This window comes from Rhincodon typus, chromosome 2, assembly GCF_021869965.1.
Source record: "Rhincodon typus isolate 14 chromosome 2, sRhiTyp1.1, whole genome shotgun sequence".
Taxonomy (NCBI): Eukaryota; Metazoa; Chordata; class Chondrichthyes; order Orectolobiformes; family Rhincodontidae; genus Rhincodon; species Rhincodon typus.
Window position 1 is genome coordinate 106,946,411 of NC_063333.1, and position 72,089 is coordinate 107,018,499.

Genomic DNA, 72,089 nt, shown 5'->3' on the forward strand with positions numbered 1-72,089 from the left:
CCTCAAAGAATAAATTTGTAAATAAATTTGTCAGGCCTGATTTTCTCTTCATGAAATCATGTTGACTCTGCTTAATTATGTTATGCATTTCTACATGGAAGATGGTAGGTACCTGGAATGTGCTGTCATGAGAGGTGGTAGAAGCAGATATAACAGCAACATTTGACAGGCTTTCAGACAGACACTTGAACAGACAGAGACTACAGGGGTATGGACCATGTGCATGCAGATGTGATTAGTTCGGAATGGCTTCATGGTCGGAGCAGAAATAGTAAGGTGAAAGGCCTTTTCCTGTGCTGTACTGTTCTAGGTTTTATATTAAATGCTCTGCTATTATAACCTTTATAATGGACTCTAACATTTTCCCAATAACAGATGTTAAGCTAACTAGACTGTAATTGCTTGTTTTTTGTCTCCCTTGCATTTTTCAATCCTCTGGGACATTTCCTGGTCTAAGGATTCTTAGAAGATTGCTAGCTTTTAAAATCAGATCCAGGGAACTTATTGGTCCCACGGTGCTCCATTAGTTTCTCTAGTACTTTTGTTCTGGTGTTAATTATTGTGTTTATTTCCTCTATTTCCCCCATTCTGTTTTTAGACCCCCTTGATAATTTAAAATTTTTGGAATGGTATTAGTGTGCTGCAAGGTGAAGACCAATGCAAATTATTTATTCAACTATTCAACCATTTTCTGACTTTGCATCATTATTTGCCCATATTCGTACTCTAAGGGTTATATGTTCATTGTTGCCTCTCTCTTTTTGTATATTTAAAGAAACTCTCACTGTATATTGTTAATTTACTTGTCCATTTGCCCTTGCAATTTATTTGCTTCCTCATCATCTTTTTGGTCATATTTCGTCAGCTTTTTTCCCCACTCCTTTGATTTGTGACACATTTTATGTTTTTATTGAACTTGATACTGTTCTTAACTTCCCTGGTTAACCATAGTCAGTTTATCCCCTTTCTAGAATCCTTATTCCTACTGGGATAAATCTTTGCTGTTAAGGCACTAACTGTTGAAATGGCTGCCATTGTTCATCAACTGTCTTTTCTACTAAATCCCCTTCCCAGTCCACTCCAGCTAGCTCTGCCCTCATTCCCATGCTTAATTTTAGCAGTTATTTTTGACCCAAGTTTTTCATGCTCAGACTGAATGCTGAATTCTATCATGTTATGGTCATTGTTCCCTAGAGGTTGTTTTATTCTAAGATAATTTGTTAAACTTGCCTCATTACCCGAACCAAAACGGGTTGGATCCCTGGTTGGATCCACAACATATTGTTCCAGGAAACTGTCCCAAATTTACCCTATGATTTCTTCCACATGGCTATCTCCGCCAATCTGATTTTCTCAATCTACATGAAGACTAAAATCACGCATGATTAATGCATTGCTTTTTTACCTGCCATCCTTATCTTTTGAATTATTCTCCATCCTACAGAACAGCTAATGTTAGGGACCCAGTAGATTATACCCACAAGCATTTTCTTCCCCTGTTATTTCTACATCAACCAATCCAAATTCATTTCATGCTAACATACTAAGTCCATATCGTACTGTCATAGTTACCTGTTCCAGTCCAGTAGAGTTATCATTGATGCCATCAGGCAGTAAGATAATCAAACTTAGCTCATTTTGGACATAAGGGAGTTCCAGAACTTTGGTTTGGAGTTCCTCAATATAACCAAAGTAAAATTCTCCTTCCTGGGACATCATGGTTATTGGCTTAGTTTCTCTCTGAGAAGAAAGTTATGAATAATTAACATCCATATAAATTTGACAGAGTAAAAAGATATAAAATTCAATTTACAATAATTTTATCACCAGAACAACTTACTTTGTTTAGCCAGAATGATTTTATATATGTGTCATTTTTAGAGAATTTTCTGTTCCACTTCCCTTTAAAGTAGATGGCATTTACAAGAACAAGCTTTGTTAACGGAGTAATAATTCCCTCTGGCAGAATGTTCTGGATTTTACCTAAATCAAAGCACACAAATGAACAGCTGCAAGTTTAGCAAGGTGAAGTATGATATTTAAAACAACAATATACTTGTAGCTGACAATTCGGATACTGGCATGCTATGAAACACATCAGTGCTCCATTTGGAAGCAGCAACTTCCAGGGTTTAATGTTTTGTTCAGGTTGATCAGGTAAGCTTGGAATTTCTTAGAACTGCATTTTGCCCCAGACTCATTCTGTTGGCTCCCCATTTGCCTGGAGGTGGATTTAGTTAAATAGGTTGCAGCAGTGAGGTCATTAGGTTTAATATCTTCAAATTTTAAAAATTGGCCTTACTGGAGTTAATTCATATAATATATTTATGTAGATCACAGGGCTGATTAGCATAAATTGAATATTGATTTCACCAATTTAACAAAAACAGAAATTGCTGGAAATCTCAGCAGGTTTGCAGCATCAGTGGAGAGAAATCAGAGTTAACGTTTCAGGTCCAGTAATCCTCCCCAGAACTGATCATAGCTAGGAAAAATTGTTTTCTATACAGAAGATAGGATGGGGGAGTGGTTAAGGAGTAAACAATAACTGACGATAGAGCCCAAAGAAAGAGAAGAACAGTTGGACACACAGAAGAGTGGATAACGATCAGTCTAAGAGAATGAATAGTTACTAATGGGAACTATTAGTGGCTAACAATGGGTTGTGTGAAAACGGACCATGTGGTAACAAGGCCTGCTGTATGGGGTTTGGGTTAAGGACATGGGAGAAGGTCCCTTAAGCCCTAAAATTGTTCAAATTGGTTTTGAGTCCAGAAGGCTGTAGAGGTCCCAAATGGAAAATGAGGTGCTGTTTTTCCAGCTTGCACTGAGTTTGTTGGAGCACTGAAACAGAGATTTTGGCTGGGGAACAAGGAGATGTGTTGAAGTGGCAAGCAACTTGAAGCTCAGTGTCTTTTTTGCGGACAGAACGTCGGTAGTCTGCAAAGTGATCACCCAGTGTTTTTGAATGCAGAATACAGGGTTAATGGCAGGATTCTTGGCAGCGTGGAGGAACAGGGAGATCTTGGGGTCCACGTCCCTAGATCCCCAAAGTTGCTACCCAAGTTGATAGGGTTGTTAAGAAGGTGTATGGTGTGTTGGCTTTCATTGGCAGAGGAATTCAGTTTCAGAGCTGTGAGGTTATGCTGCAGCTCTATAAAACCCTGGTTAGACTACACTTGGAATATTGTGTTCAGTTCTGGTCACCTCATTATAGGAAAGATGTGGAAGCTTCAGAGAAGGTGCAGAGGAGATTTACCAGGATGCTGCCTGGACTGGAGGGCAGTTCTTATGAGGAAAGGGTGAGGGAGCTATGGTTTTTCTCATTGGAGCATAAAAGGATGAGAGGTGACTTGATAGAGGCGTACAAGATGATGAGAGGCATAGATAGCCAGAGACCTTTTCCCCAGAGCAGAAATGACTATTACGAGGGGCATAATTTTAAGGTGATTGGCGGAAGGTATAGGGGAGATGTCAGAGGTAGGTTCTTTACCCAGAGAGTGGTGGGTGCGTGGAATGCACTGCAGCGGTGGTAGTGGAGTTACGGACATTTAAGCAACTCTTGGTTAGAAACATGGATGATAGTAAAATGTAGAGTATGCAGGGTAGTTTGATCTGAGAATAGGATAATAGGTCAGCACAACATCGTGGGCCGAAGGGCCTGTATTGTGCTGTACTGTTCTATGTTCACCCAATGTAGAGGAGACCACATTGTGAGCAGCAAATACAGTAGACTAGATTGAGTGAAATGCAGGTAAAGTTAGGTGGAAGGAAACCAGGAAGAGCTAGCTAATTGGATTCAAAATTGGCTCAATGATAGGAAGCAGAGAGTGATGGTTGAAGATTGTTTCTTGGACTAGAGGCCTATGACTAGTGATGTGCTACAGGGATCAGCACTGGGACCTTTGTAATTTGTTATTTACATAAATGATCTGGATGCGAATGTACAAGGCATGATTTGTAAGTTTGCGGATGATACAAAATTAGGAGGTATCATTGATAGTGAAGAAGGTTATTAAAAATTACAGAGGAATCCAGATCAAATGGGGAAGTGGGCTGAGGATAGGCAAATGCAATTCAATACAGATAAGTGTGAGGTGTTGCATTTTGGAAAGTCAAACCAAGGTAAGACTTATACAGTAAATGGTAAGGTCCTGAGGAGAGTTTTGGAAAAGAGAGACCTTGGAGTACAAGTACATAGTTCATTGAAAGCAGCGTCACAGGTGGACACGGTGGTGAAGAAGGTATTTAGCATGCTGGGCTTCATTGGGCAAGGCATTGAGGAAAAGAGTTGGAACGTTATATTACAGTTGTATAAATCATTGGTGAGGCCGCACTTGGAGTATTGTGTATAGTTTTAGTCACCCTTTTATAGGAAAGACATAGTTAAACTGGAAAATGTGCAAAGAAGATTTACAAGGATGTTGCCAAGACTAGTAGGCCTGAGTTATAGGGAGAAGTTGGCCAGGATAGGACATTATTCCTTAGAACGCAGGAGAATGAGGGGTGACCTTATTGAGGTGTATAAAATCCTGAGGGGCATGGATAGGATGAATGCATACAGTCTTTTTCCCCGACGGATGGGGAAATTGAAAACTAGAGGGCATAAGTTTAAGGTGAGAGAAGATAGATTTAAGAAGGACCTGAGGAGCAACTTCTTCACACAGAGAGTGGTGCGGGAAAGGAATGGGCTGCCAGAGAAAGTGGTTGAGGCAAGTGCAATAGCAACATTTAAAAGACATTTGGATAGGTACATGGATGAGAAGGGTTTAGAGGGATATGGACCAAACGCAGGCAATTGGAATTAGCTGAGTGGGCACCATGGTCAGCCTAGTGCTGTTTGGGCTAAAGAGCCTGTTTCCATGCTGTATCACGTTACGACTCTATGACTCTAAAGCAGTGCTTCACCAGAAAGGTTCATTTGGGCCCTTGGATACGGAGGATGGAGGAAGTAAATGGGCAGGTGTTACAAATTCTGCGGTTGTAGGACGGGAGGTGCCGTGGAGCTGTTGGGGTATGTTGGGAATGAAGGAAGGTGTCTCAGAGGAAATGGTCCTTGCAGAAGGCTGATAAAGGGAGGGGAGGCGAATATATCACTGGTGGTGGCATCCCACTAGAGGTGAGGGAAATAGCAGCTAACGATACTCTGGGTGTGGGTGCTGGTGGGATGGTAGGAGAGAAAGGAGGACCCCATCACTATTGCGGCAGGGAAGAGAGAGGGTGAGGGCAGAAGTGCATGAGATGGGTCAGACCTGGCTGAGGGCCCTGTCAACTATGGTGCTAGGGAATCCGCAATTGAGGAAGAAGGTGGACATTTTGGAGGCCCTCTTGTTGAAGTTAGCGTCATCAGAACAGGAACAGAGGAACTGGGAAAATGGAATAGAGTCTTTACAGAAAACAGGGTGTGAGGGTATGTCGTCAGGGTAACTGCTGGAGCCGGTTGGTTTGTAGTGGATATTGGTGGCCAGCCTATCCCCAGAAATGGAAACAGTGATGTCGAGGAAGGAAAGCAAGAAGTCAGAGATGGACCATGTGAGAGTGGGGTGGAAACTGGAAGCAAATTTGATAAATGTTTCCAATTCCAGATGAGAGAGGGAAGCAAAATCATTAATAAACCAGAGAAAGAGTTGTGTGAGAGGGCCAGAATAGGACTGGAACAAGGAATGTTCCACATTTCCCACAAAGAGTCAGACATTACTGGGACCCATGCGGATACCCATAGCCATACCTCTGATCTGAAGAAAGTGAGAGGAGTTAAGAGAGAAGTTGTTCAGAGTGAGGACAAGCTCAGCCAGGCAGAGGAGGTTGGCGGTGGATGAGGACTTTCAGGCCTTTTTTCCAGGAAGTAGCAAAGTGCCCTGAGACCATCCTGATGTGGGATGCGCGTGTAAATGGATTGCATGTCCATGGTAAACAGGAGGTGGCTGGAGCCCGCAAACTGGAAATTCTGAAACTGACGTAAAGCATCAGAGGAATCACAGATGTAATTAGAAAGGGACTGGACAAGGGATAAAAAAAATTGAGTCAAAGTAGGAAGAGATGAATTGTGTGTCAGGCAGGAGCAGACAGAAACAATGGGTCTGCCTGGGCAATCCTGTTTGTGGATTTTGGGAAAGAGGTAGAAGCGAGCTATGCAGGTTTGGGAGACTATGATCTTGAGGACAGTAGCGGGGGAGGTCACCAGATGAAGTGAAGTTAGTGACCATAGTGGACACAATGGCCTGATGTACCATAGTGAGGTCATGGTCCAGGAGGAGATAGGAGGAGATTCGTAGAGCTGGCGCTCAGCCTCTGCAATGTAGAGGCTAGTCCGGCAGACAACAACAGCACCGTCCTTATCAGCAGGTTTAATTCCAAAGTCAAGGTTGGATCTGAGAGCTTCAAGTACCATGAGTTCGTGGGGAGATAGGTTGGCATTAGTGAGTGTGGGCAGAAAAATTAGGACGACCAAAGTCATGTCGACAGTTCTCAATTTATAATCTGTCTAAACTCCTCGTAATATTATACACCTTAATTCGGTTACCCTTCAGCCTCCTCAGTTCCAAAGAAAATACCCCAGCTTATCCAAGCTTTTGTCATGATGTTTTCTAACCTTGGCAACATCCTTATAAATCATTTGTGCACTGTTTCAGTACAATCACATCTTTCCAGTTTCTTGCTTGCAGCTGAACCAGGGCAGCACGGTGGCTCAGTGATTAGCACCACTACCTCACAGCGCCAGGTTCCTGGGTTCAACACCACCCTTGGGTGACTGTCTATGTGGAGTTTGCACATTCTTCCTGTGTCTACGTAGATTTCCTCCGAGTGCTCTGGTTTCCTCCCACAGTCCAAAAATGTGCAGGGTAGGTGGATTAGCCATGCTAAATTACCCGTAGTGTCCAGGGATGTTTAGGTTAGGTGGGTTGGACATGGGGAAATGCAGGGGTAAGGGAAAGAGTCGGAGTGAGATGCTCTTTGGAGGGGCGGTGTGGACTTGTTGGGCCAAATGGCCTGTTTCCACACTGTGATTCTATGATGGACCCAAGCTGTGATCTGATTTGGTTTGCATACAATTCTAGCATAACTTCCTTGCCCTTGTAATATAAGCCTCAGCTATTAAAGAAAAGCATGCTATATGCCTTCTTAAATCAGTTTATTGAACTGTCCTGCTGTCTTACAGAGAACATATTCTTCTTCTTCATAGGTACCTTTGTTTCTCCACAATGCTCAATATCCTTCCGTTTAGTGCAGATTTTCCTGTCTTCTTGCACTTCCCATTGTGAACTACTTCACACCTCTCTGCATTGAATTCTATTTTCCATCTCTCTACCTAACTGACCATATCTATCTTAGTACAATTTAAAACATTCCTCATTATATTAACCATATCATGTTCACATCATGTGCAAAATTCTTTTATCATGCTCTCTACATTTGAATCCAAATTATCAACATTAATGCCAGGAAAGTTCCAAGATATGCAAAACTCCATTAGATTCAGCCTTCAATAGTCACACAAAAATAAAACAAAGAACTATGGGTGCTGGAAATTTGAAACCAAAAAAGAAATTGCTGTAAAACTCAACCTCTCATGTTCCCCATTATCACCTTTCAAGCTTTTCTTCGTCCCTGGCTTAATGTCAACAATCTCTTTGCCTAACTTCTCCCCTCTCTGTCTCTATCTCCACCAACCCACTCAATACTTTACCACCACCCCTTGTCATCAAATACCACATTTTCTTAGATGTTCTGAAGGATCAGTGGACTTGAAATGTTAATTGTTTCTCTCTACACAGATGCTGCCAGACCTCCTGAGTTTCTGCAGTGATTTCTGTTTCTGCTTCAATAGTTACAGTCTGAAAGCCTGCCTTTTGAGTTCAGATTCAAAGAGGCCTGCCTCCAAAACTTAATTATTTAATGATCTTCATTTAAGATTTATTTAAAACATAGAAACACACAAAAAGGAGTCAGTCATTCAGTCCTTAGAACCTATTCTGTTATCCAATTAGATCAAAACTGATCTTTAGCATCATCTTCTCTTCAAAGTAGTAAAAATGTTTCCCTGATGGATTCCTTCAAGGTCAAAACATCATTAAACTTTGTTTGTTATTACCATGTATGTGTGGGGAATAAGTTTATTTCTAAATACCATCCTTCGACAGCACATCAGTTAGATATTTTCTAATGAACCTATTCAGAGATGTTATGATATACCCCTGGAGCAAGTGGGACTTGAAGCCCAGGTCTCCCAATCCAGGGGTAAGTAACACGACCACTGTTCCACAAGGGGGCCCTTTCAGGACATCAGTTAGGATTTAATCATAAAGTTAATACAGCTGATTCATTTTACTTTCGATTTTAATCGTTGTGTAACTACTTCTCCTCTAGTCTAATTCAAATAAGTAGTACAAATATCAAATACAACTTACCTTCAGTCTTGTCGCCTACCCAAGAATTGATCACTTTTCTGGCAGCTTCTGGCTGACTTTGAAAACTAACAGTAGCCAATTGTGAACCATAGAACTCTGATGCAGAGTTTTGGAATTTCTGAAAAACAATGAACATCAATGATAATCTTCTTTAAGTGCAAATGGGAGAAAGTTTACTTCTTGACAAGAGAGCCATTAGAACATAGGTAAATTTAAAAGGAATTTAATAAAGGTTTGCTGATAGGCTGAAATTAACAGTGAAGGCAATGGACTAGTTTATATGCTGTGTGTTCTACATAATTCAATGCTTTCCACAGACAACTGAGTGAATTCTGGTCAACATTTAAGTGAAGAAACTAAGTATTCAGAAACATTTGTCTTGAGTTTTGCCTATAAAAACTATTAAAAGGGTGGATTCAAGTCTTACCTGTCTCAAAGAAACATCAAAACATGTCTGAACAGGTTGATTAAAAATATCTATAAAAACAATGCTGTATATATTGACTTCATGAAATATTACAGTTAAGATAATGATTTGGATTCCTTAATATAACAGATACCATTACTGACAACCAGATTTTTGAAACAAACTGTGTTGCCCTTGTGTACCACAACAGTGCAATGTCCATACAAATATACATACAAACTAAGAGGAGTAGTCCTTAAGTTCTGATTAAAAATAGTAGCCCCAACATTCTGATGATATTTTCTGCCACTGGAATTGTGGCTGGGTAATATTTTTGTTCAGCAACAAAAGTTTTTAAAAAGTTGAAAATTCCCTCTTCTTGTGCTGCTCCCTATAAGGATATTGTGAGAGCTGAGCATTTTGTTATACATGGTGAAGTGTAGACGGAGCCAGTTCGACAGTAGGGTATCAAGATGGTGTGTTTTTCCTCAGTGCAGAACACAGCAGTTGCTCATTCTGTTGATTTGACTTAGTGAGAAAGCTATTCAAATTCTCCACTCGGGTTAAAATAATAATCAGGCCTTGATGACATCTGCATAATTAAATAAGGCTGATTTCCAGCGGGTGTGCTAGCTGTTTATTCAATCAGAAGTGACATGACACCAGGTTATAGTCCAATAAGTTTATTTGACATCACAAGTTTCCAAAGCACTGCTCCTTCGTCAGGTGAAGTCACCTGATGAGGGAGAAGTGCTCCAAAAGCTTGTGATTTCAAATATACCTGTTGGACTATAACCTGTTGTTGTATCACTTCTGACTTTGTCCAAACCAGTCCAACACTGGCACCTCCATATCTTATTTACTCAGGATTGTGGATTTCAGCATCAAGCCCCCTAAGAAAGCTCAGGGATCCACATTCAACCAGTAGCTCTGCAATCTGAATCAATTGTATATCTTTTCATCCTATTAAAACATTGATATCATTATGAAATATTTTTCACTTATTTTGTTCAGCCAGTAGCATGAATGGAATGGAAATCATGGAAAGAAAGTCATAGTAGAAATTTTAATATGTATCATTGTAAAGGCTTTGTAGTGAGTATATTTCAGGACCAATTTAAAATATGAGAATTAAAGTTGCATGATGATGTGCAGCATCTATGAAGATCTCCAGGTCCCCAAATTTAGGCTCGCAAAATTGCACACAGTGTTGATAGGACTTGCCACCGCCAAAATGGCTGCAAACAAGACATGACAAAGGAAACACTTAGCACTCACACACACTCACGAAAATTATGATTGAAATAAATTTGGCGTGCAGAGTGATCCTTGAGGACTTCTACCGCAAAATGTGCCAGCCACCTCAAGACCTACAGTGTACTCCCTGCTGTTCTAATGATTGAATGTTCCCTGTTGTATTACTGCTCAGTTGGAATCTTGGAACTCCACATAGGTATGGGGATCTTTCCACGGAATTGGTTTTAATGGCAGATATGACAAAAGTATGAAAGTTTAAAGAAGATTACATTCTAGTGTTTATTTTTGCTGATTAAAATATTACAAGAAATTTGGGCTAATGCCACACATGATTTTAGAATCATAGAATCCTTACAGTGTGGAAGCAGGCCATTAGGCCCAACAAAGTCCACACCAACCCTCTAGCTAGCCTGCACATCCCTGGACACTATGGGCAATTTAGCACAGCCAATCCACCTAACCTACACATCTTTGGACTGTGGGAGGAAACCAAAGCACCCAGAGGAAACCCATGCACACACAGGGAGAATGTGCAAACTCCACACAGATAGTTGCCTGAGGCTGGAATCAAATGCAGGTTCCTGATGCTGTGAGGCAGCAGTGCTAATTACTAAGGCACCATGCCACCCCTGTTATCTGTTCATTTACTTAGTCAGAAAAATGATGCACATAATGTGCCAAAACTGACGTGCTCTCCAGTGCACTGACCTGATGTGTCACAGGTACAGAGTTAGAAAATGCATGGCTTCAGAAGAACAGAATGAGAATATGATACAATTCAATGTATGAAGGCTCAAGCTTTCTTATCCCTAAAGCATTTATTATCTTGGAAGTAGTATTTGCAACAAATTTAGGTGCAAGAATGAATTGAACTGGTTCCTCTCATTTTGTGATTTGTTATTTTACCTACTACAAAACTATAGATTCCATGTCATTGCCTTTAAGGTTACGTTGCCATAATGTTACACAATTGTTGAAAATGGTGAATCATGTCTAGTAAGTGTGACCAATTTTCATCAATCTGATCTTACTTCGAGAAATGTGTATGTTTCCTCTCCAAATAGACAATTAGCCAGTTTCAGCAGATAAGGTTTGTCACGGTCATTGATAGCAGCCGTTAATTCCTTGAATCTTGGATGGACATCTCCTTGTGAAATGCAGAACCTGTTATGAAAATAAAAATAAAGTTGTGAGTTTAAGTGGGCTTCAGCCAATTGATCAAAAATTAGACATCTGACCAAATATATAGATAACCAACTAGCTTTTTCATCTTGCACTCATCAGGTTTGGGATACAAGAAGCCTAATTTACAAAGAGAACACTATCTCACACAGCATGAGAAGATGGTGCTGATTGGTTGGGCCATAGTTGGCAGGGCAATACAGCAGGAATTGTTAACTGTCATTCTTAGCTACTTAATCACAGATCCAACTGACAATGTTGATTTGATTTCCAGTATAGTTCTGAAACCAGTCATGATAAATTTTTAAATCTTATCCAACAGCAGAATGGCATCTAACACTCAATTCAACGTTCTGAGGTTTGTAATATGTTAAGCACAGTCATCTCACTGCCCCCGGATGATCAAAGGGATGTATCATTTGATTTGGTCAACCTTTCTTTGGGACATACAATCTATATACCTGGCATTACACCAGCACTGAAACTGTACCAGATCACTCATTTGTATGATAGGCTAAATGTCTTTTGGCTTAACAGCAGCATCCTGTTCAGTGGAGACTTTCATTCGAGTATTTACTGCAAAGTAGCAACATGAGATGACTTGCTTCAGTTCTGCTGAGGGCAAAATTGCCAACCACATTACCAGATACAGTATATACTTAAACAGTCATTAAATCTGCCAGGTTAAGTTGTGCAAATATTTATATTAAAATGGACTTTTATAACCATCACCATTTTCTAGTTAACGAGTCCCCTAACATATTCAATGTCGAAATCTCCCTTTACACATCTATAAATCAACATTTTAAATCTCAAAATCAAACTGTTCATAATCGCAATGTTAGATTCTGTAGCACATTTGAAGAGTGTTTTCTATAATCAATTATTATTATATCAGTAATTATTATAGAAAATTATTATTATTGCTGATGTCAATTAATGAATTAACAGCACCAGTAGAGACAAATGGGTATGATTTGATCGTGATTAATGAGACATGGTTGCAGGGAGACCTGGTTTGGGAATTGAATATGCAAGGATACTCAGCATTTCCAAAGCATAGATTTGGGAAAAGAAGGTAGAGTAGCTTTATTAGTGAAGGAAGGGATAAGTGCTGTAGTGAGAAATTACATCAGCACGGGAGATCAAGGCACCAAAGTCAGTCTGGGTAGAAATAAGAAATGGCAAGGTAAATAAGTCCTTGGTAGCAATAATCTATAAGTCATCAAATAATAGCCCTGCAGTATAAACTAGGAAATACTGAAGGCTTGTAAGGGAAGCACAGCAATAATCATGGGTGATTTTAATATGTGTAATAGACTGGATTAATCAAATTAGCAAGGGTAGCTTCGAGGGAGATTTCATTGAATGTATTAGAGATTGTTTCGTGGAGGAAATCAACAAGGGAGTAAGCTATTTTGGAAATTGTAATGTACAATGGAGTGGGAATAATTAATGATCTTGTAGTAAAGAATACTCTCATGAAGAGCAATCATAAATTGCCAGAATTTCAAATTCATTTGGAAGAACACAAGTGTTCTGCAGTTTAACATAGGCATGAGGACAGATCTAGTCCTATGGGTGGGCAGACTGAAAGGACAATTGATGAGCACTGTAAGATGTCTAAAAAAAATTCAATTGCTCCCAGCTAAAATATATTCCAAAAAGAAAGAAAGATTGTAAGGGGGGCAAAGCATCAACGACTAAGCAAGAAAGTTTAAAGATATATAAAGGCAAAAACCAAGGTGTACCATGTTCCAAAGGTGAGTTGTAGGCTGGAACATTAGGAAACATATGTCTATAAAAGGGAAAAGAGAAGTTGAAGTGAATGTTGCTCCCTTGGAGGACGAGATTCGGGAGTTATTAGCAGGGAATGTGGAAATGCCAGAGTGACTAAATCAATATTTTTATACAATTTTCATGGTGGAAGACACAAGTACCATCCCAATAGTAATAATTAGTGTAGATGTTATAGAAAGGGAGGAATTTAGAACAATCATCATCGCTAGGGAAACAGTACTAAGCAAACTGTTGGCATTGAAAGCAGACAAATCCCCATGGCCTGACAGCCAACATCCTAGGAACATAAAGGAAGGGTGGTAGCAGAGATAGTAGGTCCATTGGTTGTACTTTTCCAGAAGCCTCTGGATATAGAAAAGGTTCTGGTGAATTGGGAAAATTCTAATATAACACCCTTATTCAAAAAAGTAGTAAATGGGAAGTTACAGATCACTTAGTTTAACATCTGTTGTTGGGAAATTGTTGGAATCCATGGTTAAGGAAGTAATGACAAGACATTTGGTCAAGACACAAGCCAAAGTACAATCCATCAGAAGGCAGTATGGTTTAATGAAGGATAAACTATGTTTGACAAATCTGCTAGAGTTCTTTGAAGATTTAATATGCAAAATAAGATAATGGGGATCCTATAGATATGGTATATCTGGACTTCCATAAGGCATTTGATAAAGTCCCACACAAAAGGTTAATATATAAGGTAAAATCACATGGGATTGGGGTAATTCATTAGATTGGATAGGGGATTGGCTAACCAACAGAAAGCAGGCAGTCAGGAATAAATGTGCCTATTTCTGGTTGGTTCAAAATGTAACTAGTAGAGATGCACAGGGTTTGGTCTTCAGGGGCCCCAACTATTTACAGTCTTTGTTACTGACTTTGACGCAAGGATAGAAAGTACTATAGCCAAATTTGAAGATGACACTAAAATGATGTAAAAGTAAGTTACAGTGAATAGATAAGAAATTTAGAAATAGATTGGGTCAAATTCATGGACTCCCTCCTGAATAGCATAGTGGGTTCACCTAGAGTACATGGATGGCAGTGGTTCGAGGAAACAGTTCACCGTCACTTTCTCGAGGGCAAGTGGGAAATAAATGGCTGGTCCAGCCAGCAATGCCTGTATCCTATGATTGATAATATCACCTCTTATTTTACAGCCTGTGTAAACTTCTCTCATAAAAAATGATTTCTTATCTCCTGTCCACCTGCTGTACCAAAGTCTCTGGAATTTCTTCAGAGACTCTTGGAGCACATTTTCTGAAGGCAGTGCCTCTTCCACAAATTCCACAAACATCTGTTGCAGCCATATTCCCTTTAAGAGCAGAATCAACAACTTTGGGGGGTAATAATACGGAATACTTCACTATGGGGCACTGTCATTCTGGGGGCTGGAGTTATGCTGAGGGACCAAGGATGCAAAAGGACAGTTCACAGACACAAATGATCCAGGGATGAGTGAAATCTAGAACAAACAATGCTTGTAGAATGCTCAGACCTGGGACAAAAGCCAGATTCTGGGATAGACCCGGAAAATCCAGGACAATTGGTCCACCTATTTAAGAAATGGGGGCAGAGTCTTATGGGGGGCTGAACGACTTGGGCTATGGTGGAATTTGTGGCAATAATCACATGAGAGGTCAGACAAGATCGATCTCAATAATGGAAGCAACTTAGATCTTTTAGGAACTGTTGGATTTCAAGGCGATCTCCTTACCTGCAACAGAGAATTGCATATTAAGGACGATTATTGCTTGTTAGTGACTTTGTTAAACTGTGCATTTCACCCCAGTGACATCCAGCTTCTTATCATACCAAACTCACCAAGCAAAATAGAATTGACATGGAAATCAGTGAAGGCATCTTGTAACTTCAGCTCGCAACTAGATGCGAAGAGCTTCCATGTTGCTCACCAAGCAATAGCATTTTAGGGCACAACCCATAGGCAGCAGCTGCATGCAGTCTTCAGCCACTAAAATTGGCATCAAACATTTGTCAACACCTCAAGATTCTCATGGCACCTCTCCAATCCAAGGCATAACAGGATGCTTAAGATGTAAAGACCAACGTTGCAGGGTGCACACGTAACTAGTATTGGTAAGCTTTAGCAAGGACACTTTTTGCACTGTGACACACACCCAGCTCACAGACTGGACCAGGCTGCTCTCCTGGGCTGCTCACTTGCTCTCTTAGCATTTCCTCACTTTACACCTGTTCTTGTCTTGCCTGTTAATGCATTGACTTTTCAACCACCCATAAGCAGTCAGGGGAATTATGTATTATCAATCAAGAACTGTGAAGATGGCAGTCAGAGAACTGATCAGTCATGTCCAGGACTGCCTGAAGTCGGTCAGTGGTCGGGGTCAAATATGTACGTTGATGGTTCAGGAGGGTGCAAAGAGTGCAGCCGGGGGAAGTCAGGTGGTGAGGCTAAATCACTGCCAAAATGAGGTGGGCCAGTTAAAGCTGTGGGGTGGAGCAGAAAGCAAAGTCATGTATTGAGGTGGGGACAAGGGCAGCGACAGGGGGAATCTTAATATATAATGGTGTGCAGGTAGAACAGCATTAAAGGCATGGTAGACTATAAGTGAGAAAGGTAGGTTATTGACAGTAACTACAGCTGTGGACTCCACTGGGGGAGAGTAGAGGAGGATGGGCAGCATTATTGTGTAATGTCAGGTTTCGGGTACAACGAAGACAACTGGAGACAAACTTCAATGTGGTGAATCTCCACGTGTGGTGGTATGGGTGGAACTGCGCTGTCAAGGTAGTGCAATGTAAAAGGGGAAATGGAAGCTCTGGGAGGTACCTGGTGTCCAGAAAGAGCCCAGTGTTTTTGCTTACAAACATGAACTGGATTTCCTGCCATCATCTGCCATTCTCTAAATGCTAACTGCAACTGGAGAATGGCTTGGACAATGTGTAAAATGAGGGAATCAGCATCAGTTCGATGAAAACCCAGGTCTGCTCGTCACTAGCAGATTGAAAGGGAACACCAATAAAAATGAGCATCAGACAAGTCAAATTATGAGCTTTTATTGACCCCATCAAAATGGAACAGATTGGAAATGAATAGAGGCTGCAGTTCACACCTGCCAAATGCTGGCATCATGACTCTGACAGTCCATGATGGTCTTCTGGACCCAGCTCACCTTACTGGAACCAAGTGTCAATCAGCCCTTGTAGAGCCCAATGTAGCTGAGCTCAATCATCCACAAAGCAAGCTTCACCCAGCTCAATGTCCTCATCTATCTACTTGGACAACTACTCCCATTCCCAGCTCCTCACGATGTATCACATTGCCACATTGCCTGCAGTAGTTGTGCAGAATACAACCTGCCAGGATGGTGCAGCATACTCTGTCTGGATTGTGAAGCTTTTGCTAGCAACAAGAAGGTGAATAGTCTATGGGTTGGTGACCAGTTATTAATGACAGACATCTTTTGCCTGATAACAACTATGTGATTGGTTCACAAATAACTGAATACTTGGAACTGGGAACAAGTTACTGAAAGACAGAGAAATGTTCAGTTCTTTCCCAGCTCAGACATGGTCTCTCTATTATCTGCCATCAAAATTCACTGTAAACCTGAAGAAAACTAGTTTATCTTTCCTGTAAAAGTTGTTAGTAACTGTGACTTTTAACAGATAGGCCAGATTTTTAATAAGAGAACGAACCAACTTGTGTGTCTTACCAACCACTGGAAGCATCTGGAGAAAGATGGCTGCAAAATACACATTTGCCAGCAGAAAATCATAAAGATCATCTCAACAATGGTACTTGGGAACAAAGACTACTGCACTGCCTTTCTGATTATTTTACTCCCAGCCAAATCTTATTTTACCCTTTTTGCTTGACTTTGAAAAGGGAGAGCTTATAAAGGGATTAGTTTTAATCAGTAGTGTTTTATGGCAATAGTTTAGAACTGTTTACCTAAAGCTGGAGTATAATCATTTGTAAAAATTAGTTTTATGATTTCTATCAAATGGCATCTGAAAGTCAGGGAAATTGGGGAATGTTGCAGACTTTTAAAACCTGTGGTTTTTGTGATGATTCCAGGAATAGCAGGGCTTGATTCCCAAACCGCTACCCCAGTGAGTTGTGACACATGCTTAATGTATTTTCCCCTTCAATGTCCTAATGTCCAGCAAACATGGATTTCAGGGTATCACGTAGCAAAGTGACTCTGACTCTGCGCAGCCTGTGTTCTCTGTGCCATCTCTCCATTGCATTTTGTATCTAGAGAACACCAAATGATTGAAGGAAATGCAGCTTTGGCTACACAGACAATGTTGATGACTTGATTCTCTGAGTGGTCATTCAGAATGGACCGTTGCTCACACCCTGAACTGCAGTCAGACAGGTCCCCTAACAATGAGCATCCTAAGCAGATCAATGATTGTAGCCAAGTCACTGGACCAAGTGTGGTCTGTGCCTGTGACTGATGGTACTAGAGTGCCCTGGCTGACAGTGGCCTCCCCCCCTTGACTGGGTTGAAAACTAGCCCCCACCTAATTTCAAATTTGGTCTTTTGGTTGAATACATTTGAAGTGTGCTTGCTGCAGAGGCAGCTGGGACATGCTGCTTGTGTTAAATTGACATTAAAATATCCCCATCCATACCCAGACAGATTCCTGCTGACAAAGAGGCTGTCTATTTCTGCACAATAAACCATATCAATACAGCAGTACTGACAGCCTTTAGGGTCTGTCTGAAGCACCAATGTGCCAACCGGCAACGCAAGGTATGGATACTATGAGAATGTAGAAGGTGCTAAGTAAGCATATGCTAAGAGAGTAAGCGAGCAACCCTAAAATATAGCCTGGTCCAATCCGTGAGCTGGGTGCCTGTCTCTGCTGCAATCTTTCAATCCAGTTTCCAGTGCACCCTGCAATGGGAGGCTGTGGGTTCTAAGCAGCATGCAAGGGAATCAGAGAGGTGCCTTGACGGTCATGAGGGATTAGCAAATACCGATGTCATTGTCAGTGGACAAGGGATGCATTCAGCTAGAGCCTATGGATGAAACCCTGAGATGCACTTTGGCACTGAACAACATAGAGGTTCTTCGCAGCGAGTGCTAAGCAGAAGTCAGACATAGCTCTGATTTCCAAGTCGAGATTTCTCAATGTTTAGTTTGTTTGATAAGATAGGATACTACATATTAAAAGAGATGAGTGAGGCCATTAATAAAGTGTTCAAAAGCCATAAACCCCCTTAATTGATAACTCACCACTGCCTGGCAAGAAACTCACTTCGCTGCTCAGCAAAGGCACAAAAAATGGAGTGAACTGCTCCTAATGTTGAGACAGATCTCACCAGAATTCTGCCACAAATCTTGCCACAGGCCACATTGTTCAGACCCCTATTAGATTCCATTTGTTGGCTCTGTTTATCTTTCTCCACATATGCCCCCAGAACTGCTAAGTGACTATTTCTAGCATTTTGTTTTAATTTTTTATTTGCACTACCCACACTTTTTTGTAATCATTCTACACACACTGCTCAAATTTTGCAAGCACTGCGCTGACATCATCAATGTTCCTATACCTTTCAGTAACTCACCTTCAGCAACTGATCACTGAGGGTGTTTCACACAATATAAAAGTTGATGCAGTATTCAACTAGCAGCCACAATTAAATACAGTTGAATTGAAACTCTGTATTTAAGTGTCCTGAAGTAAAAACTTGTCACATACTCACTTTAAAGTAGGTTTAGAGAAGTTGAACACAAACACTATAAAAAAAAACTGTTGAATATAGAAATGTCTCAGGATATAAACAGTAAACAATCATAATTAATGTGTTCTCCAACTTGTTGTGAGCAGTCTCTCGGAAGATGTGCTGGTATTTTCAATCTCAAAGTTTCCAAATTAAAAGTAATAACTATCACAAATATTTCCAACTTTTCTTCCAGGAGGCCTTTTGAATTCAGATTACATTTAAAGTCTGAGACACTTTCAAATATCTTACATCCACACCCAAATATTTTTGCACTGCAGGATAAAATGTCATGAAAAAAACCTGTCCTACAACAATTCTTCCCCTATTCTACAAGTAATAACAAGAAAATAAATCAGAACACTGCAAGTAAAATTTCATATTGAGTATATAATGGTTTGGGAATCCAAAGTGCCAGTATTTTAATACTTGAACATCTTGAATAATACAAATGTTGATTGGTAGACAAAAAGGGGACATGAGATAGCTTTGGCAAATAGGGTTAAGGAGAATCCAAAGAGATTCTACGAATACATTAAGGGCAAAAGAGTAACTTGTAGAATAGGGGAAGAATTGTTGTAAGACAGGTTTTTTTCACGACATTTTATCCTGCAGTGCAAAAATATTTGGGTGGGGATGTAAGATATTTGAAAGTGTCTCAGACTTTAAAGGTAATCTGAGTTAAAAAGGCCTCATGGAAGAAAAGTTGGAAATACTTCTTTATTCAACAGGGTCTTGAGCCTGGGTTTGGGAGAAAGATTCATGAATTGGACACCCCGAATCAAGCAAGGGAGAAATGCCCCAAATCCCCATCCTGTGTGGAATAATGAAGGGGGCAACTGAAACAAGGGAAATATAATCACAGCCATCCACCTTCATATGCCTATCCCATCAGGGAGAGATGGTGATCAGCAGCAAGGAAGTCCAAGGCAACAGCTGCCACAAGGGAAATGCTACAATTGTGGGCACACAGGCCACTTCACAAGGGGCTGCAGGGTACCCAGGCCGTTAGCGCTGCCACAGGAGCCAGGCTCAAGACCCTGGACCATGCTTCTGGAAGGACCACAAAGACAAGCAACAGTTAATTTGCTGCCAGAGACCATGCAGCCAAACTTAGTGGAGGAAATCCCATCCTTTACCTCTTTATACATCCAGTTGGATCCACATCCCAAAGCATGAAGGAGCTGCACTTCACCTCAGCAGAGGGAGAGGCGACAGTGAGGACCAGGGGGCTGCCGGGAAGGTAAGTTTTCCCTCTTAAAGGGCTTACCTCGAGCGTCAGCAGCCTTCATTTATCAGCATGAGAGGGAGAGGCGACAGCGAGGACCAGGGGGCTGCCAGGAAGATAAGTTTTCCCTGTTAAAGGGCTTACCTCGAGCGTCAGCGGCCTTCATTCTTCAGCAGCAGAGGGAGAGGCAACAGCGAGGACCAGGGGGCTGCCGGGAATATATTTGGGCCATTGTTTAAAAAGGGAAGTAGACAAAAGATGGGGAATTATAGACCAGTTAGCTTAGCCTCTGAGGTGGGGAAGATGCTTGAGTCTATTATCAAGGAAGAAATAGCAAGGCATCTTGATAGAAATTGTCCCGTTGGGCAGACGCAGCATGGGTTCATGAAGGGCAGGTCATGCTTAACAAATCTTTTGGAATTCTATGAAGACATTACGAGCAAGGTGGACAATGGGGACCCAGTAGATGTGGTGTACCTAGATTTCCAAAAGGCCTTCGACAAGGTGCTGCACAAGAGGCTACTGCATAAGGATGCATGGCGTTAAGGGTAAAGTATTAGCATGGATAGAGGATTGATTGACTAACAGGAAGCAAAGAATGGGGATAAATGAGTGCTATTCTAGCTGGCAGTCAGTGATTAGTGGTGTGCCTCAGGGATCGGTGTTGGGACCGCAATTATTTACAATTTATATAGATGATTTGGAGTTGGGTACCATGTGCAGGGTGTCAAAGTTTGCAGATGACACTAAGATGAGTGGCAGAGCAAAGTGTGCAGAGAATTGTGAAACTTTACAGAGGAACATAGATACATTGAGTGAGTGGGCAAAGGTCTGGCAGATGGAATACAATGTAAATAAATGTGAAGTCATACATTTTGGTAGGAGTAATAGTAAAAAGGATTATTACTTGAATGGTAAAAATTTGCAGCATGCTGCTATGCAGAGGGACCTGGGTGTCCTTATGCATGAATCACAGAAGGTAAGTCTGCAGGTACAACAAGTAATTAGGAAGGCAAATGGAATTTTGTCCTTCATTGCTAAAGGAATTGAGATTAAAAGCAGAGAGGTTATGTTGCAGCTGTACAAGGTGGTGATGAGGCCACACCTGGAGTACTGTGTGCAGTTTTGGTCTCCTTACTTGAGAAAGGATGTACTGGCACTGGAGGGGGTGCAAAGGAGGTTCACTAGGTTGATTCCGGAGTTGAGGGGGTTGGCTTATGAGGAGAGACTGAGTAGATTGGGATTATATTTATTGGAATTCAGAAGATTGAGGGGGGATCTTACAGAAACATATAAAATTATGAAGGGAAAAGATAAGATAGAAGTAGAGAGGATGTTTCCACTGGCAGGTGAAGCTAGGACAAGAGGGCATTAGGACTGAATTGAGAAGGAACTTCTTCACCCAGAGGGTTGTTAATCTATGGAATTCCTTGCCCAGTGAAGTAGTTGACGCTACTTCAGTAAACGTTTTTAAAGATAAGGTAGATTTTTTTGAACAATAAAGGAATTAAGGGATACGGTGAGAACGCAGGTAAGTGGATCTGAGTCCACGAAAAGATCAGCCATGATCTTATTGAATGGCAGAGCAGGCTCGAAGGGCCGGATGGCCTATTCCTGCTCCTAGTTCTTATGTTCTCATGGGTTTGCAGCACTGGATGGGATAGTGTGTGACAGCCCCGGCAGACAGCGAGGTGGAAGACTGCCCCATTAAGTTTCAATGGGTCATAGAAGGTTCCAGAACAAGACTCAACACATGCTGAGATTTTGGTAACATATAGCACACCTGTAAGAAAACTCGAGTGGATTCACTGGACACCTACAGGAGTGGGTGCAAATACAGAATCTATAGAATTTCAACTGGGAGACATAGCCTGACAGTTAATCTTAATTTTAGGCTTGGACCTTATGCGGAAGCGTAATTTATCTTTTGACCCAGCCAATTATAGAGCCGTAGAGTCACAGAGTTGTAAAGCACAGAAACAGACACATGCCGAACAAATGTCCTTTATCTCGTCCCTTTTGCCGGCATTTGGCCCATATCCCTATAAACCCTTCCGAATCATGTACCAATCCAAATGCCTTTTAAATATTGTAATTGTAACAACATCCACCACTTCCTCTGGTACAGCATTCTATACACGCATCACTCTCTGCATGAAAAGGTCACCCCTGAGGGCCCTTTTAAATAGAACATAGAACAGTACAGAACAGTATAGGCCCTTCGGCCCATGATGTTGTGCCGACCTATTATCCTACTCTAAGATCAAACTACCCTGCATACCTTACATTTTACTGTCGTCCATGTGCCTATCCAAGAGTCACTTAAATGTCCTAATTGTATCTGACTCCGCTACCACTGCCGATAGCGCATTCCACGCACCCACCACTCTCTGTATAAAGAACCTACCTCTGACATCTCCCCATACCTTCCTCCAATCACCTTAAAATTATGCCTCCTCGTGATAGTCATTTCTGCCCTGGGAAAAAGTCTCTGGCTATCCACTCTATCTATGCCTCTCATCATCTTGTACACCTCTATCAAGTCCCCTCTCATCCTTCTTTGCTCCAGTGAGAAAAGCCCGAGCTCCCTCAACCTTTCCTCATAAGACCTGCCCTCCAGTCCAGGTAGCATCCTGATACATCTCCTCTGCATCCTCTCTAAAGCTTCCACATCCTTCTGATAATGAGGCAACAAGAACTGAACATAATATTCCAAGTGTGGTCCATATAGGGCTTTATAGAGCTGCAGCTTAACCTTGCAGCTCTTAAACCCAATTCCCCTGCCAATGAAAGCCAACACACCATACGCCTCTTAATAACCCTATCAACTTGGGTAGCAACTTTGAGGGATCTATGGACATGGACCCCAAGATCCCTCTGTTTCTCCACACTCCCAAGAATCCTGCCATTAATCCTGTATTCTGCATTCAAATTCGATCTTCCAAAATGAATCACTTCACACTTTTCCGTATTGAATTCCATCTGCCACTTCTTCACCCAGCTCTGCATCCTATCAATGTTCTGTTGCAACCTACAACAGGCCTCCACACTATCCATAACTCCACCAACCTTCGTGTCATTGGCAAACTTACTAACCCACCCTTCCATTCCTCATCCAAATCATTTATAAAGATCACAAAGAGCAGAGGTCCCAGAACAGATCCCTGCAGAGCACCACTGGTCACCGAGCACCAGGCTGAATACTTGCCATCTACGACCACCCTATGTCTTCTATTGGACAGCCAATTCTGCATCCAGACAGCCAAATTTCCCTGAATCCGATACCTCCTTACTTTCTGAATGAGCCTACCATGTCGAACCTTATCAAATGCCTTGTTAAAATACACCACATCTATTGCTTTACCTTCATCAATGTGTTTTGTCACATCCTCAAAGAATTCAATAAGGCTTATGAGGCACGACCTGCCCCTCACAAAGCCATGCTGACTATTTCTAATCAAACTGTGCTTTTCCAAATAATCATAAATACTATCTCTCAGAATCCTCTCCAATAATTTGCCCATCACTGAAGTAAGACTGGCCAGTCTGTAATTCCTAAGATTATCCCTACTCCCTTTCTTGAACAAAGGAATAACGTTTGCCACCTTCCAATCATCTGGTACTACTCCAATGGACAATGAGGACGCAACGATCATCACCAAAGGCGCAGCAATCTCTTCCCTCGCTTCCCATAGTAACTTTGGGTATATCCCATCTGGCCCAGGGAACTTATCTATCCTCATGTTGTTCAAAATTTCAAGCACATCATCCTTCCTAACATCAACCTGTTCAAGCATATCAGCCTGTTTTGCGCTGTCCTCACAAATGTCAAGGTCTCTCTCACTGATGAATACTGAAGCAAAGTATTCATGAAGGACCTCCCCTACCTCCTCTGACTCCAGGCACAAGTTCCCTCCACCATCCCTGATCGACCATCACTCTGGCCATCCTCTGGTTCCTCACATAAGTATAGAATGCCTTGGGGTTTTCCTTAATCCTACCCAAGGCTTTTTCATACCCATTTCTAGCTCTCCTAAGTCCATTCTTCAGTTCCTTCCTGGCTACTTCCTCAACCTTAAGTAAGCTTCCTTCTTCCTCTTGACTAGATGTTCCACATGTCTCATCATCCAAGGTTTCTTCACCTGACCATCCCTTCCTTGCCTCAGTGGGACAAACCTATCCAGCACTCGTCGCAAGTGCTCCCTAAACAAAGTCCACATTTCTGTTGTGCATTTCCCTGAGAACGTCTGACCCCAATTTATGGTCCACAGTTCTTGCCTAATAGCATTGTAACTCCCCCTCCCCCAATTAAATACTTTCCCATACCATCTGCTCCTATCCCTCTCCATGGCTATAGTAAATGTCAGGGAGCTGTGATCACTACCACCGAAATACTCTCCCACTGAGAGATCCGACACCTGGCCTGGTTCATTGCCAAGCATCAAATCCAATAAAGCCTCCCCTCTAGTTGGCCTAGCTACATACTGAGCCAGAAATCCTTCCTGGACATACCAGACAAAATCTGCTCCATCCAAACTATTTAAACTAAGAAGGTTCCAGTCAATATTATGGAAGTTGAAGTGACCCATGACAACAACCCTATTACTTCTGCGCCTTTCCAAAATCTGCCTCCCAATCTGTTCCTCAGTGTCTCTGTTGCTACTGGGGAGTCTATAGAAAACTCCCAATAACGTGAGTGTTCCTTTCCTGTTTCTGACTTCCACTCATACTGACTCAGTAAATAAACACTCCTTGATGACCTCCCTTTCTGCAGCTGTGATACCATCCCTGATTAGCAAAGCCACTCCCCACCTCTTTTACCTCCCTCCCTATTTCTTTTGAGGCATCTAATCCCCGGAACATCCAACAACCATTCTTGCCCCTGTGTTATCCAAGTCTCCGTGATGGCCACAACATCATAACTCCAAGTACTGATCCATGTTCTAAGTTTGTCACTCTTATTCCTGACACTTCTTTCATTAAAATAGACACACTTCAACCCGTCGCACTGACTGCAACTTTGCCCTATCAACTGTCTACCCTTCCTCACAGACACTCTGCATGCTGTATCTGCCTGTACACCAGCTACCACATCCTCTGATCCATAGCTCTGGCTCCCTTCCCCCTGCCAAACTCGTTTAAACCCTCCCAAAGAGTCTAGCAAACCTCCCACCCAGGATATTGGAACCCTTCCAGTTCAGGTGTAACCTGTCGCTCTTGTACAGGTCCCGCCTTCACCAGAAGGTATCCGAATAATCCACATATCTGAAGCCCTCCCTCCTACACCTTCCCTGTAGCCACATGTTCAGCTGCACTCGCTCTCTTCTCCTAGCCTCACTAGCCCGTGGCATCGGTATTCTGAGATTACTACTCTGCTCGTCCTGCCTTTTAGCTTCCAACCTAACTCTCTATATTCATTTGTCGGGTCCTCATCTCTTTTCCTAGTTTTGTCATTGGTACTGATGTGTACCATGACTTCCGGCTGCTCACCCTCCCCCTTAAGAATCCTGTAGACTCAATCCGAGACATCCCTGACCCTGGCGCCCGGGAAGCAATGTACCATCTGGGAGTCTCATTCAGGATCACAGAATCTCCTGTCTGTTCCCCTAACTATTGAATCTCCTATCACTATCACTCTTCTATTCTTCCCCATTCCTTTCTGAGCCATAGAGCCAGGCTCAGTGCCTGAGATCTAGCTGCTGTGGCTTTCCCTGGTAAGTCGTCCCCCCAACAGTATCCAAAGCAGTATACTTATTATTGAGGGGAACGGCCACAGGGGATCCCTGCACTATCTGCCCATTCCCTTTTCCTCTCCTTATGGTAACCCAGCTACCTTTATCCTGTAACTTGGGTGTGACAACCTCCCAATAACTCCTACCTATCATCCCCTCAGCCTCCTGAATGATCCAGAATTCATCCAGCTCCAGTTCCCTAACGCGGTCTGTGAGGAGCTGGAGGTGGGTGCACTTCTCACAGGTGAAGTCAGAAGGGACACAAGTAGTGACCCTTACCTCCCACAACCTACAAGAGGAGCATGCAACTGCCCTAGCTTCCATTCCCACTATTCTAGATTGCCAAAAGAGATAAAGAAAAAGGGAAAAAAAAAGCTTACCTTACTGACCCTCCACACAGAGTCTCTTTTTTCAGTTAGAGGAGGAGGAAGGGTGGGAGACACTACATGTGTAGTGTTTTGGGATTAGTCACTGCCCGAATATGTTAGTTCACTTACCCAGCAGTCAGCCTTCACTTCGCCTATTCACGAGGCAAGTTTTTTTAATAAAGGAAACCTTACCTTCCTGGCTGGCCCCTGACTCGTGCTCTTAGCACTCCTGCTGCTGAATTTTAATCTTTCCCCTCTCACCTTAAACCTATGTCCTCTAGCTTTGGACTCCCCTACCCTGGGTAAAAGATTTTGGTTATTCACTCTATCCATGCTCCTCATGATTTTATATACCTGTATAAGGTGACGCCTCAGCCTCCGAAACGCCAGGAAAAATAGCCCCAGCCTATTCAGCCTCTCCCTATAGCTCAAACTCTCCAACCCTGACAACATCCTTATAAATCTTTTCTGCATATTTTCAAGTCTAACAACATCTTTCCTATGTTAGGGAGATCAGAATTGAATGCAGTATTCCAAAAGTGACCGAACCAATGTCCTGTACATTTACAACATGACATCCCAACTCCTATTCTCAATGTACTGACCAATAAAGGCAAATGTACTAAACACCTTCACTTGCCAGTCTACCTGTGACTCCACTTTCAAGGAACTATGAACCTGCACCCAAGGTCTCGTTGTTCGGCAACACACGCCAGGACCCTACCATTAACAGTATAAGTTCTGCCCTGATTTGCCATACTAAAATGCAATGCCTCACTATTATCTAAATTAAACTCCATCTTCATAGCTCATCAGCCCATCTGATCAAGATCCCATTGTACTCTTCACTTCCACTACACCACCAATTTTGATGTCATCTGCAAACTTACTCTTGTTGTATTTGGCAAATGCCTAGGTCGGTGAGTCCCCAGTGGAGACTGCAACAGGCGTATGCACATACAATTTGTACCATGGGGGTGTCGTGGATTAGACCCACCAAAATGCCTGAGGGGGCAGCAGAATGGTCAATTCTCAAGGATCTATCATTTTCATTCAACATAGCCATATACACTAAGCAGGTAAAACCTTGTCATTCCTCCTCTTCACCACAGAAGTCTGCCAAACAATTCTTAAGGGACCACTGATGCCAGCTTTCATTGTTAATTCCCCATTCGCTTGGATTTGGGATAGGATTAAGGAAACAGCAGCCGTACCCCACCAAGAGGTCCAGGCCTATTATATTCAAGCAATTTATATACCACATACCACGAGTATGTAAATAAAGCTAGCAACATAAAGCTGTAATAGAACCTGTACAATGAAAATCTTACAGATAAAACCAAACAAGGCAGGTTTGAGGAAATATTTCAGGGATTGTTGATAGTGCACAAATGTTACAGGAACACATCAATATAAATTTTTCCATTAAGTTCTGATTAAGTGACCTTACCCACGAGGACTTTGTGAAGCTCCTCATTCAGCAGAGAACATTGATCAGTGAGTCCCACACCAGCAATCACTCTACACTAATTACAGATTCCGCCTTTCTACCCATGAAAAGAGCACACCAAGAATGAAGGCATGCAAAAATGACCCCATGATGTCCCCATTCATGATTTGATAATGTATTCAACCTTCCCTTACCTCAGCCATCTCAGTAGCAGTGTTGCCTTTAGCACCAAGATACACCATGGCTAGAGCAGTTGAGATACTTAATGGAGACAAAAAAATGTTCTCATTTTCCTTTAGCTTCTTAAACAGAGCAACAGCAAATTTGGTATTTGCGACAGAGAATCCATTTTGAAAATCTAAGGAAAAACAAAACATATTTGAAAGTTAAGGGTGTACAATCCATGGCATTACAGATTTAATTCCACATTCCCCTGAAACGGAGTTCCTGATCTCACTCATTCATTTGTGAAGAATTAATGCAAATTTCAGGCATTTTCCCCTAATTTGAGAGAAGGAAAATCTAAAAAGAAACTGCCCATGCTGCTATCACACACCTCCCACTGACTGTTTCAAAATGATAGTCCATCTATTCTTTCAGTCAAGTGTTCTGTGACACAGAAAGACCCAGAGACAAAAATTGTGAATAAAACAAAGATAATATGAAACAAAATACTGTTGATGTTGGAAATCTGAAATAAAAACTGAAAATGTTGGAAATACTCAGCTGAACAAGTATCATCCATGAAGAAATAGAGTGATACGTCAAACATATAGTTGGATTTTAAGGTGCACCATAAGGAATGACAGCTGAGACTACAAGTAGTTCCCAAAGCTGAGTGAGCAGCATGGACTGATGGATAAGTTTGGAGTGTGATGTAGCGGTGAGTGGGAAACATCAGGAATCAGTGGGAGGTGAGTAGCAGGGCAGGTTTAAAAGGCCAGGGTTAATGGAACAGGGATGACCTGGGAATGGGATATGGGAACTTCGGATAAACCAAAGGATCCCAAAGGTAGTCCGATCCCTTGTTCAACACCACCCCGGCTAAAACTGCTGGATGCCCTGCATGAACCTCCTTCAATATGGATAAAATACCAGTGGGTCAGATGAGCCATAAAAAATAAAACAGGCATTAAAGTGTTACACCATATGATGCCTCCCAACTCCCCATTAAACAGCAGATAGGTCAGGGCACATGGTTATGTGACAGAAGTATCTCTGAATGGATTGTATGTGCTGGAACAACTGTCACCCCAACCCACTAACACCATTTCAAAGGCATCAGCGGAGTCCATTAAATGTAACAAAACATCTCTGAGGAAAGGTCACTGATCTGAAACTGTTTCTGCTTACACTCATGCTGCATGTCTTGTTGAATATTTATAGCATTTTCTGCTTTTATTTTAGGAATGTCGCTTTAGGAGCAATAAACTATTTGGCACAAGATTCTCTCTTCACTTCCTGAATCTTGATGTGAAATCATTCTGAATTCTTTTATCCTCTCCCAGGGTTAAACAAAATACAGTTTCAGCACACCATCCTGTATTACCAGGCCAGGAGCACAAAACGACTGTCAATCCGGTGATTCTAGCTTTACATTAACTATCTCATTGAAATAGTCCAAAAGAATGTATGGTCTCTCACGGTATAAAATTATCGGAGATTGATGCTCAGGCATCTTAAGAATAACAGCAAGATTAATTTGCATTATGCCTCATCTGGTTGAACGCTCATACAGAAATTATAATTATTTCAACTTAACACTGAACAAACTTTTTTTCCATTCAAGAAGCAGTTTACTGAATTACGGATGTGTTATCTAACAATTGATTCAAACTATTTAAAATTAAAATTGATTTAAAAATTTGTAGAAAATCATAAATACAAAGAAGCAGATCTTATACTGCTCCCAGAATAGTTGTACTTAATACTGTTTTGTCAAGATTAGCAGAAGCCTTGCTTTGGTGACATCTTTTGAGTATCTTGAAACAGCCAGTATCCTCAAGGATCACAACTTAACACAGAGGCACCATTTACGCCATAAAAGGAAGCCATTTAGCCCATCTGTACCACACCACCGCCCTACAGCGAAACCCAGTTCATCCTACATCCCTGCTCAGACCCAGAATCTCAGAGAGGAAAGTATTTAATAAAAGGAGCTTTAAAACCTTTCCATTGTAACAGTAAATTGGATTGTCTTGCTTGTGTATTGAACTAAGCAGTTAAACATCTGAGTTAAATACTTCAATATTCAAGACATCATCATTAATATCACAGTCTTTCCCTGCATTAATTCTTGCATTTACCTCAATAACAATATGTGAGAAGTTATTTTAAAAAAGCATTGTTAGTGCACCTTTTGGTTGTCCTCTTTCTTATTGTAAATGATTAATTATGCTCATTTATCACAATACTAAATCTTTGATACCCAACAATAATGCTTTCAAATTACAGTTAAAAAAGTTTTAATAATTTACCTGTATTCATGCTGCAAGAATTAAAACTGCAGAAACTTGTGTCACTGCTTCTATTCTCTGAAAGTGTTACAGTGCCTTGTTAAATACTGTTAATCTCAGGGTGTGTCTCATCACCAATGAGTTACTGGGAAGAGTTTGCTAGTTGAAACCTGATATTCACCTTAGAGATAGTAGGAACTGCAGTTGCTGGAGAATCCGAGACAACAAGGTGCAGGGCTGGATGAACACAGCAGGCCAAGCAGCATCATAGGAGCAGAAAGGCTGACGTTTCGGGCCTAGACCCTTCATCAGAAAAGGGGGAGGGGAAGGGGGTTCCGAAATAAATAGGGAGAGAGTGGGAGGCGGATAGAAGAGGGATAGAGGAGAGGATAGGTGGAGAGGAAACAAACAGGTCGAAGAGGCGGGGATGGGGCCAGGAAAGGTGAGTGTAGGTAGGGAGTTAGGAAGGGGATAGGTCAGTCCAGGGAGGACGGACAGGTCAAGGGGGCGGGATGAGGTTGGTCGGTAGGAGATGGAGGTGCGGCTTGGGGTGGGAGGAGGGGATAGGTGGGAGGAAGAACAGGTTAGGGAGGCAGGGACGAGTTGGACTGGTTTTGGGATGCGGTGGGGGGAGGGGAGATTTTGAAACTTGTGAAATCCACATTGATACCATTGGGCTGCAGGGTTCCCAAGCGGAATATGAGTTGCTGTTCCTGCAACCTTCGGGTGGCATCGTTGTGGCACTGCAGGAGGCCCAGGATGGACATGTCGTCTGAGGAATGGGAGGGGGAGTTGAAATGGTTCGCGACTGGGAGGTGCAGTTGTTTGTTGCGAACCGAGCGTAGGTGTTCTGCAAAGCGGTCCCCGAGTCTCCGCTTGGTTTCCCCGATGTAGAGGAAGCCACACCGCGTACAGCGGATGCAGTATACCACATTGGCAGATGTGCAGGTGAACATCTGCTTGATGTGGAAAGTCTTCTTGGGGCCTGGGATGGGGGTGAGGGAGGAGGTATGGGGGCAGGTGTAGCACTTCCTGCTATTGCAGGGAAAAGTGCCGGGTGTGGTGGAGCTGGAGGGGAGCGTGGAGCGGACGAGGGAGTCACGGAGAGAGTTGTCCCTCCGGAAAGCAGATAAAGGTGGGGAGGGAAAGATGTCTTTGGTGGTGGGGTCGGATTGAACAATTCATTGATGCTCACACCTCCAACAGGTTCTAGACTGGTCCCAAGCTCTGCCCCTCCAATGTCACCTGACCAGCTCTCTTAAAGGGGTACCACCACTAGCTACACACAACACATACATCTGCAGAATCTGAGTGCCTCATGATTTAGAGTCAAAGACTTTGAAGTCAAAAAAGTGAGAAAAAGGTTGGGTTTGTTTTGTTTAAAACCATGTTTTTCCTTGAATGCTGGTGAACTGATATCATGCCAGTTGTGTCTTTGGATAGCCAAAGCCCATGATGAGATTAGAGTTGATCTTCAAGTATAAGGAGTCAGTTCAAAAAAGGTTCTTGTAATGAACTTTCTCTTCATGGAAGAGCAGGGAGGTGCCTTTGTAATTTCTGCACTTGGATTTGTCTTTTTTTTTTTTTTTTTAAAAAAAAGGATTGCCACCATTTAGAAATCTGAGATTATCCTGGACCTCTTCCTCATTCCAGATTGGTAGGGTGAGGGAAAGGAGCTGTAAATGTTGGTTCCTCTTCTCCATGCTAAAGGTTTCAGGGTATTCCATCACTAAAATAAGAGACAACAAGGTGCAGGGCTGGATGAACACAGCAGGCCAAGCAGCATCATAGGAGCAGAGAGGCTGACATTTCGGGCCTAGACCCTTCATCAGAAAAGGGGGAGGGGAAGGGGGTTCTGAAATAAATAGGGAGAGAGTGGGAGGCGGATAGAAGAGGGATAGAGGAGAGGATAGGTGGAGGGGAAACAAACAGGTCGAAGAGGCGGGGATGGAGCCAGGAAAGGTGAGTGTAGGTAGGGAGTTAGGAAGGGGATAGGTCAGTCCAGGGAGGACGGACAGGTCAAGGGGGCGGGATGAGGTTAGTCAGTAGGAGATGGAGGTGCGGCTTGAGGTGGGAGGAGGGGATAGGTGGGAGGAAGAACAGGTTAGGGAGGCGGGGACGAGCTGGACTGGTTTTGGGATGCGGTGGGGGAGGGGAGATTTTGAAACTTGTGAAATCCACATTGATACTATTGGGCTGCAGGGTTCCCAAGCGGAATATGAGTTGCTGTTCCTGCAACCTTCGGGTGGCATCGTTGTGGCACTGCAGGAGGCCCAGGATGGACATGTCGTCTGAGGAATGGGAGGGGGAGTTGAAATGGTTCGCGACGGGGAGGTGCAGTTGGTTGTTGCGAACCGAGCGTAGGTGTTCTGCAAAGCAGGCTCAAAATCTGGCACTTGATCAATCAGCTTAGAACCTGGAACAGTACAGCAGAGTACAGGCCCTTCAGCCCAATGTTGTGCTGACATTATCCTACTAAGACCAAACTACCCTACATTTTACTATCACCCATGTGCACAAAGTCGCTTAAATGTCCCTAATGTATCTGACTCCATTACCACCACATTCCATAGACCCACCACTGTGTAAAGAACCTACCTCTGACATCTCCCCTATACCTTCCTCCAATCACCTTAAAATTATGCCCCCTTGTAATGGTCATTTCTGCCCTGGGAAAACATCTGATTACCCATTATCTATGCCTCTGATCTTGTACACTTATCAAGTCACCTCTCATCCTTCTTCAGTTCAATGAAAAGAGCCCTAGCTCTGTCAACATTTCCTCCTAAGACTTGCCCTCCAGTCCAGGCAGCATCCTGGTAAATCTCGTCTGCACTCTCTCTAAAGCTTCCACATCTTTCCTATAATGAGGTGACCAGAACTGAACACAATATTCCAAGTGTAGTTTAACCAGGGTTTTATAGAGCTGCAGCAGCCAGCACACCATATGCCTTCTTTACAACCTTACCAGCTTGGGTAGCAACTTTGAGGGGTCTATGGATATGGAACCCAAGATCCTGCTGTTCCCCCCACACTGCCAAGAATCCTGCCATTAACCCTGTATTCTGCATTCAAATGTGACCTTCCATAATGAATCACTTCACACTTCAGTTGAATTGCATTTGCCAGTTTGCCCAGCTCTGCATCCTGTCAATGTCCCATTTCAACCTAAAACAGCCCTCCACACTGTCCACAACTCCACCAACCTTCGTGTCATCAGCAAACTTCATGACCCACCCTTCCACTTCCTCATCCACGTCATTTATAAAGATCACAAACAGCACAGGTCTCCGAACAGATCCCTACAAAACACCACTGGTCACTGAGCTCCAGGCTGAATACTTTCCATCTACTACCACCCTGTCTTCTATTGGACAGCCAGTTTTGTAGCCAGACAGCCAAATTTCCCTGGAACCCATGCCTCCTTACTTTCTGCATGAGCCTACCATGTGAAACCTTATCAAAGGCCTTGCTAAAATCCACATACACCACATCCACTGCTCGGCCTTAAAATGTATTTTGTCACATCCTCAAAAGAAATCAAAAAGGCTTGCAAGGTATGACCTGCCGCTCTCAAAGCCAGGCTAACTACTTTCTAATCAAACTGGGCTTTGCTTTTCCAAATAAAAAAAAACTCTCAATCCTTTCCAGTAATTTGCCCACCACAGACGAAAGGAAGACTGACTGGTCTGTCATTCCCAGGATTATCCCCATTCCCTTTCTTGAACATGGGAATGACACTTGCCACCCTCCAGTCATCTGGTACTACTCCAGTGGACAGTGAGGACACAAGAGATCATCGCCAGAGGCGCAGCAATCTTTTCCCTCGCTTCCCTGCACTGTTTGGCCATTCTCATTCCCTCTCCTGACAGTCACCTGGCTACCTTTCTGGGGTGTGACAACCATCCTGCAACTCCTGTCTATCACTCCCTCAGCCTCCCAAATGATCCAGCGTTCATCCAGCTCCAGTTCCACCTCCATTTCCTTAAATGGAATAGTTCGCTTACCCAGCAGTCCTTGTCCACATTTGCTCCTGCTCAGCCTTCGCTCCACCTGTTCGAGGCAAGTTGTTTTTTTTTTTTTTTAAAAATATATATGGGAACCTTGCCTTCCCAGCTGCCCCCTGGCTGGTGCTCTCCTCTGCCACTGAAATTAAAGCTTGTTGATATCCTGATCATTTTCATTCAACTAGTCTGAATATTTCCCAACAGGAAATCATTTCACTTCATGGCATTGATATGTGTTGTGGACTGCCCATACACTTAAGGATAATCTGTTCTTGACTGATGCTTGGAAGTTTTGACAGCACTGGCAGAATTTTTGACTGGATCCTTTGATGCTTCAGCATAGATCTTTCATGGAATTCTCTTTTGTTGCAACCAGTTTTTTTGCACATAATCGAACAAATAATCTAGTGACGGGCCCGGCAGTCATCAGTTCCTTTAATAACTGTGGTGCAGACAGCTTATGCAACTGTGCACCTTTGATGACATATTAGATTAAATGTCAGTGTTCAGATCAAGGGTGTTGTCAGGACATTTTACACACTTCATCTGACGGATGAAGGAATTGGCGATGAGCCCCTGTGCTGTACTTTTTTTGAGAAGGTCATTGAAGCTGGCATTTCAAGTTCCTTCTCTACCAATGGTTCCACTGCAGAGACTAATCTCTTCCAGCTTCACATTTTGAATAATAAACTTGTTCTCCTTTGGAATCCCACAAAAAGTCAGGTTTGGCACAAGACTCTTCCTTGCTTTCATCTCAAGTTAGTCAATTGTTTAATAGTGGCAATGTATTGACTGTCATTGAGATTTAAAGGAAAAAGTCACAAGATATTCAGATAGGTAACTCATTAAGCTGGTTGACAAACTAATTCATTGCAAATCTAAAAATCAATTCTTATTCTGAATTTTCCTTGAAGAAAAAAAGATGCTGCCTCAATATTCTTTGAGATGCTCCTCCTTAGCTAGCCAGGCCTCAGAGTGGCAATGCAATATTACCAGAATTCTTGAGCAACAAACATAGTACAACACTCTGGGTGTTCACTCAGCTGTGTCCATAGGGGCTGTGATATCCTATGTCCCAAATTTTACTTCTTGTGCTTCTACAGAAGATGATTTCTCTGGATGCAGATATCCAGCTGAGAGAGAGGTGAGAATATTTTTAAAAGGCAACTTTTTTCAGCTACACACTCCATTGTAATGGGTGAGCAGACTGTACCTTAAAATAGCTGTTCATTTGCAGATACAGTTACTGAAAGGCAGCCTCTATCAAACTGCTAGAAACAAACAAACATAACTATCAACTCCATGCCACATTATGACTGGAAGCTTCCAGTCTACACACCCTACTCCAATGATCATGCACTCATCACCAATGGGTCTAAAAGAGTTTAATAGTGGATTGAGAACAAACACCACCAACTGCAATGATATCATGGGAACTAGATAAGACAGTAAAGTGGCATCTCATGGTAGACAAACAAAAGCTCAGTCTTTGGAGTAATATTGACTGTATTGTAATTGTGGGGCCTGGCTTGCTCTTGACTGGATGGCTGGTCTCTGATGCAGGGTGACGAGAAAAGCATGGGATCAATTCCTGCACTGGCTGAGGTTACCATAAAAGGTCATACCTTCTCAACTCCACCCCCCTTCTAAAGGCATGGTGACCCTCAGGTTAAACTGCTACGAGTAGTTTCTCTCCAATGAGGACAGCCCTATGGTCCTCACTGTGGTGACTTTAACTTGCATTTTATTCTACAAATAGTTGGAGATGCAATAAACATACATGTTGTTTACTCTACAAGTCTCTTAGAAGAGAAATTTCTATTTTTGAATTCAGTAAACCACAAGCCCTTCAAGATTCCACACTTAGAATACATGGACAGCATCCAATATAATGTGGTCATCCATGTGAAATCTGAAGATTTAATTCCCAGCACCAGTCCCAATGAAATATGCTGGCAACCCAGAAGACTTGAAGGAAAATAGATACTGCTCATTGGGGATAGCCACAATCTTCCTTTGTACCAACTATGACTTAAACCAATGGAGAGCTTTCCCCCAGATTTCCATTGAATCCGGTTTTACTAGGGTTCATTGAAGCCTTACTAGTCAAATGAGGCTGTGATGTAAAGGTCAGCCACTCATCTCCCTTCTGGAGTTCAGTTATTTTGTCCAAGTTTGGACCAAGGTTGTGAATAGATGGCTCTGGTGAAACCCAAAATAAAACAGTGAGCAGGTTATTCCCTTGCTAGTGCTGTTTGATAGCACTGTTGATGAGTAGTTCAATCATTTTGCTATTGATTTGAAAGTAGACTGGTAGGGCAGCTATTGGCCAGATTGGATTTTAGTGTTTTTGTGGACAAGACATACTTGGGCAATTTTCCACACTGTCAGGTAGAAGCAATATAGATGAAGATGGATGCAAATACTTCAAAACAAGAGACAAGGCTGAAGTATTGGGCCCTCCTGTCATTGAGGATGGGGATATTTATGGAGAATCCTCCTTCAGTGAGTCGTTTACTACTCATAGCTAGATATGGCAGGATTACAGAATTGGGATGTGATTGATTTGTTCATGGAATCACTTAGCCTTTCCATTACCTGCTGCTTTGGTGTGCTTATAATCCAGTGTTGTAACTACTGGTTTGACACATTTTTAGGTATACCTGGTGCTGCTCCTGGCAGTGCCCTTCTGGACTCTCCATCGAACAATGACTGATCTCCTGGCCATTCTCATGAAGGTCACTGAATAGTTAAAATCCCCTCAATTATTTTGTTCTTGCTGAAATTTGAGCCATGCATATAGTGTAACATAACCATCTCTCCAGCACCGAGTTGCTCCCAAAATCAAAAAAGGCCTCGCTGGACTTGTCACACAGTTCTGCTACATTTTTAAACCATCATTCGAGTCCCAAAACATTTCCACCTGAGTTGTCTGGAAAAACTGCACAGGAGTATCTCATCCCTCTTGTGAAATAATGGAGAAGAAAGAGGGCACAGATTGAAAGAAATTAGCAAAAGTATTATGAGAAAAGCATTTATCATAGGGAAAGTAGCTAATGTCTAGAATCAGAGAACGTGGAAGATGGGGACATTCAAGAGGGAATTATGTTATTTGAGAAGGAATAATGTGCAGCATTACAAGGTGGCAAGTGAGTGGCGCTAAATGAAATGCTGGTTCAGAGTGAGAGCATGGCAGACAATGCTAGGCCAAAGGGCCTCCATCTGTGCTTTTTTTTTTAAAAAAAACTGATTGTGATTGCTTTAGTGAGGTCAGCCAGCTTGACTAGATTATGAGCTCCCTGATTGGGCTATTAATCTGGTCCAGTCAGGGAGACCTGACTGACATAAAAGCATTAATGTAAGGGATATTAAGCCCCATAATGCCAGTCAAAGGGTATGTATTTTTAAATAGTGATTGGTGATGGGATTTTGACTCTGACACCAAGAATGGCTATATATTTCCAATTAAGAATGGTCAGTGACATGAAGGAACTTGCAGGTGCTGCTGTTCACATGTATTTGCCACCCTTTCCCTCCTAGATGGCAGTGTGGTTGTTGGTTTGGAAGACGGTGTCAATTAAGTCTTGGTAAATTTCTACAGTACATCTTGTATATGGTACAGAGTGCTGAGAGACAGTACATAGTGGTAGAATGAGCAAGATAGAAAAGAAAAAATCCTGTAAGCAAAAATTTATGGAGCTCAGAAGTCAATTAAAAACTTGGTGCTATACCTACCCCTACACCTCCCCTCATCTCTGTCCAAGGCCCCAAGTAATCCTTCCAAATCCAGAAGAGATTCACCTGCACCTCATCTACTATATCCATTGTTACCAATGTGGTCTCCTCTATATTGGAGGCTAAAGTTAGACTTGGGGACTGGTTCCCAGAGCACCTGTGCTCTGCATGTACCAACCAGTCTGACCTTCCAGTTGCCATCTACTTCAACTCCTCCCACTCCACTGGTGGGATGTCCATCCTTGGCCTCCTCCACTGTCAGAGTAAGGGCAAATGTAAACTGGAAGAACACCTAATATTTTGCCTTGGGAGCAAACAGCCCAATGGCTCCAATATAGATTTCACCGGCTTCAAAATATCTCTTCTCCCAACCTATCCATCTTCCTACACTCCTATCCACTCCACCCTTCCAACTGACCAACCACAATAACTCCCACCTACCCTCCCTCCAATTATTTCTGGGCTGCACTACACCTCAGTCCTGAGGAAGGGTTTTGGCCTGAAACATGGCCTTTCCTGCTCCACATTTGTTGACACCTTGATCGAAAAAGCAGTATCTCATAACTTATCTGGTGTAGTCATAGTCTGAAAGGTTGAGAGGGAGCAGGATTCTTAAAATGCATCCAGGAGAGCCAACAGAAGGGCAGTCTTGGACATAAATTTTAGATTATGAAGCCAGCAAGTGGTTGAGTACTTTGCAGACAACCCTCTCAACTCCAATTCAAAATTGTTATGGGAATGGACAAGGTTGGGCTTGAAATCAAAGATCTGAACTGGGGAAAACTGATTTTAATAAAGGTTAGGAATGATTTTGGCAGAGTTGACTGGGAGTAGACAATTTTAGGTAAATCTGTTTCACAGCACTTGTTCCTTTCTTGAAGCTGTACATGGAGATGCAGGGCCAAAAGGATCAGATCAACAAAACCTGTGAACCCTGGCCCTGGATATAAACAGGATTCAATGTGAGAAAAAGGGAGGCTTATTGCAGAAACTCAGCACTAACAGCAGAAGCCCTAGGTGTGTCGAATTTGCAAGGGGAAACTGAAGGAAATTAGGAGAGGGGGAAAAAAAAAGGCATGAAAGGATAATTGCAGGTAAAATAGCAGAAAATTCAGTTTTTTACAGCAACATTAAGTGTAAAAAGGATACCTAGGGCTTAAAGGACCATGTGATAATTTGTGCACGGAGCAAGAAGACAGAGGTAGGGTTCTGAATAAAATTTGGTGTCAGTGTTCACTAGTGAAAAGAACAAGGGTGGTGTAGAACTCTGGGAGGACTGTGCTGTACTTAAGGAAGTTAGCATAGATGAAAAGGGAGATGGAGTGGTCTGGCAGGCTTAAAATTAGCTAAGTCTTCAGAGCTGGATGAAAACATATCCAAAAGTTGGTGAGTCAGTGAGGCAATGGAGGAAATAGCAGGAATGATGGCAAGAAGTCTCAATTCCTCTTTGATCACAGGATAGATGCCAAGTGGGTTATTATGTCCTGAATGGTGTAGAGCTCCTCCATTGGTATTGGAGCTGCACTCATCCAGGTAATTGGGGACAATTCCATCAAGCTCCTGTCTTACACTGGAGTGCAGAAGGGAGCTACTCACTGCAGGATTTCTAAACTCTGACCTGGTCTTAAATATTGTCACTACAAGATGCTTCATTTCAGTTCAGTTTCTGGTCAACATGAGCTCTTAGGTGGATGATAGTGGGACATCCAATGATGTTAATGCCATTGAATGTGAAATGATGAGGATATTCTCTTGTTGGAAATGGTCATTGTTTGGCACTGGAGGTGCAAGTGTGACTTGCCACTTGTTACCTTAAGCATGGATATGGGCCAAGTCTTGCTGGATGTAGACATGTACTGCTTCAGTAGCTGAAGTATTGCAAGTGATGCTGAACATTATACAGTAAATATCCCTACTTCTGCCCTTATGATGAATGGTTGTTCACTTAAGCATAAAGGTGGTTGGGCTTTGAAACTCCACAAACTCCCAATGCCCTGTGGCTGAGAAAGCAGATTTCCAACAATGCTGCATCCATCTTTACTTGTGCCCAGCCTGACTGTAGCCAGCAAAGAGCTTTTGCCCAGGTTTCCATTGATTCAGTATTTCTAGGGCTTCATGCTACACTTGGTCAAAGGTATCACTCTCCAAATTCAGCTGTTTTGACCATGTTTGAACCAAGGCTGTAATGAGGTTAGGAGCTACGTGGCTCTGAGAGCCCAAAACTGCTAGTGAGAATAGGTAATTTACTAAGCAAGAGTTGCTTGAAAGCACTGTTGTTGATACCTTCCATTACTGTAATGATAATCCTGATCTTATAGTTGTGATAGACTGAGGGATATGCTATGTCAAAGATTACTAGTGTGTTGGAGAACAATTCAGTGGCTGCCTAATCCCCACAGTGCCATATGGATGGCCAGTTTTCAATTGCTAGATCAGTTTGAAGTCTCCCATTTAGCACTATGATAATGCAACACAACATAAGGGAGGGTATTCTCAATCTGAAGCCAAGAAGCAAAGGGATTTGAGTCATAGTGGATGCAACAAGTATCTCAATTTTCAGCACTGTTGGTGACCATGAAGCCCACTGCATGTTCACAGTGGTCCCCTACAATTCAATCATCTAAGTAGAATTGGCCTTCTATATTGATTGTTGACCAATCTAGGCTGTTGGGGACCAACAAGCTAGATGAATCACTAGGTACAGTTTCTGTAGCTCCAAGTCCTTGCAAAAGTCAGGACAAATAGCCAATGGACAGCTTCCAAAGTGGAATATTTCCACACTTGTGGATACTACCTGCATTGGAAATCAGTGAAGAAGTCCATAATACTGACATTATCCATGTACCCCTGGAACAGGCAGCCCAACAAACTAGGCAAGACTAACTAAACCAGGGATAGTCACTGCTGCTACTTTGCGAAGCGAATGCAGCTCAGTGCCTTTAACAAACTGAGCTTATGGAACCCACATGTCTGTTGAGCAATAGCTGGAAGATAGACATACATTCCCAATCAGTTTAGGGGTGGGCTGTGTACTGCTCTCCCCAGCACTGCCTATTGCTGGAAGCAGCTGTTTACTGGTCAGTCAATCCATGAAAACAGGGAAATCTGATCCAAATAATCCTCCTTGCTCCATCACTCTGGCCCATTCATGGTTTCTGCTCAATTGTTACAGACTTTGTAAGTTCCACCTTTTGAACATGCTCCAATCAGAGCTTACTTACTAAGTGGTCACCTTCTCATTCACACTTAGTACAAGTCAATGTCAGAAATGGCTGTTAGATTTCAAGCACACAGACCACCAATTACAGGGCAGGGCAGGAAAGGAAGCAGCAGAATTCAGATTTCCTGAATAGTTTTACATCACAATTTATATTCTGATTCTGGTATCTCAAATTGAGATTTTTACCAGGAAGTTTAATTTGTGGATCTGCTGATCTGTCTAGCAACACAGCTATTGCAATACTCAATTCTATGCATGCTGATTGCTTCCATCTGAAGAGTTTAAGGCCAACATCACTAGGTGGAGAACATTCTCTTCAGCTTTATTAAAAAAAAAAAGGAGTATCCTCACCATTTGAGTTTAATTGCTTAGGCCAGGCAAGCTACAGACTTGCCCAGCATCCACTTCTCCCCCTCAACCTTATGAATTGAATCAAGAAAGTGTCTGGAGCCCAGTGAGTTACAAGAGATGCTGGATGGTACTTAGAGCTCAGCAACTGCTGCAGCACTCCACTCTAGTGCCTTGAAATTTTACAAGACAATGGATGGTATTTTCAATTCCTAACTGGATCCTGATTGATGGACATTAACAGCTGCTGGTATGCTTGTATATTACATTAGAGGACTAAAGTTCCCAAATTGCTTCCTATTCACCCCTTGGACCAGAGTAACAGCTTGCCATAGGTCACTACAGGGTGTCTCAGTGATGCAAAGTGGTTTCCTTTAGGAGACACTTAAACACACTGCTCCCCTTTAGGTAGTAATGTAGCCTGCAGCAGTGGGTCAAGCAACTGCAAGTAACAAGTCAGCATGTTTCATATGTTTTGACAGGGTTGAGTGTATGGGTTGTACCTTTTCTTCCTAACATTAGGCTGCTTGTAAGTTCTCACTCAAGTGTGAAGGGTGAATGCAGCTGGATTCCTACTTCTGAAATAAAAAGGTGACCTACCCATTCCTCAACATTTCATTCAGGTAAAATTGAAAGGAAAATAATTCTAAGATAAATAGGAAGAGACCAAGTTAATAACTACCTCCTAAAAATGTCTGAATACTGGTACAAATGCATTACTCTCCAATCTGCATATCTTTTAAAATATCTCCTTTAATTTCAAAAAATCTTTGAATCAGGGGAGTGGTGATATTAAACCACTGCCCAGAGACAGAACTTCTCACAAACTTTTGTAATCTGATCATTAAAAAGGGAAAGAAATCAAAGCTTTTTGTAAAATTAAAAAATTGACACAAGGATAACAGTATTCAGTGCACACAAACCTAGAAGTTTATCCCATCTGGGAGAAGCAGCAGCTAAAGAAGAGTAACTTTTTAAAAATAGGTTAACAACTCCATGGAATCCTTGTAAACATTTGAATAGAAAAAAATCACAGGATGAAAACAGAAGTGACAGGACAAGGAGTTGCTGAGGTCAGACTTAAATGAAATTTGACAGCACTTTTTTCCTAGTGGAGTTGAATGATTTTCAAAGGACAGATTTAACATGGTCAGTCAGGGAGAAGTGAGGCTGCTGGAAGTTGTGCTTTGGGACAAAATGTTTTGTTACCCATCTTTCAGGTGTGTGATGCATGTGAAGTGAAGAGATTCTTAGAATGTGGATTCTCATGATTATAGGCCAACAGTTTAAGTTCCAAATGTGGGGCCATTAGTGGGATTGCATTGGTGCAATCCATTGCTACCAGTAAAGCTGAATCCTGCCCAAAAAAGCCAACTTTAAGAGGTCACCAAGTGACAAAACACAGTACCTTTATGTTCCTTGGCCTAAATGCCTAGCAGCTGTTGCTTTCTTTTAGATGTGTATTCAAATAATCTGTTTAAAACTTTGTGGTCAATATTTAGCAGTTTGTACAAATCATCATGACACTCTTGCTATAACCCCCTGCCCCAACCATAAGTACCCAGCTCCCCATACATCACTCAGCCTTTGATTTGCCCAGCTTTGGAAGAAATAGAATTGATCCACTACTAATAAGTATCCTGCAGATGGCATCACTATAACAACAAGAGCCTTGTGTTGATGCAAGAAACAGTGGGCAAGAGAGGTTGCCCAACAGTTTTGACAAAACGTACTGTGATATCATCTAAGTTCACATTTCCACTTTAGAGCTTTACTGCTGGGAGCAGTTTTTGGTATCTTATTGATTCCATATGTACCATCATCCACAGATCTAAAAGTGTTTTGTACAGAATTAGGTGCTCAATATTCTAATGACTTCATTCTCCAGTTATTATTCAGAATCTAATCTGATTACCTCATGTCATAATCTAAACATCACATCAAAACAACTGCTTGAACCTTGAAGAGTGAAGCTGTCACTGTTGTGGAATCTGCTCTGAAGAGCTCAAAAACTGAACTGCTCCTTTGCAACTTTTTAAGAGGGGCTGAAAAGAATAGATAAGGCATCTAAGTCTTAAAGAAATGAGAATTGATGTTAGATATCAATGCAAATATTGTCTTCCATTAAGTGCACCATAAGACAGGAGTGCTGCCATGCTGATCACTTGATGCCATGAACATATACAACATTCATTGCAGCAACTCTCCAAGTGCCAATTGACAGACTCTTAACGTGACTTCTATTACAGGGAAAGACAAAAAAGTGGCTAACATGAAAGACCCACCTTTCACAAGTTTCCCTCCAAGCCACATGCCATCCTGACTTGGAAATACCTTGCTGTCACTGGATCAAAATCCTGAAAGTTGTTTAACAGCTCTATGGTTGTTAGATGGACTGGAGGTGGTCAAGAAGTCAACATGCCATCACTTCAGCAAGGGCAATTAGGGATAAGTGACAAATGCTGACCTTGCTTGTGGAACATAGATCCCATGGAAGATTAAAGATCATAATTAAACATTGCCACTTGCATCAGTTTTAGGTGGCAAGCAAACTTTGATATCTACTCATGTTCATCATTGCATGCCACAGAGCTAAGCATGCTGTTGTGACTGCATATTTGGACAGGTGATGCAAAATCATGAGAAGCCATTGGTGTTAAAGTTAGACTACACCACTAAGTGAGCATGCATCCCCTAAAGTGGGGAACATTGAGAATAGTGTAGGAAGTCATTCTAAAAGTTTATTTAAAATCTGGAAAAGACAATGGCACATGGCTAAGAATACAAGTTTCCCAAAAAAGCAATAAATTTGCAAAATGTTAATATATGATAACTTAATTTATGAATTTTATCAAAAGTGCCATTAGGCACAGACTGCAGAAGTGGGTGGAAGCAATGTTCTATCAAAAATCTGCCATATTGTAGCATTTAAGGAAATCCTCAATTATACAAGCCATTACAGCAATGAAATCTGAGTGTTTCAGTAACAAGAAACTCAAACAATGGGCCTGAATGGCCTACCTCAGGCCATCAAGACTTAGTCTTTTCTTACACATGCTTGTTTTAATCTTGGATGTCTCATTTTATGTTAATGCTATGCTGTTAGTGTTGGACCAGTCAGATCCCAGAGTCAAACATCTTGGTAAATCTCATTGGTTTGTTTTTTTAAACACCATGGAGGTAACCTTCTGAACACGAAGAATTTGTTGTTACCTCAATTTAATTTTTTTTTTTTTTTAAAAAATGAAAACTGCTGGTCAAACTTACCAGGTCTGGCAACATCTGTGGGCAAAAAGCAGGATTAACATTTTAAATCTAGGCACTTCAAATTTGAAATGTTAATGCTTCCTCCCAGATGCTGCTAGATTTCACCAGCATTTTGCTTGTTGCAGATTTCAGCATCCAGTTTTGTTTTATGAATTAGATTATGCCAGATAAAAAAGTTAGAAAAAGTTGCAAATTCATTAGAAACACTAGAAAAGGATTCAAACCCACACTAGTAGCTCTACAAACATCAAAACTTGATTGGTAAATTTACCAGTCTCTCCACTTGAAGGAGTCAGCTCAGGCTGACTCCATTGCAACCAGTTTCCCTCTTGCAAATTTCTGCAGTATTCACTAGATCCTTTCTGGAACTGGTTTTCTCTCCCAAAGAGACCTAAAACAATGCATACAAAAGTTTACTATTACTTAGCCTTCAGAGCTAACAAGTCTCCCTAAATTTGGTTTCCAGCAGCCTTGCAGCACTTCATGCTAGGCAATTGAACACTGTGCCAGAGTGGGGACCATTCACATATCCACTGGCTGACTCCCTTATGGATCTTGGTCTGTGTTCCTGGACTCCTGCTATAAGGCAAGAGCTCTATCTTTTCCTAGATATTATGTTAAACTACCAAGCCCAATTTCTTCAAGGGCTGTAAGACTTCATTTAATGAATGTATACAAACATACATGCAAACCTCCAGACACCAAGCTTACATGAACAAATCTAAAAAATGAAAAAACATCTCCATCTTCTTGACATAAAAATACAAATTAAACAAAGTTATACATTTCTTCCTGTAGGATTGTTAGGAGCAAAGTGAAAAGGATCTAAAAGGCACTATTGTTATTACAATCATCTCACTATTTCTAATGTACTTTGATTTTTATAGAAAGTCTTCATTTGATGGAAATATTTCTGCTAGAGTAAAATCTTTCTATACAAGTCTACTTGGATCATGACATTTGTGATAAAGCATTGACTTGGTGATAATCAATAAGCAACCATATCAACTCATCTGCTCAGCTATGGAAGTTGGTGAGCTCCATCTATTGTGACTCAGTCAGTAATGTCATGAACTTCATTTCTTCCCTCATTTGGACTGAGATGTGTTAAGGCTAAGATTGTAATTGTGGGGACTCATCTCCAAATTAATATCATGAACAGTGTTTTCCTTGGTTTATTAAACACAATGATGAGCCTGTAATAGCTTTCATAAGTCACCTCAAATTTTCTGGATGTGAGACCTTAAGCACCTCAACATTATCCAGTCAGATTAGTGGAGGGGGGTCAATTTTAGATTTTCACATTGATTCATTGATATTGATATTATTTGATTCACTACTTTTTCACCACTAAGTGCACACTTCTGACTAGATCGAGGAAGAGCTAATCTGGACTTGAAATAGCAAGTGTTTGTCTCCAAAGATGCTGCCATACCCACTGGGTTTCTCTAGCACTTAATTGCTATTTGCCTGACTAACCTCCTTGTAACTAATTGTTGTGTGACATGACAGATTTCTTTTTCTGCTCTCAGGTGCTCTAAATCATACCTAGTTTTGATATAAAAATTGAGCCTTGCTTTTAGTGGTTTGAGACAGTAACAAACACTCTGGGGGACCTTTCCCATTTGTAGTTAGAGTATTTAGAATAAGATCCCTATATAGAGTGGAAACAGGCCACATGGATCTTAAGAGCAGCACATCCAGACATTCCCCATAACCTGCATTTCCCATGGCTAACCCACCTAGCCAGCACATTCTTGGACACTAACTTAGCATAGCCAAATCACCTAATCTGTGCATCTTTAGACTGTGGGAGGAAACCAAAGCACTAAGGAAACTCATGCAAACTCCATAATGACAATAACCCAAGGGTGAAATTGAAGCACTGAGGCAGCAATTCTAACTATTGAGCCACTGTTGCCCATGGTGTTTTAGTGGGATTCATGACACCCGACCTGCTATAGCTTTGAGCAACTGCTCAAACTTTACTTCTAATTACACAACCCAGCTCTTTGGCCCTCGTCTCTTGGAATTAGATGGCAGGAAAGACAGAATTGCTTGGCACTGCTAATCATGCCACAGGTGTCATATTTAAAGGCCATCTGTGCACCACTTTAGATACTGCAAGCCAGGAATTACCTGTGCATTGTGGTGTTACATCAATACTACAGAACATAGCTTCCATAAAAAGGAAACCTTGTGCCCTGCTTTAGAGGGATCTTCAGGTGCTGATGGACAGAGTGGTAGAGATGCTCACTGTTCTTTATTCAGCTGATTGTCATAGAAGGCCAGACAACTAGACACAGCCAGCCCAGCAGTCAAAGTGGCCCAAGACAGTGCTGTATCCCAGGTCACTAAGCATGCTGTGTAGGAATAATGTCAATGAACAATTATGTTCTGCAAGAATAAGTGTCCCCAGCCTCACTTTCAGAGCCTCCACTGACTCCATCACTACTGTTCACACATCTTAATATTCATGGGTTATAACTATCACATTTGCCTGCAGACTGACTATCAGCAATCTCATCCTTCCTGCCATCTATATTTCCTATTCCCTCATTGAAGGATACCTCCACACCTCATGCCTGCATTACCACCAACTGGTCTTTCATTGACTTGCATCAAACCACATCCCTTAGTCTCCTTGGAGGAAAGATGGCCTACACCAGGCAAGAGGATAGTAGACAATTAGGCTCCCCATTCCTTCTGAAATTTTCTCCTTTAGAACTTGCCAGAAAAAAGACTGCTCATTGAGGACAGGGAGACCTCAGTGGCCAAACAAAACAGCTAGCTTCATTGTGCTGTACTGCACCACTTATCCCCATGGATGCTTGTTAACTCACTTATCTGTACAAAGTTTCTCTTACAGAACTAGCTACCCCTCATTCAGGCACTAGCACACAAACTCCACCCAGGAAAAGGCCAGTGCCAGAGATCCTCATCTCCAACTCTACTGGAGTTAAAAGCCACTCAAACCTCAGGAGGATGCATCAGCAAGACTTCAACTATACCCAATTTCACCTTGATGGGTCTGTATCTAAATTAGACTTGGAAGAACAACCTGGTGAGCACAACACTGACATGACTGTGCAGCTAAAACACAAAACACAACCATCTGCCATCTCAAAGAATTAGAGGATTACTGGAGACCAGGTACCTGCTCAGTGCCAGGCAAAGATGATCTCTAGGTCCTCACTATATTAAAAGAGGACTGGTCCAAATATACAGAGAAAGTTTTGTCAGAGGCAGCAGTTGGTAGGCTGGATTGAAGGATAAAGTAAAAGTAGTCTGCCAATATTATCAATACAATACTGGGTCCTGCATGGCCATTTCCACAAACAGTTTGATAGTCACCAGAGACTCAGGTTTAACAATTGGTGTCTGCTGGATACAGACATGGTTCTACACCATCACTAACCATTGGTGCTCAGCATTAATGGAAAGTGGAGTGGTAGATGAGGGACCTTTGACTTTAGGTGCCCTTTCTTAGGCTGCAAGGTGGTGCCAGGAGGCCACCTGAGAGGAGGAACCACATACAGGACCGCAGAAGATTCTTCTCAGGACACTTGAAATATGCCACATCCCCTCCAAAGCCTGTAATCCCAAACTCTGCAGAAGTCCAAGCCAAGGAGGGTGAGCTACATCTGGGCAGCAGACTCTCAGCAAGTCTGGGCCCACTAGATCCAAAAGTGTCTAAGAGACCCATCCAAGTCTTACAGTTCAATTATAGAGCAGGTTTCCTGCACATCAGTGCAGAAGGACTGCACTTAGATGTAGTGTGAAAGAGGGGAAGAAAACTGGGCATACAATTGGAACTATGCACTTCTGCAAATACATCTTCACTTACAATATCTACTTTAGTGTCTTTCACTGTCAGACCTGATTATCCATGAGAGCCAAGCAGGCTCAAACATGAAGTATGAAAGTAGTTGCATTGGCCAGGTACCACTTATTTCCCACAGGTTACTAGTTCCTTTATTATTGACAGCCTCAAAATGAGAGGTTCTTGACCTGGGAAAATCAATAATCTGTATGGAATATTAGAAAAATAAACAGTTCACTGAAATAACCTCAGCTCTTGTCTCACAATATGTATCACCATTTCCATCACTCACTGTACACCCTCATACAGTATCAAGGCTTCCCAAGGTCATTGGGATGTCTACATCATGAGCTGAGCTGTGATGCTATTTAATTATTCTTGAAGTCAGAATTTTACAGTATAGGAGGCCATTCATTCCACCACATCTGTACCTGCTCCCAAAAGAGCTGCACAACTAGTACCACCCTCCATAGTTGGAGTTCATCACTTTCAAACAATACATAGAGCTCTTTCAAAACCTATGAAATCCACCACCATTCTCCCAGGCATTCCAAATCCTAACAACGCAAAGAAGTTTCTCCACATCTCACTTCTAGCTCTTTGCTGACAATCTTGAAACTGATCAACTAGTAGCTAACGTACCAACTCATTAAAACAATATCCTTCTAAAAACTGAGTTTTGTAATTTTGAACACCTCATAAATCAGCTTTTATCTTCACTTCCCCAAAAAGAGGATAATAAGCCTAATGTAATTTTTCTTTATCCAAAATTCATTCCAGTAAATGAGTTTTGAACTCTATCCAGGACTTGAACTTCCTTCAATAATGTGCCCAAAACAGACACCAATACTCCAAATATGGTCTGACCAGTGATTTGTGGAGGTGTAGCACCACTGTTTCTATACACCATGGCTCTATTTATCAGCCCAAGGACCCTATAAACCTTAACTGTTTCAACTTGCTTGGGTGCCTGTGAAAGAATGTGCATGTGAACCAAGGTCCTTCTGCTCCTGTATTCCCAAATTTGCACCATTGAGCCTACACAGGTCATAGAACACTGCAGCACAGGAACAGGCTCACATTGTTGTGCCAAACATGACACTAATTTAAATTGATCCCTGCTGCTTGCCTATGGTCCATATCCCTCCATTCCTTGCTTATTCATTGTGCTTATCAAAAAGCACCTTAAAAATACCCCTATCATATCTGCCTCTACCACTACCCTAGGCAGTGCATTCTAGTCACCACTAAAAACCTTGCCCCTTCTTACTGTAAATTCATGCCCTCCAGTAGAGATTTCAACTCTGGGAAAAGACTGACTGTCAACCCTATCTGTGCCACTCAATTCTATCAAGTCTCCCCTCAGCCTCTGCTGCTCTAGAGAAAACAACTAGTTTGTCCAGCCTTTCCTTAGAGCTGGTGCCCTCTAATCCAGGTAGCATCCTGGTAAACCTCTTCAGGCTCTAAAGCATCCATATCCTTCCTGTAAGGTGGCAGATTTGAGTCTAAAACTTCATGTGCCTTAAACAAAAAAAATTTTATAATGTCACATTCTGACCTTTGTACACAAAGACCCAAACAGTAAAGGCAAGCATACCATACACCTTTACCATCCTATCTATGTGTGGCCACTTTCAGGGAAGCTATGGACTTGAACCCCAAGATCCCTCCTATACATCAATGCTGTTCAGGGCCCTGCATTTAACTGTATAACTTGATCTCCCAAGTTGCAATACCTCACTTGTCTGGATTAAACTCCATCTGCCATGTCACCTCCCATATTTGGGAATGACCTCTATCCAGCTGTATCTTTTGCCAACCTTGTACACCTCCCCCTCAATCTTTGGGTCATCTGCAAACTTACTAAACCATCTGCTTATGTAAATAACTTGGATGAAAATATAAGTTGTAAGGAGGTCCCAATATGGATCCCTGTGGAACACTAGCTGCAGACCCCGAGCCAGAAAAAAAACACCCTTCCACCATTATCTGTGGGCAAGCTAATTCTGAATTCAAATGGCCAACTCACAGGGTAAATCCTATGCATCCTAATCTTCTGGATGAGCCTATCAAGAGGAACCTTGTTGAAAGCCTTACTAAAATCCATGTCAATGACATCCACTGCAGTACTGTCATTGATCACACTTGTTACCTCAAAAACCACATGGCCTGCCCTGCTTAAAGCTATGCCGACTATCCCTGACTAGGCTATGCTCTTCAATCCTATGCCTAAGAAATTTTTCCAATAACTCCAAGCACTGACATGAGACTCACTAGTCTCTAGTTTGCTGGATTATTCCCATTTCCCTTCTTGAACAGGGAAGGAATATTAGCTACTCACCAGTCCTCCAGGACATCTCGAAGGGGCCAATAAGGATACAAAAAGGTCTTGGTCAAGGCCCCAGCAATCTTCTCTGGTCTCTCTCCATAAGCTGGGAGAGATATCAGCAGGCCCAGGGGACTTATACTCAACAGAGCCAACACCACTGACATCAAAGTGCCTTAGCATATTAACATGCCCCACATTAATCTCACTTTCCTCCATGTCCTTCGTGAAGACCATTGGAAATTACTCATTTAGGATCTCACCCATAACCTCATGCTTGGAAGCACAAGTCCCCTCTTATCCTTCAGTGATCCTACCCTCTCACTTTTAGAGAAGAGGATACCTCTTTAACCCAGCTTGCAAGGGATACTCCATGACTCATCCTTGCTCTAATTCCCTGCATTCTATATATTCCTCAAAGGCCCTATCCAATTTTAGCTTTCTAAACCTTACATATGCTTTTTTCTTTGACTAAATTCACAATCTCCCTTACCACTTAAGGGTCTCTTATCTTGTCCTTTATCTTTACTGAAAAGTGCCAGTCTTGAACACTAATCAGTAGGTCTTTAAAACTACATGTCGAATGTGGACTTGCCTGATGACAGATGCTCCAAATTAACTCTACTGCTCCTGCCTAATGTGGCCATAACTTGCCCTCCCCTAATTTAGTACCATCACACAAGGTCCTGACTTATCCTTGTTCATGCTATCTTAAAAAGCTGAGTTGTGATCACAGTTTCCAAAATGCTTTCCCATTGTAGTCAGTCACCTGGCCATGCTCATTTGTCAATACAAAGGTCCAGTACAGCCCCTCTAGTTGGATCATCAACCTACTGTTTCAAGAAACCCACTTGGACACAGCTAACAAGTTATAGCCTGTCTAAGGCTCTTGATGTAAAGTCATCCCAGTCAATATTGGGAAAGTTAGAAAAATTACCCACAATGACAACCCTGTTGTTTTTGCATCTTTCCAGAAATGCCTACGTTTCTGTTCCTCAATGTCCGGTAGCTGTTGGTGGGTCTGTAGTATAACCCCAGTGATTGCAACCATCTTATTTTGAGGTCTACCATATTGCCTCAGAGGATGAGCCCTGCAGTATATTCTGAGTGCAGGTGTGACATTCTCCCCAATTATTAATTTAACTCTTCCACCTCTTACTTCCTTCTCTTGTCTGAAAGAAGACCCTGGAACGTTCAGCAGCCAAACCAGGTCTTTGAAATGGCTGCAATATCGTAGCCCCATGTACTGAACTAGGCTCTAAGCTCAGCTGTTTACCCAAAATACTCCTTGCATTGAAGTGAACACTTCAGCCTATCAGCTCCATTATATTCATTAATCTGTCCCTGCCTTTCAAACCTACTGGCCATAACATCTACTTTACAAGTTACACATTTTGCTAACTCATGATACTAAAGATCAATTGAATTGATTGGATGATTTCCTGGAGGAAATTGTCAGTAACAGTTTATCCACTGACATGGGCCAAATAGTTTGCCCTCTTGTCAGAGAAGTGGAGTCCTGCTATTTCTCATCAGGTCAAACTGACTTCAAACTCTTGAAGTACACATTTAAGCAATGCAACAAACTTGTCTTTGTCACTTGACTGAAATCTAAGTATTTAGTTGCTGAGGGCCCATTTCAAAGGGCCAGTTGGAAGGTTAAGTGAACATGTAGTTTATACCCAAGCCCCCACCTTCAGTTTCTAATGCAAAGTGATGAAATAACTCAAAGCATGACATTCATTTTAGGAAAATTGGCCTAGATGCTGATCTCTGTCTAGGCCTGGAAGCAGATCACTCAGTTACAAGTCTACAGGTTTAGCTAGAATATTGATAATGCAGTGAGTTAAGATACTTCTGTAATTGTGATCAGCCTCAGCCGAGGAGTCCAGCAGTGTTATCCATTTTTAAAATACAACACAATTTAAACTTGACAATATAGAAGGGGGATACAGGGGGCCTCAGACTTAAATACCTGAATTATGAAAGCTCATACTTACCAACATGATCCATACTACAGTCCAAAGATGTGCAGGTTAGGTGGATTGGCTTTGCTAAATTGCCCAGGCTAAGTGGATTAGCCATTGAAAATGCAGGGTGCAGGGACAGTGGTGAGTTTGGGCAGAATGTTTATTGGAGGGTTGGTGTAGACTCCATGGGCCAAATGGCCTGCTTCCACATTTGTGGAGATTCTATGGTCTATAGAGGGCATTAGTATTAATTTTAAAGTTCTGACTAATGACCATTTCCTTGGACTTACCATGAACAGCCATTTTATATTCTCCTGCATCATCAACTTGTGATTAGACAACAGAACCCATTCACAACCCAGGGACTGGGATAGTTTACTTGCAATTGCTTTTCATTCTCTGCCCATGACGACTGAGGACAATTTGATGCTCTTGATTGCACATTCTAAAATCTTGCTCTCAAGCAGTCTTAGACAATGAATGAATCAAAGAAGTTTTAATGGCACCCATCTGCTTTCAATTTCAGTATCAAGAGATTATTACTGCAATTGCTGTTAGGGCCTTTGGTTGAGAGAGAGTTATACTTTCCCCTAAAGAGAAAAAGTAATTTACTCTGCCCACTTGTCAGTCATTTTGCACTATTACTGCACAGTTGACCTTCAGTCTGATAAGAGGTTTTAACTTCATGTTCTTGTGAAGAAGTTAGACTTTGCTGGAAATGCAACAGGATCTCATGTTTCCTTCTGGGTCACTGTCCTGTGGACTTTCAGCCTACCCTACATACAAGTTGAGTACAATCAGCCCCTTTAGTCTGTTCTGTCATTCAGTAAGATCATACCGGATTTCAAAGAATCCCTACAGCGTTGAAGTCATTTGGCCCATATGGTCTACACCAACCTTCCAAAACAGCAACCCACCTAGATCCACCCCCTGCCTGTAACCCTGCATTTCCTTGTACATCCCTTGACAGGTGAAGTTGACCATGGCCTATCCACCTAAACTCCACATCTTTGGATTGTGGAAGCCAGAGCACCCAGAGGAAACCCATTATAGACAATGAGTTTGCACACAAGCTGGAATCAAACCTGGGTTCCTGGCACTGAGGCAGCAGCTCACCACTGTGCTATTAGGTAGCCTAATTGAATGCAACCTCACATTCACATTGCTACCTATCCTTGATAATCTTTGTTAACCCAGATGTTAAAAAGAATCTGCAGATGCTAGAGATCTGAAACAAAGCAAATTGCTGCCAAAACACAGCAGGCTAGCAGCATCTATGGGAAGAAAGCAGACACAAGTGTCTCAAGTCAGGGACCACAAGCTCAAAGAACATCTCATTTTCCACATGGAACCCTGCAGCCTCTAGGACACAGTTCAATAACTAGAGCCAGATTTTTTTATTTTTGCCCATCCTGCTCCTGTTATGACATGGATCACTTAGTTGTATGGATTGCATTCATTACAGTTCACCCATTTTCTCCTACTCTTAGCAAGACTTAAAGTTTTGTCCCTGCCTGCTATTCATGGTCTCCTTTTTGCTTTCATAGCTCTCTCTACCTATCCACTCACCTCACATTCCTCAACAACTTTGGCTTCAGCATAAATACCACTTTTTCCTAGCTGCTAACAGTTCTGATGAGTTACTGGACCCAACTGTTAATGCTGCTTTCTTCCCACAGATGCTGTTAAACCTGCTGAGTTTATCCAGCAATTTTCTGTTTAACAATCTACCCCCACCTTACAAATATTGTAATGTTCTACTTCTATCTTTTCAGAATGGAAGTTCAAAAGACTCATGACCCCCTGAGCAAAAAGCTTTGTCTGTTTTAAGTGGACTACACTTCATATTTAAACAGTAACCCCTGCTTCTGGATCTTCGAGGATCTTGTACATTGCAAATAAATCATCTCTTAATTTCAGCACATACAAGCCTAGCCTGTCCAGCCTTTCCTCTGAGGACGTCTTCACGTGCCAGGTAGTCTGTTTGGAGGTCTATGAACTACCTCCAACACAATTACATCCTTCCTGAAGGATGGTGAACAATACTGTACAGTCCTGCAGATGCAGGCTCACCAGTCTAAACAACCTTGTATAACTGAAGCATAACCTATTTTTGTATTAAACTCAAGTGCCAATTACTTATGCTTTTTTCCTGGTTTGCTGTACTTGCATACCAACTTTTTAGATTCATGTGAGGACACCAGATCCTTCTGTATCTCAGAACTCTGCAATTTCTCACTATTTTAGATGATATGCACCTGTTATCATTACTGCCAAGATGGACAAACATACTCACATTACAGCTTATTGGCCACATCTTCTCATTCACAACTCTTTGTAGCCTCCTTATGTCATCCTCACTTACATTCCTGTATCTGAGTCAGAAAATTGGCTGTTATTGTAATGAGATCAACAAGGTGGACCTCAGACTAAGTTCTGATAGGGTCTGTTATCCCAATCCAGTCAGGGAGCACTGGCTGGCAGAAGTAAACAAGTGTCAGAAGTTCTGTTCACTCAGCTGGCTCCAAGGAAGCCAGACCAGTGTCAAGTACTATTTACATGTGCATAAAGGGGGACTTGGTAACAAGATACCAGCTTCTGTTGAGTTATTTGTGGCAATGGAGGGAAAATATACACTCGAGGAAATTTGCTCAATTCTGGCACCATGCTGTTATTTGGAAAGGTTGACTGGTTCAATCCAGCCATTAAAGAGTGGGCTCTGTATGTGGAAACAGTGCTTTTTTCCAGGCAAACAGCATTGGGGCAGATGAAAAGCAATGAGTAATTCTCCTGACAGCTTGTGAACATGCAGCTTTCTTTGGTTGGCAGCAGCTGAACTTTTCCTGAGGCATCAGATACAGAGTTGACAGATTTTGTTAAAGGAATATTATGACCCCCAAGCTGCCTCTAATTCTGAAATTCTATTGGTTTTACTCAGATGCCCCTGGTTCTCAAACTGCCATGTTGAGATTTTTGATTTGATTAAAGTGATTGGCAGAAGCATGTGATTTTGCTTTAACCCTTAAGTTGAGGAGAGGCCAGTTAATATCCAGGATTAGTGAAGAAACCATTAAAAAGGTTAAATGAGCTGAATCCCAACTGGACTTCAAAGCCAGTTTTAGTGCTTGTCTGTTGTTAGAAAATGTGGCAAGTGGAGCATAGGAGTTACAGAGTGTGCCAATGGATGTGGACACTTGTCAGGCCAACTGAGCTAACACCACTTGAGTGAAGGCAGTAACATTCATTCAGAACACATCTTGAACAGAGGAACTCTAGGTCAGCCACTAGAAAAACAGCCAAAACTTGCCAAATGGATAACATTCAGGATTTGTGCCAGCAACCCTGAGTTGTTGCTCCTGCTATGTGGACTGGGGACAGCAAAGGAGACCCACTAGACCTGAATGAGTAATAGAACTCAAGCTAGTATCCAGGAGTGCACATGCTGGAAAGCTCACCTACATCTGGATTGTAACACAGTTACATTGGTTCTAATTTGGATTTTGCTAAGCAATCAAAATAAATACTGGTTGAGATGTGTTAGGATGTTGTGGAGAGTAATCATGAATTAGAAGGCAGGCAGCTAGAATTTGCTTTTAAAAACAAGATAAAACCAAAAAAGGTGGGAACCAGTATTTGCTAACCATAATGGAGGTGTCTACCAGATTGCCAGAAGCAATTCCATTACAGAGTGGAAAGGCAAAAAGGTGGGAGTTGCTTGCTTTCTTTACTTATTATGGGCTACCTAGGGGAGATTCAGTCAGACCAAATGTCTAACTTTACCACTAAACTTCTTAAGGTCACAGAAGTGCTAGTCATCCAGCACTTGAAATCAGGTGCATACCATCCTGAATCCCAGGGAACATTGGAACAGTACCATCAGACCCTGAAGACCATGCTAAAGGTCTACTGCCAGGATTTCCCAAGTGATTGGAATAAAAGTATCCTATTTGTATAGGTTACCATTAGATGCTCCAAATGAAGTCAACTCAGTTTACTCCATTTGAGTTGATATTTGGACACAAAAAAGAAAGACAGCCTTTAAAATTAAGGAAAGATGATAATCCAACCAAGATCTGACTTTGGACCTATGTACCCAAGGTAAGAGAGAAAGATTAAACAGAAGGTGAATTCGCTCAACAAACATCTGAAGGTGTTACAGCATCTAGTGAAGCAATAAGCAGGTAAGAAATCTAAAATTCATGTATTTGTCCATGGGGATAAAGTGTTGGTGTTATTAGTGGTAGGAGATCCCTATCAGATTAAGAAGTTGAATCAGGTGAATTGTGGTAAAGATGCTAAATAAGAAAAACACTTAATGGACATGTCATGTGACTATGCTAAAACCTTAGCATGACAGGGAACTGGAGGGGTAGGTATTAGTTACTGACCCTGAGGGATCAAATCCAGATGATTTGGATTTGTGCTTCAAAGTTAGTTAATTGAAGATGACTGGAAAACAGGATAGGAAAGGATCAGAGACCTGAATTGAAAGGCTTGTTGCAGCCATGAGGACATTTGTTGGAATTGAATGGGGAGGACTAACATTAGTGTTCCCTACTTCAACCTCATGTACTGTTCCAACAAAACACCCCTTCAGGCTTAATCCTCTCAAAGCCACAGGGACAGAAGGCAGTAGAAGCAATGCTCCAAGACATGTTGAGCCAAGTCAAAGTGAGTGGCATTTGCCAATCATGTTGGTTCCCAAACCTGATGGTACTCAATGATACTGCATGGCTTATCAGAAGGTCAGTGCCATAACTAGAAAAATGGACTCAGCCAATTCCAAGGCTGGAGGATTGTGGAAAAAGTTGGACAAGCCATGTACAAAGTAAGACTTACTCCATGGTTACTGCCAAGTACCATCAGAGAGCAAGAGTAGTTTCTGCTTTTGTGACCCCAAACAGGCTATACCAGTTTCAAGTTATGCCCTTTGAATAAAGGATGCACCAGCCACATTTCAAAGACTTGTGACCAGACTGACTAATTGTGTCATCTATACAGATGACAGTGATATTTAGCCATTCATGGCAAGATCACATGTTGCCTTTAGCAGAGCTCTTTGAAAGACTATAGGAGGAAAAAGCCTGTCTAAAAATTTAGCAAATAACAGAAGAATTTGCAAGAGCAGAACTGATGTTCTTGGGACACAATCTGACGTGGAAAGATAACCAAGGAACAAGATGAAGGCCATAGAAGAATTTTCAAAAGCATCCTCAAGGGATGCTTTGATTTTTTTGGGAACGAGCAGATCCTACAGGAAGTTTGTACCAAAAACTTGAGTGGCACCACTGAGATTTGCTGAAGAAAATGAAATTTCAGTGAACAGAACAGTGCCAGGATACATTTGCAAATTTAAGCCATGTTTAACCATCACACCAGTTTTAGCCATAGCACATTTGAAACTCTTTAAAGTCACTATTGATGCCAGCAATGAAGGGATTGGAGTTGTGTTGATACAGGAGGATGACTGGAACTGAAAGGCTAATTGGTTATTTGTCAAAGAAAATAAAAATCCAGAGAAAATACTCTACCATTCAAAGAGATATACCGAGTTTGGTACTGGCCTTACAACAACATTTTAATGTTTATGTTGCAGACAATGTTGGAGGCAGTTGTGTAGACAGACCACAACCCCCTCACCTTTTGGGAAAGATTTAAGGGCAAGAACACAGGCTATTTTGTACAAGTCCTATGTTACAGGTTGTAAAAAAGTTACAGCAGATTTTTTGTTTAAAAATTAGTGTAGGTAAGATAGACCCAGTATAGTCCAATGTTATATGGATGCAGAATTAGTAGGAAAAGTGTAATTTAAGATTAGAGTTGTGTATTTTGTGATAATGGTGTTAAGATTTGTTAACATGAAGGCATCTTTTCAAAATGATAATACCTCACCCTTGAGGGAAACTATTAATTTGTGTAGAGTAATCATGAATTGGACAGCAGGAACCTAGAATTTGTTAGTTAAGAGTGATGGGGTGGCAGGGGGTAAAGAGTGCATAGTCCCTTGTAGTGATGTGCTTTTCTCAGCTTGGAGATTTAAATGAAAGTGTGTCTAAGCAGCTGAATAGGTACAGCCAGTTCTGAAAGTTTCAACAATGACAGATTGGAAACCTTAGACTTGAGGTTTTGGCAACTAGCTGCAGCCAGCCAAGTCAACTTAAACCAAGCACTTAGTCATGGAAAGCCAATTAAATTTAAATCGGAAGGATTTGACAACCTTGGGCCAATGAGATTGTTAGAAAAGAGAAATATCTAAGGCGTACAAGAGGGTTTTTTTGGGGGAAAGTGGGACAGCAAATCACCACCTGATTAGCAACTTTGAGAGCCAGATTGTTCAGTTGTCTAAGAAAGCACCATCAAGCCACAGAAGGTACCATGGTGCTTCTAGCTCGGTTGTCAAGACTTCAGAACTTCCTTGACAGCCAGATCAACAGAAGATAGTCTCTGAAGACTACATGCCCGGAGTTTTAAATTTAATTTATTTTCTTATTATTTGGGTTCATAGAAGTGGGACTTGTGCTTAATGGAACAGCATTAATAGAGTTGAGTTCTGTTAGGCATGAGTTAGTAGTTATGGAGAATTCAGTTAGGATTAAATAGTTACTTAGGTGAATAGCAGGAATTTTCTTTCATGTAACCTCCCCTACTCAATAAGGAGTGGAGATCCTGTTCTAATGGCATTATTTTGGCACAGCTATCAGTGATTTCAGAACCAGTCTTAAAAAGTTTGCTCCAACATCAACTGTTAAGTTTGCTCAAGACCTCAGCTGGACTGAACTTATACTGGCTTACCTTTATGGATTAAGAGTACAACTCCAGTTCTGGTCTCATGAGAAACAGCTGGTTTAGTTACCATTGAATATAGTCAAAAGGTTCAGGCCAAGATTAATGGGGCAAGGGTCTAGGCCTGGAACATCAGCCTTCCTGCTCCTCTGATGCTGCTTGGCCTGCTGTGTTCATCCAGCTCTACACCTTCATTAATGGGAGAATATTGATTCAAAAATATTCATCTTGGATGGCTCACCATTTCTTTCAATTAGGAAGTGGATGCCTGAGTGAAGACCTATTTTAAACCCAGAGCTTCCTGAGAAGCTTCTAGGGACTATTGAAAGAGACAAGGCCACCCTGCATCTTGACCAGGAAGCAATTCCACAATTCTGCAGGCCCATCCAGTGTGATTTGTTTTAAGTGCAAAGTAAAGGCAGAAATCAGGAAGCTGCAAAACAAAGGAATCATCAAACCAGTCTAGTTTGTAGAATGGGCAGTATGGGTCACATCAATTGTGAAGTCCAATGGGTTGGTTCATGCATGATTTTAATCAAACAGTAAACCCCCTTACGCAGCTGGATAAATACTGAATCCCTCAGAGGACTGCACAAAATTGTTTGTGGGTAAGGAGGTGCTGTCCTTGAAGCAGCTAGACGAGCCATGTGTACTTGCAGTTGCAGCACGAGGATTCCCAAAAGTATGTGACAATTAATACCCATAGGGTTTGTACCAATATGCAAGACTGCCATTTGGGATATCAGCCTGTGCCACATTCTAGTGGACAAGAAAAACATTTTACAAGGTCTACCCCAGGTCATCATTTATCTGGATGATATGGAAACCCAAATAAAGGGCAGTTACAAGACTTGGGCACAATCCTTAGATGTTTCTCCAAGTTGGGTGTATGCCTTAGAAGGGAAAAATGTGTTCTAACACCTTAAGTGACCTAATGGAGGTTCAGAATAGACAAGTTCAGGTTATACCATGAGGATGATCAAATGTCCCCTGGCTCCCACATCTACAACTGATGTTAGGTCTTGGATTGGTGACTATTACAGAAAGTTCATTTTTAGCCTGGCCTTCATCCTGGCACCCTTACATCTGCTACTGGGCAAGTGTCAGCCTTAGAAATTGTCTTAATCAAGGTGTAGCCTCTAGGGAAAAGAAACAGATATCACCCAAGGTGTCAATATAGTATTACTGTGAGATATGGTGCTAACATGTGATGCCTCCCCATACAGTACAGTAGGTACTATTGGGTCACAGATGACCCTCTGGAGATGTATGCCCAAGAGTATGTTTGCTAACCTTTGGTTGATGCAGAAAGCAAGTTTGTCCAGAGAAGGAAGGTTTGGTGTTAATCTTTAGTGTAAGAATGTTCCACCAATATCTTAAGTCTGTAATAGTTGCAGACCACAAATCCCTACTGGGCTACTCAGGACAAGGCTATGCTGCCCATAGCCCACAGTAGTGGTGCCACAAACAGAATCCATTCTGGTTTCAAACCTACAGCCTTCTAGTCACTGCTGAGTTTCCAACTATGGAAATCAAAAGATATAGTCCTGGCAAAAACTAAAGACAGCTAATGACAGGGGTGGCAGTGGGAAAGGAAAACAAATCACAGCCAGAATTGAAACCTCTCTGGACCTAGAGACCTGATCACTAAGAGGATAGCAGTTTATATCATGGAGAGCAGGAGTGAAATCATCATCATGTTGCCACAAGATACTGGCTGAGCTCCAAAGGTCATCCAGAGGTGTCCAAGAAGTGATGATATTGGTGAGAAGTGATGTCTGGTGGCCAGGATGTGATGTAGACATAGCCACCTTGGTGGGCTAGTCCTCCCCCCTGCCTCCAATAGGAGGTTGACCATGTTACACTCAGAATAGGAGTTCACTGATTGGGGCTGTTAACAGCCCCAATCAGGGAGCCCTGGCTGTTGGGTATAAACAGGAATGCAAGAGGTTCTGTTCACTCAGTCAAGTCCTACGCACATGTATATAAAGGGTGCCTTGGTGACAGGACACTGGTTTTGAGGAGTTAGTTAAGTGACCATACCTTTAATTTCTTCAAAGTCATAAGTTGTAGTCCCAGTACAATCTGGGTCATACCACAGAAGCCAATCACTGCAGATATTGGCATCTATACTGAAAAAAGTTGGAGGTCAGTCTGCATGCTAATATTTTGAGTCGAGGTGACCCAAGTGAAGTGTAGAGGAGGCAGCATTTCTGCAATAGTGGGGGTGGAAGGTGGTGTGGTTGGAGTGCTGGGGAGGTCAGATGTTGGTAGTTCATATTAGGGGGAAAATCAGAACATGAGAAAGGCAGAACAATGCTGTGTTTGACTGCCAGACTGGAAAGAACAGTCCTAGTTTGGTGGGGGGGGGGGTGAGACACAGGGAAGGAATGGGTTCACAATTTGAACAGAGCCCAGAAGGGTACAAACTGCCTCGTTTGGCAAGACAGATGATGTTCCTCTGGTTTGTGCCATGATTTGCTGGAGCATTGCATCATACAGAAGACAGACAAGTGGGCATGTGAGCAAGACACTTTTGTTAAAGTGATTGGCTATGGGAAGCACATCATTCTTCTCCAATGTTAATAGGCTACCCCCACCAAATGAGATTTTATTTTCCTCAGTAACCCTTTATATCAAAGGCCTTCTAGATTGCAGAATAGTAATCATTACAACAGATAAAGACTCCCTTTATCTGCCACATATTATCTTGTCAAAGAACTCAATTGGTCAAACATGATTTCCCTTTCACAAAGTGATATTCAGTGCCTTATTACCTTGAACTTATCTGCATTTCCTGCTATAAATAGCTTCTAGCATTTTCCCTATGACACGTGTTAAGGTAACAGGCTTGCAGTTTGATTCTTTTGCCTCTCCTTTGTTTAAAGGAGGTGCATTCATTACCTTCCAGTGAGTGGGACCATCATGGAATTAGAGGTTCAGAAAAATCAAAGTTGTGAATCAACCATTGACTAGCCACTTTGAACACTGGATGACATCCATCAGATCCTGATCATTTGACAGCCCACAGTTCCAACCATTTATTCCATATCTCTGGTGATTTTAATTTTCCTAGAGTCCCTTCCATTTCCCAGTGCTACTTCTGAGAAGTTTACATTTCTTTGCAATCATCTTCACCATAAAATCTGTTCAACTCATGTACCATTTCTTCATTCTCTGATAAGAACTTTCCAGTCCGATTCTGTAGGACTGGAAAGAATCACATTCCCTTCTTACTAGTTTTCTATATATTTCATCCAGCTTTCTCAAGCATTAATTTTCCCTGTTGATTACTTTTGTCATTTTTAACTATTCAAGTCAATCTTATTTCTGCTTTATTCCCCTTTTAGTTTGCTACTGTGCTTGACATTTCTAGTTAACCAGATGGTGGGTCTAGCCTTTAAATTTTTCTTCATTGGAAGCCATCTCACCTGTGTTTAGAGAAATACCCCTTAAATGTCTGTGTATTGATCTATTCTTGAAACTAATTTGTTAATTCACTTTAGCCAGCTCTGTTTTCATGCCATTACAATTCTGTATTTAAATTTTAAAAATTGCTTTGATCCATTCATCTCCCCTTCAAACTGTAAAATTCAACCATATTATGGTCACTGCTACCCAGGGGTAGCTTTGCTATAATCATTAATCAATCTCTTGAACGTTCAATCTCAGGTCTAGTATATTCTGATATGTTCATAGTGGAGTCTAAGGAATAATTCTGAAAGCATTCTATGACTACTCATGTAGGCTACTTCTGTCTATTTGGCTTCAAGTCCATATAGAAATGGATATTTCCCACTATACTAAAATGGGATTTCTGAACAGCATACAGGAAATAAGGACCATCTTACCATGTGGTTACTGTTAGGGGTCTGTACATCACTCATGATGGAATCTGAGTTCTGTAATTTTATTTCTATTCAGTTTCCACATCTTGGTTTATATTCTGGTAGACTTTATCCCAGGCTGTTAAAAGTAGTGGCTGGTCAGTTAGTTAAGGTATGGTTTTGAATTTCCCAAACTCCTTTGATTTGGAGACCAAGTGTAAGATAGCAAATGTAGCTCTTCTATTCAAGAGAAGAGAAAAGACAGCAGTCGCTATGGATCTGCTCATTAACACAAGCACAAGTTTGCTTTTCCAAGGTTCCTGTCATGCCTAAAATATCTTCAAAGATTCAGGTCCCAATCCACATCATCCTGCAATAACTACCAAATTGTTGTAGTTTCTACTTGAAGTCAGTTCAGCTGTTTTATTTTCAATCAGAATACACAAACATATTTAATAGCCATTATTTTATCCTTTAACCAATTCAAATTCTAGTTGTATTTGTCTGAGCTTATGAACTAGAGCCTGAGATAAAACAACCTTGAAACATCAGGCAGGGTGGAAGGTTGTTTTATCTCAGCCTCTAGTTCATAAGCGGAGGCAAAGCTGCTCAAACTTCAGAAATATTCTATGTTTGCTGTGGACCAAATCTATATCCAGGAACTCCCATATACTGTAATTGTGACACATCACTTGTCCTACCATCTTTAATGTGTTCCAAGGAACTACCAGATAACTAAATATCAAGTTGGAATAAAGTAATGTTTTACAGATATTTTGTAAACATTAATCCCAGTTACTACATGTTGAACCTAAGGAGATCTTAATCACTTACCAAATATCAGCTTCTCCTCATGTAGCAGAGTAACAATCATTCCTGGGGCCAAAGGTGTCTCAGGGGAACAATACCCCACCTCCAGAAAGCCACAACAACATCTTTTCCCCTTAATTCCTTTAGGTACAACTCCTGTCACTGATTAGCTGAAATTGTGCTTCTGAAAGAAAAAAATGGACAAGTTAATAAGCATCTACTTTCAATTAGAGTCATACAACTGTACAGCATGGAAACACCCTTCAGTCCAACTTGTCCACACTGATCAGATATCCTCAATAAATCCAGGCCCATTTGGCTCATATCCCTCTAAACCTTGCTTCTTCATATAGCCACCCAGGTGCTTTAAGTGTTGCAACTGTCCAGCTCCCAATATTTGGGGTCAAACAGCAGAGGCTGTCAGCTGTGCAAGTTTCTGGTTGATTCACTACCCATGTAGTCACTGCCTATGTCTCTCTTCCTCCTTTTTAAAGGAGTGCCATTGTTTCAATTCTTTCTCCCCCAAAAGTTCTGAAACAATGCAACAGCATATAAAAGTGATTACTGCTCCTAGAATGAGGAAGTCAGCTCCAACACTGAAAGTGCCAAAAATAAAAATCAGATCTTACAGCCACATTTGTTGTCCCATCCTCTAGATTAACCAAAATCCTTTCAGCTTCTTTACACAGCAACTTTCTCCACTGAAAGAAAGTCAATAAATCCCTGCTTACAGCTGGCAATTACAGAGTTAATGGGCAGCAGTCTAATACCAGCCACAAACCAGATTTATTTGTCCAAAACAAAAGTGGACTTCGACTTGACTTTCATTGAGACCCTTTTTGGAACAAAGGGGCACCCATTTTATCACTGTCTGTTCCCCCTGCAAACCACATCCATGGTTGTCATTGGTGTGCCCTTTGATGGTCCTACACCTTCTTTACTGATCAGAGTGGCCATTAGCTGTGGCAAACCCCCATGCGAGAAGTACCAGTCCCCTTCTATTGTCTATGGAGGTGCCACCCTTATCTCCAATAAGGAGCCATTGTTTGGCTTAGCTACCTGATCTCCCTAGAACTCCTTCTCCTGTCCCCTGATGAGGGGATGAACCATTATTGGCCAAACCCTTGGGCCACAATCAGTCCAATCTCCAAGATGGATTTAGGAAGACAGGCTCAATTGAGAATGGGAACTGGTATCTCTACAGTACCCAGGATGAACATAGAAACATGGAAAATAGGAGCAGAAGCAAGCTATTCACCTCTTCAAACCTGTTCCACCATTACAAACATGGAAACAAGAGTAGGCCAGTCTTCATAATAATGCCATAATGCTAGAAATCTTCATGTTCATTCTTGAACAAGAATGGCTTAGCAGTAATTGAAATTTCAGGCCAGGTGGGAGGCATTACTGAGTCAGTGGCTATATGCTTAGCAAGTCCATTGTAGCACCTCAAATTCAAAGACTTGTACTCCACTGTCAAAATAGATAAGTAAAATTAGTCCACTTGCACTGCATTCATTCAACAACAGCTATTTGACTCATTGTCCAGTTGACTTTGATCAAAGATGCTGTCTCCTCATAAGCAACTTCCAAGCTCCAACTGAAGTGGGAAACTGTCCCAGTCCTTCAGATACCTTTTGTAATTCTGTCCCTGATCTTTTATCATTGAAAAGGACTGCAAATTCGATGAGCTGTTAAGCGTGAAGCTCACTGGACTAATTTGGAGAAACCTCCAATGATGGGAATTATGTCCCAAGTACAGCTGGCAGAAAAGAAACAATCATGTGTCATGTCAGAAAGTGATAGAGGATAGTATGGACAGAAATAGGACTAGGAAGAGAGACTCAGCAAGTCTAGCAGAACCTGTGGACAGAAAAACAGATTTAGCAAATTCTTATTGTTATCAGACTTCAGACAATGTCTTTAGGTTCCTCAGTGAGGAGAAAAGAACAACAAGCTCAATACAACTTTTCTTCAATTAATTTATGGGCTGAGGGTGTCACTGGCTAGGCAGCTTTTTTTGCCCATCCCTAATTGCCTAGAAGGCAGCTCAGAGTCCACTACATTGCTGTGGGCCTGGAGTCATAGGCCAGACCAGGTAATTATGACAGTTTCAAAGAACAAGAAAATTACAGCACAGGACCAGACCCTGCAAGCTTGTGCCAATCCAGATCTTCTATCTAAACCTGTCACCTATTTTCCAAGGACCTGTATCCCTTTGCTCCTTGCCCATTCATGGAGCTGTCTGGATACATCTTAAATGACACTATCATGCCCAACTCTACCAGCAATGCATTCCAGGTACCCACCACCCTGTGTAAAGAACTTTCCATGCATATCTCCCTTAAACATTTCCCCTCATGTTGAAATTGTGACCCTAGTAATTGAGTCCCCCACTCTGGGGAAGAAGCTTCTTGCTATCCACCCTGTCTATAGCTCATGATTTTGTAGCCCTCAATCAGGTCCCCCCTCAACCGCTGTCTTTCTAACAAATAATCCTAATCTACTCAACCTCTTCATTGAGAGCACCCTCCATACCAGGCAACATCCTGGTGAACCCCCTCTCCAAAGCATCCACATCCTTATCCTTTTGTGGAGGTGGTGACCAGAACTATATGCAGTATTCCAAATGTGGTCAAACCAAAGTCCTATACAACTGTAACATGACCAGTCAACTCTTGTACTTCATACCCCATCCGATGAGTGAAAGCATGCCGTATGCCTTCTTGACCACTACTCCTGAAGGGAGGCTGACAGCATTATCATAAAAACCCCTATAGTGTGGGGACAGGCCTCTCGGCCCAAAACATCCACACTGACCCTTGACATATCCCCTATAACCCACCTAATCTACACATCCCCAAACACTACAGGCAATTTAGCATGGCCAATCCACCTAACCGGCACATCTTTGGACTATGAGAGGAAGCTGGAACACCTGAAGGAAACCTACACAGACATGGCAAAAAAGGCCAAAAAACACCAGTCACCCAAGACTGGGATCAAACCTGGTTCCTGGTGTTGAGGCAGCAGTGCACTACTCCAAGGAAAATTTCCAGGTGACTCACTAGGTATACTAATGCTGTCAATTTGGCTGCTTGAACACTGGTCTTTGACAGTTTGAGGGCTATACTAGCTATTTCCTGTCCACTATTATTCTATATAGAGGCCACATCCTCTTCTCTTTTCCCCATTCTGCACAGATGAAGAGCCATCAACAAAAAGTTTGAGCGATTTTTCTTTGTTCTCTTCATCACCCCCCCCCCACCCACTTTTTGCTTTGATGCAAGTGGTCTCAGGGACATTCTGGTAACATTATGGTACTTTTAACCCATGTTCTGTTCTTGGTGACAGGAATGTCCATGTAGCAATCCTATTCTATCATCTCACTGTGCCATCATTAACACATTCATCCAACAGCATCTGAATGAGTGTATGGTCCATTGAAGTGGCCAATAGGTCCAACCTTACAATGTACAATGTTTTGCCTACAGGCTAGAATACTGACAAATGCCTTTCACATGTCATGTTCCACTGGTGTAAGCATGCACAAGGTATAGGCTACTTGTCTCAGCTAACCATGTACCTCTTGTAATAAGACAACCAATGCTGTGCAGTACATTGCTGCCACCTCTAAACAAAAAGCGGTTCAGCTGGATTTGGGGTTTACAGAGCAGCAGTGCTGGCCAAGCCCTGTTTCAAAGCTATTATTGCTTGCATGTTCTGGCTTCCACTCCCATTGGACATTTTTCTTGAAGAAAAAAAGTGCTACCTTTGTGGCAAAACTATCAAAAGTCTTCATAATATGAATTAAGCCCACAATCTTAATCTCATCACATGTGGAGAATGGGAAGTCCAAATGCTGTTTCAACTCTGTTTCCATTTTACCACATCCACCTAGTATATAAAAAAATTGAATACTAATTATACAAGTCACAGTCTTCAAGAATGAACTAGAGATCCTTAGCCTAATATTGGCTTCAGTTGAATATCAAAACACAATAGCATGAAAAGTTGCTTGTAACATTGACTCAAAGTATTATTGTGTGAATCAAAGTATTAGATCTGTTATCTGCAAAGAACTAGGGTCAACTTTTTACACAAGATTGACTTTTACTCAAGTATATATGGTATGCCTCACTGAGCAGGAACCTGGCTCTAAACAGCTCTCAAACACTAATCCCCTATAGTACTGCTAAGTTTTATACATTACCTTCACAGCAGTCTTCAAATTACTACATTGCTTTTTCAAGGCCTCATTTTCCTTAAATGCCTCATTGGTTTTTCCTCTAATTTCATGTTGTTTCACACAGGTAAATTAGTTTTCAGTTGTTTCTGCAAGCACATTTATTTCTTTTCAAAGATCATCTCAGCTTCAGCGTCTCCTTTTGATTCTCTACCAAATCTTCTGCCAAGCAGCTACCAGCCACAGCCTCCTGCAACTTTTTAAAAGTTTCCACTCCTCATGCTATCCTTAGCAAAAGCTCAGGCCCAGAACTCGTTTTTCTAGTTAAACACTATTTTGGCCACTTCTCAGCCAAATATTAGTGGAGAAACCCTCTCCAGTCAAGGTTCCCTGAAATCGTTTTCTAACAGCCCTACTATCTTGAAAAGTCCTGTGCTTCAGAATTCACTTCACTGTTTGTTTTAGCTCCTTGGCCTTCAAGCAGCGTCTTGGGGCCTCCGTTTAGATGTTTTCTTTTAGGAGCCGGTCCTGTCTCGGAACTTTAAAACGCTTATCCAGCTCACACGGACGCCAAAAGTCTGTTGACTAGCTCAGTTTAAACTCAGAGGTTAAAAAGCAGCGCATTCTTTAACTTAAGAAATTCATGCTTTCATTCTCAAAATATTTTAAGAGTATCAAGTACCAACATATTGAAAATATGCAAATATCAATATATTCCCAAATACAAGTTGTAAACAGCCAACAAAACTACGCTAGTCACCTTTCTACTAGCGCAATACTGCACTTAAATTGAAGCGTTACTCAGGAATACTTAGCTGGCCAGGCTGTAGTTTCTGAAGAAGGGTCCCGACCCGAAACGTCAGCTTTCCCGCTCGTCTGATGCTGCCTGGCCTGCTGTCTTCTTCCAGCTCCGCAGTGTTATCTCCTACTTTAAGCATCGGTAGTTCTTTCTCTCCTTAGAATTTCTTTATTCCCTTTTCATCTCACTTCCTGCCAAGGTGGGATGCTTATATACTGTTTTTCTGCGGGAGTTACGCTATAAGGCTTGAGCGATTGCTGGGTTTTATCGCTGATCGCTTATCGGCTTCTGTCCAATCAGAAATGTCCGCGTTGTGTTGCAAAGCGCTGATCCTCCAAATCAGGTACCAGAACTGCTTCCCTTTGATTAGGCTGAGTAGCCACCAATGTGCACATGACTATTAGCATGTCCTTTCATTCAGCTTGAACAACTCACAGATTGTCCATTTGAGCTTTAACACTTTGCAGCCCTGGCCAACAGAGGTGTTGCATTTTGGTAAGGTAACCCAGGGCAGGACTTAAAAAGTTAATGGTAAGGACTTGGGGAGCATTACCGAACAGTGACCTAGGGGTGCAGGTGCATTATTCCTTGAAAGTGGAGTTGTGGGTAGACAGGGTGATGAAAAAGGCATTTGGCATGCTTGCCTTCATTGGTCAGAAATTTGAGTCTTGGAGTGGGGTGTCATGTTGCGGCTGTGCAGGACTTTGGGGAAGCCACCTTTAGAATACTGCATACAATTCTGGTCACTCTTCAATAGGAAGGATGTTGTTAAACTTGAGAGGGTGCAGTAAAGATTTACAAGGATGTTGTCAGGGTTGGAGGTTTTGAGTTATAGGGAGAGGCTGAATAGGCTGGGGCTTTTTTCCTGAAGCATAGAGGCTGAAGGGCGACCTTACATAGCTTTATAAAAGCATGAGGGGCATTAAAAGGGTGAATAGCCAAGGTTTTTTCTTAGTTTGGGGGAGTCCATTAGAGGGCGCAGGTTTAAGGTGAGAGGGTAAAGATTTAAAAATGACCAAAGGGGTAACATTTTCATGTAGAAGGTAGTGCATGTATGGAACGAGCTGCCAGAGAAAGTTGTGGAGGTAGGTACAATTGCAACATTTAAAAGGCATCTGGATGGGTATACGAATAGGAAGGGTTTACAGGGATATGGGCCAAATGCTGGCAAATGGGACTGGGTCAGATCAGGATGTCTGGTCAGAGTGGATGAGTTGAACTAAAAGGTCTGTTTCCATGCTGTATGACTCCATGACTCTAACTCCATCTCCCCATCTTATAATATTTATTGTTTTGCATGTGTGTAACAGGATTTGAGAGTAGTTTTTCATTTATACTTTGCTTGCCCAAGTTTACAATAAAACTAACACTTTCGGTTTGTTAACTCAAGAGAAATGTCTGGTTCATTTTCTCATATAGCTTTGTACATGTCAAGTGAATATTGAATTGAAAAATCACACCTTTTTAAAATTCAAACTTTGTTATAATCATCCTCGGGGTAAAAAAGAGAAATTATTTACCTCTCCAGACATGGTTGCAACACAATATACTGGCTTGCCATGAATACTCATTGCATAAAAATATTTGGAAATTATGTCCTACCCTGAGCATTAAGTTAAAAGTGCGCAGGAACTTTGTACCACCTGGTTCATGTTTGTTTAAAAATGGTGTCCATTGAGAGATTCGTGCATTATGCCTGAAGTCTGCAGTTTTCCTGATTGAACTCTGGGACCAAACAGTGGTATGGAGGAGAATGCATAGATGTTTGGGTCCAGCAAGCATGAGTCAAAACTCAGAAGTGGGGGTGGTTTGCAGCAGGGTCAGGGCCATAATGGAATGCAAGAGGGGTCCAAGAGAGGATAGAGATTGTGGTCAGGGGCTTGGATGAGTGAGATGGGAAGGATTTGTAGTCCTGAGTTTTGAAAGGACAGTCAATGTAAGAAAATTGTGGGCCTAAAGGGTGGAGTCAGTACCATCCGTGTGTGGGTCCATATCAGGGTGCTGGATGTAAATAGATTATTTACAGTCATCGGAGCATCAACACAATAAGTGGATGCAGGCATATCCAATTAACCCAACCTCAGACTGAATGTCTCATAGGGCAGGTCATGCGATCTAACAAAAACTATAGGGTGATGCAAAGAGTGTCAAGAATTTAAAGAGAGAATGTCAATGGAGATGGATACATCGTCAGACAGAGAAATAGTATTTCGTTTTGGGGTGTGACAGGGCCCAACCAGAGGTTGAAGGCACAGGGTCCTTGGGCAAGTGAAAGTGACAGGAAAAGGGCAGACGGCAATGGGTTTCAGCACAAATATGACACATTTTGTGAAAATATCTTCAAATGCATGTGTTCTTTTCAGGAGCAGAGATCAAAATGGGAGGACCCTTGTGTAAGTTGAGTGAAGTTTCGGTGTGGACATAACAAGGAACTGAAAATCTTACTGCCTATCAGGTTGATGGTTAAAAACCATAGGCATGTGTTCTCATATGCCTTATTCACATAGTCAAGTTATAGATTTTATATTAACATAAGAAACTAATTACATACAAGGCTTGGTGAACCAATGAGGTAAATTTTTTATTTGAAGGTTAGACTGTATACAGGTAATGGTCATTGCAAGTTAAGTTGTCATCATAGTCTTACCAGACCATAGGGCTGCTGTCTCATTAGAGAGAGGTAACTGGCGGTGATCTAACCTGAGGGTCACCAAACCTCAGGAGAGGGGAGAGGTTGAGAAGGATAGTCCTTCATGGTAACCTCAGCTGGTGATGGGAATTGAAACCACACTGTTGGCATCAAAAACCAAACATCCAGCCAACTGAGATAAACTGACCCCTGCAAGGTAAGTCCTGTACATCTGACTGTTACTATTGCTGCTTCAGACTGACTAATGAGTTGAAGGACTATTACATCATTAAAAAAATTAAAGAATTGCAGATGCTGGAGAGAAGTCAGAGTTAATGTTTTCGGGTCAGTGACCC

General features: G+C 41.8%; 1 protein-coding gene and 1 long non-coding RNA gene across 2 annotated transcripts; both read right to left on the reverse strand.

Moving 5' to 3' along the window:
- Positions 1-1,530: 1,530 nt before the first annotated feature.
- Positions 1,531-30,034, reverse strand: LOC109927714 (leukocyte elastase inhibitor-like). The gene is made up of 7 exons (XM_048608685.1): positions 30,025-30,034; positions 27,732-27,905; positions 11,980-11,991; positions 11,103-11,218; positions 8,409-8,526; positions 1,841-1,983; positions 1,531-1,740 (listed from the first exon to the last, which is right to left on the reverse strand). Exons 1-7 carry the CDS (start codon positions 30,032-30,034, stop codon positions 1,531-1,533), a joined length of 783 nt encoding a protein of 260 aa, XP_048464642.1.
- A 14,677-nt stretch (positions 30,035-44,711) lies between these two features.
- Positions 44,712-69,322, reverse strand: LOC125486802. The gene is made up of 4 exons (XR_007265425.1): positions 69,066-69,322; positions 65,378-65,592; positions 64,144-64,303; positions 44,712-44,971 (listed from the first exon to the last, which is right to left on the reverse strand). It is a non-coding gene; the product is annotated as an uncharacterized LOC125486802 (long non-coding RNA).
- Positions 69,323-72,089: the final 2,767 nt, after the last annotated feature.

Bases quoted from the DNA above. Each gene is read 5' to 3' on its own strand.
- LOC109927714 (XM_048608685.1), bottom strand. The intron at 8,527-11,102 runs GTAAGATCAGAT...ATTGTTTTTCAG, and splicing joins AAACATACACATTTCTCGAA to AAATTCCAAAACTCTGCATC. The intron at 1,741-1,840 runs GTAAGTTGTTCT...CTTTCTTCTCAG, and splicing joins AATCATTCTGGCTAAACAAA to AGAGAAACTAAGCCAATAAC.